Source organism: Erithacus rubecula, assembly GCF_903797595.1.
Source record: "Erithacus rubecula genome assembly, chromosome: 4".
Classification (NCBI taxonomy): domain Eukaryota; kingdom Metazoa; phylum Chordata; class Aves; order Passeriformes; family Muscicapidae; genus Erithacus; species Erithacus rubecula.
The window spans coordinates 66153948-66225188 of record NC_136686.1 but is presented as its reverse complement, the minus strand read 5'-3'; the positions used below and the strand labels follow the sequence as shown (position 1 = coordinate 66225188).

Sequence of the window (71241 nt, the reverse complement as noted above, 5' to 3'; positions counted from 1 at the left end):
AATTAATAATCTACAAGAATAATTAATCCCACAACTTCATTTTTGGACTGCTCTGTTGAAAGACTGTGCTGACAACTCCCCCATTTTCACTCCACCAGCTGGGTGATTTTATCACATGTTCACAAACTCCTTCAAAACAGTTTGATTTGTGGGGATTAATTCCTCTAAAAGAAGTATTGCCTTTTCCCCAACGTGTTGCATTTAGCCCTGGGACTCTGGATGCTGATCCTCCTCACAGACCCCACCAGAGAGTTTAATTCAGATGTCAGCATTAATTTCCCAGGTCCTTGTGGTGCCCTTCTCAAGAATTCCCAGCACAATTGCAGTTTTATATTCCCCTGCAGCTAAGTCTGATTGAAGTGACAAGCTTCACACCACGATTAATAATACAGCAGTTTTATATCTCCATTCTCTCTTGAATCATGTTTCCTTTCTTTACATTGATTTTTTTTGTAATTTATTTTACTAACCCTTCCGTTAGGGATCATTGCTGTGATTGACTTTCTCCCTCTTCTTCCCCAAGATAAATGTTGGTGTAGGAACCATCTGAAACTACTCCACTTTTAACAGGATTGGAAGAATTCATCAAACTTTTCTGCTGCTCACAGTGACCATCTCTTCCTTGCACATCTCCTTTACTCCACCTAAAAGTCCCACAGAGTCCCTGACAGATTCTTGTACCAATAAATTGGAGCAACGTTTTATTGATATTTCATTCCTTTACTAAAATGCTTCTTCAAATCTTGTTGGCATAATTTATTGATGTTTTATGTTAAACTTCCAGATATTGAGCTTCTTCCATGCCTCATTTGTCATTTAGATCTTTTTAAGGATTTTGTTTTGCTTCAATCACTTTTAGTCTTTTACCAGCTGCTAATTTATCTAGATTTAGTATTTTTTCAAAATCTTTTTAATACATTATATATAATCCTCTGAGCACCCAGCTTGTTGCCTGTTAAGTATTTACTCTACTATATATAAGAACTTTGCAATTTTTGCCATTTCTTACAGTTTCTTTTTGAAAGTTTCACTCTTTTTGATTAAGTTCAACCCCTTTTGGAGCATAAAGTTTCATTAATAGATTTTTTTGTCTTTTCCCCCCTTGCAAATATTTGAATTTATGTACCTTATGTTCACTGTCACATTACAGCCTAGGTTGCCTTTGGAAGATGCTGGGATTCCCAGGCTTCAGGAACAAGGAAATAAAATCCAGTGATTCCTTCTGTATCATGCCATTCTTTGCATAGTTTTTTTTTTTTTTTAACCACTTTTATACCTCTGGTAGAGAACAGAAAAATCTGGTGAGAGCAGTGAGAGTACACTGAGGATGACCCATCATTCAATCATTGCTTGATTGGAAGCAGAGTTAATTTCAAAGTTAGATTTTGTTGTACTGAATCTCATCTAGCCCAACTTTTAACCTCTCTAAGGATATTCTGAAGCTCTTTTAATAATCAGTTATGCCCATGGTGAAGATTTGCACCTTAAAACCAGAATTTCTTTTTCTGCTTTTTTTTTTTTTACTTTTCTCTTACTATCTCACTGTTCACCTTTGTTTCCACTGAGCTAAGTCCATCTCCTGCTGCAGCCTCAGAGTGTGTCCACCCAATCCCCATCTCTCCAATCTGTGTACAGACATGTGAGACCATGTCAGAAATACATGTAGGAGACATCAGCTGCTCTTGCCTGTCAGCTCATCCCAGGACTCAAAGAATTTGTCCAAACACAGCCTGTTCTCAGTAAATCATGTTCATAATCCCCTTTTTCTTAACTCCCGTGCCTGTAAACACCTCACAGGGGACTCATCCCATTATTTTCCCAAAGGTCTGAAGAAAAGTCAACCAGATTTAAGTTCCTTGGACCCTTTTACCTGCCTCTTTGAATCTGAGTGGGATGTTTGCCTTTTCCCATCAGGAAACTCCAGGAGTTGCCACAGTCATTCAGACATTGGCCAGCACCTCAATCTCCTTGTCCTCTGCTGTTTTGTGGACTTCTCATTGCCTAGAAATGTTCCTGATTTCATCCTCCTCTGCTCTCAGTAGCATCTTTCTTGCCCTACCACAGGGCAATTAGATCTGGGAAGTTTGGAGAAGTCTCCAGAAAATACTGAAGCCAAGAAATCACTTGGTTATTTCCTTATAAAGCCTCCTGCACAGTTTTGCTGCAACAGAGAAAGCAGCTGCCTCTGTGACCTTTTCCTGGAGCACTTTCAATCAGAGACACACTTTTTTGGGTGGCTTTTCTGTGCAATGTCATCATCATCATCACAACAGAGCTATGGGATACCTGATGATGATATCAGCTGCTTGTTTTGGAGCTAAAGCTGTTTTTCTCCACATCTACAAAGCTCAGTCAATGCTAACCCTTCCCACAGATGTTGGATTTCAGCAGAGTGATTAGAGAGCCCTGCCAACAGGTTTGATACTGCTGAATAGGGGCAGGAGGAAGAGTATTTTCTTCATCACTGCTGCAGGACAAGGAGTCATCCATCAGTTGCCACTAACCCCCAGCTCAGGATTAAAATCCAGATGTGCAGCCACACACTGCCTGCAAAGCTGTGCTGCAAGAGAGGAGGGAGGAGTGCTGCTGCAATCCCTCCTGTTTGTTGTTTCTGTAGGATCAGGGTCTGCCTTTGGTGTAGCTCAAATTGGTCCTGATTTGTCTTGTACCCCAGAGTCCAGCTCTGGGTTTGCACAGTTTGATTTGAAGGAGGTTGTGCTGGCACCTCCTTGCTCAGAGAACCATGCCTGGAGCTCCTGGGCTCCACTACTAATTAGAACATTTTTAATCTGTTCCTCTTTCCACACTGCCAAGCTCTTTCCTTTCCCCCTACCCCACTATTCCTCCCTTAAATCCAGCTTGTTTGAATTCACACTGAAACCTGCCTTTAGTTTCTCTGCCTTTCCCACATGCCAGCTCCCCTCCCCTCCTTCTGCTGCCTGTAATTTACCTTCTGCCCCTTCATTGACACAGATGGGATTTCACATTTAAACAATGTTCCACCGTGTACCATTTCCCCCTGATAAGTAGATTTGGTCCCAGGGTGACTCAGCCCCGTGGCATGCAGGTAAATTCTCCAGCTCCCTCTCATGGTTTTCCTCCCCAGTTTCTGCCTGTGAGAGGTTCTCACATTCTGGGTGTCTGTGTGTGCCTTAGGTGACTGGATAACCTGTGCACAAAGATGTAATGTGCAGATTTAATAGAAATCTTCCTCAAATTGTCCTCATTAGGAGAAAAAGTGTTGAACATTGCAGGGATGGAGCAGCCACAGCTTCTCTGGGCAAACAGTTCCAGTATTTCACCACCCTCACAGGGAAGAATTTATTCCTAATCTCCCACCCAAATCTCTCCTCTTCCTGCTTAAAACCATTCCCCCTTGTCTATCACTATATGTAAACCATATCACAAAGTGCCACATTTTGTTTTTTGAGCAGGGATTCTCATCATCTTGTTACAATGCTTGCTCAATTTTCCAGTGAAGAAACTTTTCATAATATCCAACCTGAACCTTCCCTGGTGCAGCTTGAGGCCATTCCATCCCCTCTGCCCCATAACTGCACATCCATTTTTGCTGATGAATTTTGAAAGTTTCTCTCTGTGACTGTTTTTGAGCTGCCTCATCTCTCAAGTCAGTGGTTGAGATGGGTCAGAACAACACCTGCCAAATCAACCCTGCTAACACAGATAGGCATCAACACAGGGAGAACTGTGGCTTTTTTCCCCCCAAACATATGAACCTCTTGTTGCCATAACTGGAATCAGCTTGTTGGAGAGCCAGGCAAAGTGTCCCAAAATAATCAATAATTCACTCCATGGATCTGATGGGTTTGTGTCAGGACTACAGAGACAAAATCCAAGACAGTTACAAATCTGTGGAGTAATGATGTGCTGATAAAAGGAAAGAGGGAGGAGGATCACATTCCTCCCAGCCCAGCAGGCTGACAGTGCACAAGGAATAAGAACATTTAGTGCTCAGCCCAGCAAAGGGAGTGAGCCTTATCAGCTGCACAGGGACTTTGTGCCTCCCCAGCTCCTCTCTGAGCCAAGTCACATCTCTGGGGTGTCATCCCTTCCCTGGTTTGCTTCTGCTTTGCATTTCTCAGCTGGGCACTTCCCCATCCCCAAAAACCCCATTGGATGGTCTAAATTAACCCTATTTTGCTTCCTAAAGCAATACTTTGGGGTTCACCCACAAGTGACAGGAGATTTAATTGTCTGTTTTCCTTCACTTTTTTTATTCTGCTACCACAATGTCCAAAAATGTATCTTGTCTTCTTTCTCCCTCCCCTTTTTTCTTTGAGCTTTGAGTACTGACAGATTCCTTTTTTCCAGTTGCTCAAACAAGGCTTAGAGAGGTCAAAAATGTGCTTATTACAGGTTTTTCTCAAGGCTGGCAGGTCAAGATGGTCCAATCTAATAATGGAGAAACATCCTCCTCCAGATTGAGTTGTTCTGGTGAGGTTCCTGCTGGAGGGTACCACAGGTCTGCCTGTGAACTGCCCAGAGAAATACTGCCAAATAGGAAAAATTAAAAATTATAAATGCATTAATAAGTCAGAGATATTGAAAAAAACACCTTTTTGCTTATTTTCAATCCGAAATGTTGAAGTGCTAAATTGCAAACCTGGCTGTGATTTAAGTTGACCTTTCTTAAGAGCTTGCAGGGATAAGCAGAAAAAGCCACCTGATTTGAAATGTTTCATTTTAAGACAAATCCAAAGTGATGACCCAACCTGATATGATTTTTGTCTGTGAAGGAAAAGGAAAAAAAATTCATTTTGGTTCAACCAATATCCATATTTTGATTTTTGACTATTTTTGACTATTTTCTGAGAAGAGCTTCTGAGCCAAAAAAAATCTCCCAGATGAAGATGTACCACTTGTTCTGACTCTGTGAAGCAGCTGATACCCACCAGATACTTTCTCTGTTCTTATGGAGGTCACCTACATTTAGACAGATATTTCTGGCAAATACATATGAAAACAGGAGACTTCAATTCCCTGTAGCAAGGGCAAAATCAGAAATCCCTCCTGGAACATCCCCCTGTGCTCAGTCTGTAAATGACCCTCTTTGGACACACCTGCACCTTGAAAATGAAGATGAACCTTGGACACAACTAAAGAGCCTGACTGATGACCCAAAGAGCTGATATTCTCCTTTCTTTCAAATTTATTTCCCATCTGACTCTTATTTATTTCTAACCAGCAATTCTCCTTTGGTTAGGAGACCTGAAAATGCACTGGGAATTGTTCAAGTGCTTCAAAGCTGTTTTCCATGTCTGTTCTCTATTCGGAGAGGAAAGTTGGACCAATTCTCACATCCCAATTCAGCTGCAAAGGTGAAGTGATTTTCAGGCAATGCTTCAGAAAGAGAACCAGGTTCACCAAAATAAGTTTGTGCCTGGCCTGGTTACCTCCACACACATTTTTAAGTAGCTGAGCCAGAGGTCTGGGATCAAAGTTAGGAATCTGTTTAAATTTTACTTTGGAAATCTGTCTGAAGAGCAGGAATGTCATGGTGGTGTCACCAATCCATGTCCCCAGTCCCTGCATGATAATAAATCATGGTCAAGTCTCCCTTGGTGCCTTTTGAAAACAGAATAGTCTGAATGGATATTTTAAAATGTTTACTTCTTGTGGAGGAAAAGCTTAGTCTGCAGCACTAAAGGGGGAAGATACAATCAGATACTTGGGAAAAGATTATTACATTATCTTTAAGATCTACAAGATGATTTTTAAGGTCCCTTTCCAACCCAAAACATTATCTGGTTTTATGAAAAGCTGGTGTCTGCTCTCTCTTTCACTGCCTAGACTGGTGCAGAGGAGAGGCACAGAGACACTGTGCTATTTGCCTGGAGAAAGCACAACACCAGTGACTATTTGCCTTACCTTTTTGCAAACAGAAATGCAGATTCTTGCTCTGTAGCTGATTCTGGGTCACTTTTTGCATCCACCTTGCACACAGTGCAGACACAGTCCCTGCCTGGGGCATTAGCACAGAGATAACAAGGTGGGATGTGATTTGGGATGGTCACAAAGAAATACCAAAGCCCCTTGGGCTCAGTTTCTCCATCTGATGGCTCCCAGGCTGTCCCAGCAAACAGCCAGGTCACTGCAGTGCTTGCCAACAATGCTTGGCACAGGAATGTGGTGCTGATCACACCCTCTGAGCTTCCTGCAGCCCCTGGCACAAAATCAACTTCCCTGTGCCAGGGCAGCACAGCAGCTCCTTCAGCCAGGCTTGAATTTTTGCCCTCACCTCCTCTGTTTCCTTCACTTGGAGCCATGGGCTGATCTGGGTTGGAAGGGAAATCAAGGATTACCCTGTTCCAAGCCCCCTGCAATGGGCAGGGATACCCTGGCAGCTTTGCTGTGCTCCTCCAACTCCAGTTCAGCAAACTGGGAAGGAGTCTGGTCATCTGAAGGCTAAATTGCAAATTTACCATTGCAAATTTGCCATTGCAAATTTACAGAAGAAGAAGGGCTGGGCCTTGCCCCAACCCCACCACAGCAGCAGAGCTGAGCTTATTGAGCTCCTCAGCTCCCCACCAACAAACAATACTCCTTGCAAGACTTCCCACCATCACCTCTTGGCATAAAGAAATGTTTGTGGATCCCTCTGGGTGTTTCCCTCAACCACCAATAATGTGAAATCATGGGAATGTGTGGAATACATTTTGCCTTGATTTCTCTGAATTCTGAATTTGCTTGGCTTTGTTTGCCATGCTGCTTTGATTATTATTTCATCAGCCTACCCCAAAACTCCTCTTTTGACCCCCACCTTTCAGCCACATTGACTGGGCAAAGTTCATTCTGGCTTTGTGTCCTTGCTTCTGAATCTCTCAAGATGTTCTCCTTGTAAAGAGGGCTTTGTACGAGTGGGTATCAATTGTTGACTTCTCATGAAATGAATTTTCCTTGATTTCTTGAACAGAAATTTGTGGAAGTGCAGACCCAGTCTCAGTGATCAGTGTGTCCCTTTAATTTTCACATACTCTTATCCTAGGAAAGACAATTTTTCAATTTATTCCAAAAGAAAACTCCAGCGACTGCCTCTTAGTTTGAAACTTCTTTCAAGTAGCTCCACTGAAACAAAGGTTCCATTTAACAATGCATTTCCTTATGTTCTTTAACTCTCAAGAGCATGGGAGCACATAATAAAAAATCCTGGCTAAACAGAAGTTTATTTTAAATGGAAATATCTATAGAAATTGTCAAGAAGGATGTTCCGTCAAACGTCACCGCTCCTGCCAAAAATACATCTCAGCTGGCATTGTATGATGGCCTCAAACTCATGGAAAACTCCTTGAGCATAAACAAAGCCCTCCACTGCACTTCCAGGCTGCAGGACAGATGGTGACAGGAGTGATGGCTGAAGGAAAAAAATCTAAGGTACCGAGAACTCCAGATAATTGACGTGCTGGAACTCATTACAAGATAAAATATCTAATTCCAGTGCTGTTTCAGAGTTATGCCTGGGCACTGTCCCCATTGCAGGTTCAGCAGGATGCCTGCTGCAATATTTTGTATTGAATTCTGTATGCACAGCAAGGCCTTTGGAGGATGAATGCTCAGGGAGGTGTCTCCAGTGATCTCTGCAGTCCCACTGCACAAATAGTGCTGCCTCAACTCGAACCTGGGCAATTCTTCCTAGCCAGGAATATGGAATGTGCGACCCAAACTCTTTGGTTTGTAATTCCCAAGACTGGTTGGATGAGTTTTGACAGGTTTGAAATTTTGGGGGTGGTAGATTTTTTGCAAGAAGATCAGAATCCAAAATGCAGTGTTCTTTGAAAACCAAACATTTGTCATTTAGATGCTTAGGTGGACTGGAATATGATCCTTTAGTAGCTGAAGGCAGCCTAGAAAAAAGGTGGAAAGGGACTTTTACAAAATTGTGGAGCAACAGGACAAGGAAGAATGGCTTCAAACTGAAAGAGAGTGGGTTCAGATTATAAATCAGTGGGTTCCGATTATAAATTAAGATCAAAATCTTTACTGTGAGGGTGGTGAGACACTAGAACAGGCTGTTCAGGGAAATTTTGGGTGCCCTATCCCTGAAAGAGTCCAAGGCCAGGCTGGATGGGGCTTGGAGCAGCCTGATCCAGTGGAAGGTGTCTCTGTCCATGGCAGGGAGTGGAAATGGATGATCTTTCCAACTCAAGCTGTTTCATGATTTTGTGATTCTATTAAAATAATTGTCCAGTGCAAATGCACAGTTATGTAGATACATGTGGAAAAACATGGAATTTTTTTCCCCCATGACTGGAATTTTCTTTCTGTGAATAAATAGACATCACACCAATAACAGGTGTCACACCCCCATTGCACCAAACACACACTGAATGAGTTTTGGAGCACATTGCAGCTCTGATCTAATCAAGAGTGTCCAACTTCCTGACCCAACAGCCTTTTGGTTTAGGATCCACAATGACAAAACTGTAACTGTGAGGAGTTAACTTTCCTCAGCAGGAAGATTTGAAAATTAACCTTATTTGCCATAGTTCATCTCCATCACTCAAGATCACTTTCAGTGCCACAAATACTCTGGGAATATCAAGATTTCCTTGTCTGGTGCTCATTAATTTCAGTGATGGTTCTAATTTAAGCCTAGAGAGAGAGTCCTCAATGGCAGTGAGTTACCCAACCACAAGGAGATGATTTAAGAGCAGATGCAACGATCTGGTTCTCAGAAGTTTCCTCTCTCTCTGCCTGGCTGGTGAGTTCAAGACATCCTACAGGATGCCAATAGATAAGTGCTTCCTGTGACTGGAATCAAAATATGCCCTAAAATTCTGCCCATGATACAAAATATGTTCGGTGTGATGTCTTTAAACTGGCAGAGGACAGGTTTTGATTGGATATTAAGAAGAAATTCTTCCCTGTGAGGGTCCTGGCACAGGTTTCCTGGTGAAGTTGTGGCTGCCACTGGATCCCTGGAAGTGCTGGACAGGGCTTGGAGCAACCTGGGATAGTGGAAGGTGTCCCTGCCCTTGGCAGATGACTGGAATTGGGTGGTGTTTAGGCTCCCTTCTCACCCAAACCATTCTGTGATTCCATTCTTTTGAGCTGGTGTTTAACCTCCCATGGAAGTCAGCCAAGACTGAGGGCTCAGCTGAGCTCTGACACCAGCTGAGATGTTCTAGGATGTCTCAGAATATCCTGAGGTGGAAAGGATCCCCTAGGATCATCCAAGTCCAGCTCCTGGCCCTGCACAGGACACCCCAGGACCCTCACCCTGTCCCTGAGATCCCTCTGTGGGATTTATAAAGCTTTCAGATGTATCACACACCTCCCAGAGACAACACAGATGCCAAATAAACCCATGACCAGCTGAATCCCACCCACTGTGCATGGACAGGAGACCAAAGCAAAGCTCAGCTTGAGGAACAAGTGGCATGGAAGGTGGAAGATACCTGCACTCAGTGAGAGCTTCTTCACTAAGGGAGCAGAGACAGGTCAGGAATACCAGACATTATACAGGATTAGTTTGCATAGCCAGAGACAGTTCCCAAAACAAAACCGGTCTGGATCTCATCACTCTATGGGGGGCTGGTCCAAAGCAGTGGCTGATGGAACAGCCAGCTGTGTGCTGCCACTGTTCCCATCCCTCAAACCCATCTCCTGCCTCCACAGAGGCAGCTCCTAGGGTTTGGGGACTGCAAACCCATCTGTGCTGCTGTGCTGCTGTTTGTTTGGCACCAGCAGACCCCTAGCAGCAGTAGAAACTAAATATAAACTGGCTCTGGCTCCCAGATTTCATTATCGAGCTCAGAAGAGGAAACACCTGGAGGGAGGGAGGAGGGGCTGAGCACAGGCAGCTCTGAGCTCGCAGGGAATACCCGCCCAGAGGCACCAGCACAAACGGGAATGTTCCCTCCTGACAAATCACAGATACTGTTTTCCATCCAGCAGCACGTCCTTTTGGAGTCCCTGTCCAGCCCTGGGCTGTAATTGCTGCACCAGGCTCCTTACAGAGCTCTGCAGATCCATCACTTATCCAGGCATTGGGGAGGATGAGCATAAAAACATCCTGTGCACCTGCCAGTCCTTCATCTTCTGCTGGCCAGCAATTCCCTCACAGGACACAGCAGTGCCTTGCTCAGGTTGGATCCCACTGTCCCCATCACCACCTAACTCATGGCATTCCCTTTTCTCCCTTTTCCCCTTTTTGCCAGCCTCCAGCTCCAGCCCCAGCTCATCAAAGGGCTCTGTGTTGTGCCTCTCTCTCCCACTGAGGTCGGCACCACAAATTATCCTTTCATTCCTGCTGTCATCCCCTCGGCACAGCACTGAAGTCCCTGTCCTCCCCCCTCTACTCTTTCCAAGTTCAAAGCTGAAAACAAGAATTATATTCTTTTTTTTTTCCCCATGAAACACAGCCCACCTGCTCTGACTTTGGTCCCCATCCCTTTTTCCACCCTTCCTTGGTGTGTTGCCTGTTCTTACAGGAAAACATCCACAATGGAAGGGATCAGAGGCACTGGGGAGGATGGCACATCCATCCAGACAGCTGCTCCAGCTCCACCAGCCAGCAATAAAGATTTTGTTTTCCTCTCTCCCTTCACATGCTAATCACCCAGCAGTGATTAGAGCTGCAGCCTGACTCCAAGGGAAAGAAACAGAGGCCAGGGGCTGAGAGGAATTTTTTTTCAGCGCTGACTAGAAAAGGGGGAGAAATTGGGGAAGGGGAAAAAAGAGTAAAACAAAAGCAGCAAAATCAAGAAATGGGACTTGAAGAAGCTTCATTCCTTATGGTTGGTCACGTCTGTCCCTTTCAGCATTCAATCCCAAAGTGACCAGGCAAGGGGCCTATTAAAGATCCCTGTTCTGTTGTTGGTATTCCTCCCTCCCAGCCGGAGGAGGTGGCCGGGGGGGAAAGGGAGATGGGAGCAGGTCTGGGGAGGGCGCTGGGAAATTCCTGGCATTTTTCTGCCTTTGTGTCTGGTGGCTGAACTGAAAGGGAGGGATGCTGGGCTGCATTAAGCCTCCTGCCCCCTCCAGCAGAGAAGGGATTGCGCTCCCAGAACTGAGAGCCTCTTTATCCCCTTCCTTAGAAGGCTTCCAAGAAAAAAAAAACCTACTAATTCATTGGGGTTTTGAGGGAGAAATTGCTGTCAAGGGAACTCTGGGTTCTCCCTGCCATCCCACTGGGTATCCCTGACTCCCTTTGATCCATGTAGGAAAGCAGATCTTCTCTGCACATCCCTGGGGGCTCAAGCTCTTCATTTTTATTTTTTTTAAATGGGTTTCACTTCATAATTGCTGTTTGATGGGGCTCCCCTGGCTCTTCTTTTGACATGGTTTTACAGTGCTTCTTTTCACTGTCAGACCCAGCTGGTCACATTCCTCAGGGAATAACAGCCACCACCCTGGTCTGAGCCACCACCAGGTCCCCACAAGGATAAAGGTGGATAAAGGAATGGAGGAATGAATATTCCTAGAGAGCAGAAGGAGAATTGCAGCAACAGGTGATCTCCCCAGGAGCTCCAGCACGAGGGTGGTGGCCCAGAGCATCATGTTCATCAGCCATCAATAGATTTGTCCTCCACTTAATTTTTTCAACTTTTTTCATGCTGAGGCAGCAGGAGCCACACCTGAACCCTTCCTGGCTTTTACTTGGCTGAGAGGTGCTGCCCAGCTGCTGGAGTTAGGGGAAGGAGCAAATTCTCCTGTGACCCAGGGGCTGCTCCACTGCTCTGCTTTCTCTGCTGCAGACAATGGGTACACAGCCTATTCTTACACATTCAAGGCTTAGGATTGTTCCTGGTGCTTTTTACCTTTCCCAGCACTATTGTGTCCTCCTGGGGTGGGGGGTCAGCATTGTACCCACCACACAAGGGGTCAGAGCCCAGGTGATTCACTCCATTCCACTGTGTTGGTTTTTTTATAATAATATTCTTCTTGTACAAACTCTAAACTCCAATTTGGCCTTTTTGATTCTGCCTGAGTGCAGAGATGACATTTCACTCTTTCCAGGGACTCAGGGAATGGTTAATCTGGGGCCTCTGTGTGCTCAGGCTGCTTTTCTTTTCCATGTGCAATCTTTTTCACTTTTCAACATCAAATGTAGGCTGTCCCTTTTCCTGCTCACTTCCTGCAGACTAGGAAGAATATCCTTCAGCAGCTTTTCCTGGTGAGTTTTCACTAGCATAAATCTCTGCTGGTTTCACTATTCACCCCCTTTTGCCAGATCATCCTGAACAGGACCAGCATCACCACTCTTCTAGGAAAATCAGCCACACATTCTTGCCCTTTGTTCCCCAGCTTTAAACATTTAATTACACTGCAGCCTCTGAATAAGGACAGTAGGAGAGCCCCTCCAGGAACTGGATCAGTCCCATCAGATTGGACTCTGCCCATGTGCCAACTCACCCATGTTTTTGACAGGGTCCAGCAAAAGAGGCCAGAGAGTCCCCAGTGGCAGAGTGGCCACACTCCTGAATTTCAAACTGCTGCTTTTTGGTGGCTGCCAGGAAGAATTCCCACAAGAGGCTTTCCTGTAGTCCACAGCATCTCATGAGAAGATGAATGTCCCTAATAGTTCAAGAATTAAGCTATGGAATCAGAGAATAGTTTGGGTTGAAAAGGACCTTAAAAAGTCCTCTGCAATGAGCAGCCACAGCTTCCACTAGACCAGGTTCCTCCAAGCCTGACCTTGAATGTTTCCATGGTAAATGGGGCATCTACCACCTCTCTGGCCAACCTGTGCCATTTTTTTTTCACCCTTATTGTAAAAAAAATTCTTCCTCGCAGCTAATCTGAATTTACTCTTTTTATTTAAAACCATCACCCCTTGTCTTATCAAAACAAGCTCTGCTATAAAGTCTGTCCTCATGTTTTTTTAATATTGAAAAGAACAACAAAGTGTCCCACAAGCCTTCTCTTTTCACTGAGTCCCCAGAGCTCTGCCTGGGTTGATTTTCCCTGGAGGAATCTTCTCACCTTACCCCACCCAGCCCACCTGAGGACACATCTCCAATCCTTCTCTCCTCCTCCATCCCTCTGGCACCAGGAGGAGAAAATGTGTAGGATTTTACATCATGGGGAGCTATCAACTGTGCCCATGTCCATTTCCTGGAAAGAATTACGAGGAGCTGACACATATCCACACATCATCTGATGGCTAAAAATAGAGAGTGTGCACCAGGAATCACCAAGCCCCACCTTGGTGTGCCCATGGAGCACGGGTGGGATGTGTTTGCAGCTACACAATGGGAAATGGGGATGCTAAATATAGGCAGAGCTGTTCTTTAGCACAGGGGGGTGTGGTGGGACATGTGCTGTGCCAGGAGAGTGGCTTTTGGCCAGTGAGTAAGAGATGACAACAGTCAGGGAGGAAGAATTTCATTTATTCCTGAATATGTGCTGGTTTGTGTCTCTGTGTCCTGCCAGGTGTGACCTCAGGGAAACAGGGAGCTCTTCACCAACTCCTGCTCCTCTCCTTCCCTGCTCCTCTTTCTGCTTTGGATTCCTCTGCCATTCTCAGGACATGCACAAGCACCCTGTAGTGAGAATCTCTCCCGTTCATTGACAAATAAATGCCTCACATCAAACCCACTGCACACTGGAGAGGAAACTCTCCATGACTAATACACCAGAGGAGGCTTCAGGCTTCCATTTTGTTTCTCACTATTTCCTGTGATTATCCTGTGTTTTTTAATGAAGAATGAGCAGTCCAACCCCACCTGGTGCTGTAGAGGTTTGGGAAGCAGATGAGGCAAACTCAGTGATGTCATATAAAAATAAGAAAAGAATCCCAGCCTGGGCTGGTCACTGCAGTTTGGCTCTCTGGTTCTCACCCATCTGAAGTTCAGTCCTCAAAAAGTATGACTAAGTTGGGAACCCACTCAGTTTTGAGGGTGAGGTCAGACCTACCATATTTTGGTCTGTTATCTGTAGAAAATGGCCATAATATTTCCTGTTTTCCATGTTTGCCCTCCTATGTGCAGGACTAAGTGTTGTTCTGTAATGCCATCACATGCAGGCATGTGAAAGAGAAAACAGTTTGAAGAGGACAAACAGACTCTTTTTGGAGAAAAAGAGGGGATTTTTTTGTAATTCAGTGTGTGAACTACAAAGTTAAAACATCAACCTGTTCTTTAATCCAGCATCTTGAAAAGCAACATTAAGAATGAGCATCTGGGTTTGTCATCTACCCTGTGGATTCAGTAGCTCTGGAGGAGGTGAGGCTCTTCCTGCAGGGCAGATTCTCATGGGACAGCAGCTGTGCTCACAGTCTTTGTTTCAGAGAGGTTTTTCCACATTATGAAGCAAGAAGTTTGCATTGATCCAGATGAAGCCTTATACCTTAACTAGCCATGTTCCTAAAGCTTGATTAGGAATTCATTTTGTTCTCAAGATCTTGGAGACAAAAGGGCTGGGAGTTTTTCCAAGGTTTCCTGATTCTTCCCAGTGCTGCAGCTCCCTCATCACCCTGGTGACCCATCCTGCTCCTTCCACCCTGGCTGCTCCAGGGGATCATGGATGGGCATTCCCTGCCTCCACTGGTCATCCAAATTCTTGAGCCCACTGTCCAGAGGCTGATAAATACAGAAATATTACAGATTTCACATTATCTGTATGGGTAACTGCCTCCACTGGCCATCCCAATGTTTGAGCCCACTGTCAGGAGCTGATAAATACAGAAATATTACAGATATCACATTTTCTGGATGGGTAACTCTGCCTCCACTGGTCATCCCAATGTTTGAGCCCAGTGTCCAGAGGTTTAAAAATACAGAAGGAATTGCAGGTTTTCTCTTAGTGGATTTGCCATTTGTTAGCAAGAAAACCATTCAGGTTTAACCTGGACAGAGAGGTCAAAGCCTTGTATGATCCTTTTGCATCATTTGCAGATGTTCTCTTCGGTTCTCTCTCACACACAGGATGCAACGACATAATGACAACTTCCTTCAGTCCCAGAAATTCAGCAAAGTTCTCCCCACAATTGGGGCCTTCCCACCATGTCTCTTACAGGCGCAGGTCCAGCCCAGCCCCCTGTTCTTCCCAGAATTTCCTTTTATTGTTAATTTCAGCAGAGTGAAACACAGACCACATCTGGAGTGTTCTCCTGGACACTCAACTTTCCCACCAGCCACCCTGGAGAGGAGACCAGGTCACAAACCACAGATTGCTGGGGATTTATTTATTTATTTTCTCCTTTTTCTCTCCACTCTGGCTTTTAACTCTTTTTATTATCTTGGTAGAGTTGCAGCCCATGACACTGCAGGGGTAAATGGGGGTGTGCATCTGACTGGTGCAAGTATTGGACTGCCCTTGCAGATCTCTCTCCTTCAGGATGTTCCACCTGAGAGCCAAAACTGACATTTTTAGGGCAAAACAACTCCCCTGCTGCCACCTCCTGCATCTGTGAGCTGAATCCCTCTTCTTGCAGGTAGCAGAGAGCTGAGGCACGAAGCAGGGCTGAATCTGATGTAAAATACCAAGGTGGAGGGTTGTGGATGCTGCTAATTGTCCTTCATGAAATGTCAGCTCCCCAGGTGCCTCATTAACATCCTTAACACAGCCAAGAGAATGTGGCTTTATGCTGTGCTGGGACAGGAATGCTCTCCATGCTTGTTTGCACAGCACTGAGCAAAAGGCAGCTTTTGAATCCATTTGAGCTTTCTTAGATCAATCTGAGCCACAAGAACGAACAATAATATTCCTCAGCTCTAATAAATCCCATCTCACTGCCAATGTCCCAGGCTAAAAGGAGAGTTTCTTTTTACTGGTAGAGGCTGCAGGCATTCTGCCTCCAGGCTGGCTTGATCTCAAGGAGGTGAAGTGTTTGCACAAGATCTCTTGGCAACAATTTCCCAGTGCCTGGGCAGTAGGTTTGGCTTAAGCTCAATCAACAGTGACTCCACATTTGGGTTGATTTGGGTTAATGCCTAACTTATGCTAGATCTGAGTGCCAGAGAAGAAGTTGAAGCCATCACAGATCACCAGTGCCCAACTGCAGCAGGGAAACCACCACAAACCATCCCCAGGGTCAGCACCAGCAGAGGGGAGATGATGACAGGATCTCACACCTCCATAGTCCTTCCTTTCCCAGCTGCTTGGAAAACTCTGAGCTGTCTTTTCTTTTCAAACACCACACAAAAATTGTAATGCTGGGAACACTGCTGGTGTGGGCACCTGCACAGAAGTGCAGGAATGGAGAGGAACTGGCTGGATGGAGATTTCCCCTGCTACCTCAGCACATTTTCCCTTTCCCCTGGCTATTTATTGCTATTATTTTACAGCAGGAGGGGGAGAAGCTTCAGCTGTCCTCTCCTGAAGAGTACTTTGTCCACAGGTTTGGATGCAAGCAGGAATTCTCCTGTCTCTGCACTTTTCCAGCAGGGAAATATAGCTCCATCCTTGTCAGCCTCACAGCCAATGTCCTTCTATAATTCCCATTAAGGCTGATGAGAGTGACACATTTCCACTAACCCAGAGAATGTCCCTTAAATTAGTCTGCACTGAAACATGGAAGCAGGGAAATAAAAGGGAGGCAGTGCTTCAATTAGCTCCCAGTTTGTTTTCAGCCTTGTTTTTAAATAGGAGAGCTCCACATAAAGTGTTTTAAACCCCCTCGCTGTTAAGGAAGAAAAAGTGAAAATGTGTTTATCTGTACAAAACTTTACTTCATGGAAATAATAACATTTATTATTTCCACTGCATGTTCTTTCTGTAAATGTCAAAGCCTTTCATAAACCCAGCCCATGACCATCTTGTTAATGTCATTGAGAAGCTGGATTTAACTTGGAACTTGTGTTGAGAAACTGAGGAACTGAAAGGGAAAAGCACATTTTAAAAACTAAGCCAACACGAGCATTAGAAAGGAGATTTCAGAGTGGGGTTCACCTCATCTGACTGCAAGAAGTGACTCATCTGGCCTAGCTTGGGTTCCCAATACAGAAGTGAATTCCCCTTTCCAAAAACACCTTTCTCACCTTAATTTTCCATGAACACCAACATAAGGATTAGGGTGTCTGGGGTGACACAGGATTCACACCAAGTCTGCCATTCTGATATCCCAGAGAGGGATTTTGGGGGTGGAAGGAATCCATCTGATTCATGTCTCAGCAAGCCAAGACTTGCACCAGGGATAAAGGAAGCTGCTCACAGGCAGCTGGGAGCACCAACCCCATAGTGAATATTGGAGTGGGGAAGAGGAAATAAGATTTTGGATAGTGCTGGGGGAACTGGAGGGGTCAACCACTACTCTGGGACATGAGGCTTTCATTTGGCCCTTTCTTTCCTCTTTAATTTTTATCCATGTCTAAAAAAGCACAAGGGGAAGCAGAAGGACAGCAGCTGAAACATAGTCCAGGAAAAGGGACAGAGTGGCAAATAAATTGGGGTTTGCCCAGGGCTACCTGACACAATCCAACCCAACCCTCTGTCCCTCACTCCCAGCCCCCAGGCACCCTCACAAAAACCCCAGCCACATCCTAAATTCTCCATGGAGAGCATCCACAAAGACAAGCCACAAGCTCCCTCCCATCCCCTTCCCCACTCCAGGTTCTGAAAAATCCCCCCCATCTCTAATAATTCAACGAGTTTGTTATGACAGGGCAATGCACTTAATGGAGAGCGAAATTGAAGAAGAATGTGTGGAAGTTGCAGCTTTTATCTCTAAAACAAATAGTGAATTCCTCAGGGCTGCTGCAGCCCCAAACAATGATCTGAGCTGCTGGACCTTTGCAGGTTGCCCTGGTAACTTCCAGGATTTTTGGGGGCAGATCCTTGTGAGAGGGAAGAAGTGCTGGCAAAGCCACTCTGGAGAGATGTGGAGTTGGTGTTTGGAGAGCAGTGTGTGCCCAAATGGCAGAAGATATTTAGGTTGTAGAGGTGTGCTGCACCCAAGGGTCATCTTGGGAAATTCCCACTGAATCCAGACTGGGACTTCAAGGAGTTTCTCTGCTCCATCTGGAAGGAAGTAATGCTGATCTCTAGTCCAGCAAAATGGTGCAGTTAATCCCAAATTTCTTTTAGAGGTTTTCTACTGGTTCTTCACAGCTCACAGACCTCTGGAGGAGTCTGGGGGGAGGATGAACACGAGGGATTTTGGAGCAGGAGTTGTCCACCCACTATGGCCTTGGAAAAAGAGTTGCCTGCATTGCTCTCTACACCTTCCAGAGGAGGGGAAGAGGAGAGGGAGGTGCTGAGCTCTGATATCTGATACTCTGATACTCCCTGATATCCAGTGAAAGGACATGTTGGAATGGTGCAAAACTGGGTCAGGAGATGTTCAGACTGGACATGAAGAAACATTTCTTCACCAAGAGAGAAGTTAAACACTGCACCAGGCTCCCTGGCAGGAACATGGGCAGCCCACTGAAAATGAGGTTCATTGCTTTTCCTCTTGGAAGTTAAACCCAAGAGAATCAGAAATTACACCTGCTTGGGTGGTCAAGTGCAGAGAAAAGTGGAAGAACAGAAGTCTTCAAGATAAAATCACAGCTGAGATCAGAAGATTATTTCAGAACTGAGGGCTGAGCATGGATTGTATAAGTCCTTGTCTAATACCAATAGGATTTTTGCCTCTTCACTCACAGAAGTTCAGGAAAAGACAGCTGGCACTCTGAGCAGTATCCTGGGCTGTTCTTGGCTTCCTTAAGACAATTCCTGCTCCCGAGGCAAACTGCATTTTGTTTCTTTCTTCTGGGTCAGATCCAGGCTAAGAAACAGACTCCCATGTGACACTTCTGAATCCCCATCTTCTGAAACACAAATACAAACATCAGACCTCAGGTATTTTTGTCTCAAGATGAAAGAAGGGCGGTTTGGCTCTGGGTTTTTGATTTTTTGTGAGTTTTTTTTTTTCTTTCCTTCCTGAAATAGCCTCTAGTGATCTTCAACCCAGGAGCCCACAGGCTGTTGTTCACACTCTTACTCACGTCACAGGTATCAGCCCTTCATCTTCCCCACCTTATCCCCAAATTTGAATTCCAAACATTATTACTTTGTGCCCAGTCACACGAGGAGGGAGGTTGACGACATTCAATAAAATCGGATTACTTGCAAGTTAAATGTTCCCAAGCTGGATCTGAGCCTGAGGATTTTCAAGCTGTTCAGGCTTCCCTCGGTCATTTTCTGTGAGAAGAGGTAAATATTGCCAGGCTGCCCGCAGACGTCAGTCAAATGTTGTGACGAATCTGAAAGCAGCCAAGAAGGAATTACAAGGTGCAGAGAAGATAAAACTGTCTTAGGGAATTTATCCCAGCATTGTGAAGCACAAGAGCAACTCCTACTTTATGTTTTCTTCTCCTTTGTCCAGTTCTAAATTGCAGAAGAAAAGGGGAATCTGTACTCTTCAGAGAATCACAAAAACAATTTGAAATTTCCTCAACAAGGAAATCTTGTGTCATGTGGAATCTTCCTCCTCCTGAGAGGGTTTCAGCCCAGCTGACTTGCATACCTTGAAACCACTGACTCTCTGTGCTGCTCTTTCACAGCCTTACATAAATATGTGGCTGGAACACAGAGACCCAGGTAAATGTGAACCTGTGTGCAGCCACATCAATGTCAGGATTAAAAAACTTGATTCTCTTAAGCCCATGAGATTTTAAATGATCATAATGTCAATAATAAATTTTAAAGTGAATTCTTATTTTTGTCTCCCACTTCTCAGACAGATGTGCAGGCCATTCTCCAAAGGGTTTCCCTTCACCTCTGAGGCACTCATGTTTGGAATTGAAAGCAAAAGCCTCTACATAATTCCCTGGCCCTGTGATTTTGGTATTTAGGAAAACCTGCAGAGCTGGGCTACTTGTAATAAAGCTCCTAGTTAGCAATTCTGCATGTCTTGGGCTGTCAAAGATTGCTTCCATTTTCTGGGAAATACCTTGTTGACACCCCCAGAAATCTCCCACTTTCCCAAATTAGGGTTTTTTCCTGATCAGTTAATGCTTAGGGTGTATTGTATCAGACACACAGCTTTTGAAGCAGTCTTACTAAATATCCCTTTCTTTTTGCCATCAGCTGCTCATGATTCATAGCCTTGCTCTGCCACCCTCAGTAATTATCCCCTTTGGAGCAGAGGCAGATTTGGAGCCAGTGTGAGTGGGAAGGTGCCTGTACCCTGCAAAGCAGGAATAATGGGAGACCTCCCTGCTGCCCTCCTGGAAAAGGAGGCTTAGCTCCATGTTTCTGGATGAATCTCTTTTTCCAAGAAGTGGAGGCCATGCTGTTTTTTCAGCCACTGTGGTAGTTGCCAGCAGCCAAGTTTTGAAGGAACAAAAGAGCATTACACCCTACAAGTCTGTTGAGAACTCACAAAACTCCCTGTGTAAGTGCCAGGGTGACTCTTGTGATAATTAATAGAAAACCTACATCCCAAATCAGCAATTAAAAGGATTTAGGTGCTCAGGGGGTGAGGCTCCCTCCTCTTTGCCCAAGGCCAAAGGAGCAGCACAGCCCAGATCTGCTGATGGGACCAACCAGACAGAATTCTTCCCCTAACTCTCCTTAGTTACAAACACCACACAATAAAACCAAATCCAGCCCGACTTTTAAGTGGACTTCAGACCTTTCTGTTTTCCTTAGATTGCTGCCAAGGAAGCTCTGCTTTCCTCTGTTATTCCCACTGCCCTCAGTTAGAGAGCAGACCCAACACACCTTGGGGGAACCCCCATCTCCCAGGGAATGAGCCACAGGATATTTCTGCAGTGTTTTATGGGCACTGAGGCCATAAACAGAGAGTTTGAGGAGCTCAGCATCACTTCCCTCCTCTCTATCCCAGGGTCTCTCTTCTACTGCAGCAGCTCAGATTTTATCCTGGGCTGTCTTGGCTTGGCAGTTAACAACCAAAAATTGGGAGTATGTGTGTGAATAGGACCTGTTATTAAAAATACTTCTCAGGGACAGAAGGAATTGCCTCTCTGATACTTAATAATGGATTGATAATGTGTACCAATACATTCATTGATTTATTGCAACTCAAGTTTCACAGCTTTTGGGTGCTGTGTAGTGCACAGTTGTAGCAAGAAGAGGTGAGGATGGGCTGAGGTACTTGGAAAGTCTCCCTGCACTGGCCCAGAAGTTAAATCAGGACAAGAAATCTTTTCTGGAGACAACATGCAAAGCAGGGAGGGCTGAGCCAGCAAACCCAAACATGTTCTTGTCTTCTGAAGGTGACCTTGCAACTGGAATAAAAAGTCCAGCTTTAACTGAAGGCATCAAGAAAACAGTGTTTGAAAAGTCTTTTTTGGAGTGAAGGTTGTCTTTACCACCTCTGGGTCCAGGCTAGGAAGGTCCCTGGTTTAGCTGGATCCAGCAGAGCCAAGAGGAGGATTCAGTGCAAAGCCCTGAGTTTATTTTCAGTCTCCTCCCAGCTGCAGCAAGCACTCCTTGCCTGAACACCACAAAACAACTTTCAGTGCCTCAACACAAAACAATGCTAAGATTTGATCATAATTTTGTCCTTCGTGCTTTGGGTGCATGGCTTCCTTTGAGACATTCTCAAATAGGTGCAAATCTTTCCCAGAAAACATCCTGTGAAAAGGTACATTCTCAAATCCCTCCATGCAGCTGAGAATCCCAAATACCAATAAAACCCCTAAATCTTCTCCAACCTTCCAACACCAACAAAACTCTCAAATTCCTTCACACAGTTGAGAACCCCGAATCCCCCCTTATCCCTCTTGTAATGAAACCCTAAGTCCTCTTCAACCTCCCAATTCCAATGAAACCTCTCAATTCTATCCAACATCCCAACCCCAAAGAAACACCCAAATCCCCTCATGAAGTTAAGAACCCCAAACCCCCCTTCCATGCATCCATCCTGATGGATTCCTTCAACCCTCCCCAACCTCCCATCTCCAATGACTCCCCAAATCCCTCCATGAGGTTGAGACCAAATCTCCGCCATATGTCCATCCAAATAAACCTCCCATCCCCATCCCCATCCCCATCCCCACTCCCATCCCCATCCTCATCCCCAATCTCCAATCCCCATCCATCCCCATCTCCATGACCATCCCTATCCCCAATCCCCAATCTCCAATCTCCAATCCCCATCCATCTCTATCCCCATCTCCATCCCTATCCCCATACATTCCCATCCCCATCCCTACCCCCAATCCCCTATATCCAATTTCCAATTCCCAATTCCCATGCCCATGCCCATCCCCAATCCCAATCCCTAATCTCCAATCTCCAATCCCCATCCCATCCCCATCCCTATCCCCAATCTCCAATCTCCAATCTTCATCCATCCCCATCCCCATGCCCATGCCCATGCCCCTGCCCATCCCCATCCCTATCCCCAGTCTCCAGTCTCCAATCCCCATCCATCCCCATCCCCATCCCCATGCCCATCCCCATCCCTATCCCCAATCTCCAATCTCCAATTACCAATCCCCAATCTCCAATCTCCAATCCCCAATCTCCAATCCCAAATCTCCAATCTCCAATCCCCATCCATCCCCATCCCCATCCCCATGCCCATGCCCATGCCCATCCCCATCCCTATTTATCCCCATCTCCATCCCAATCTCCAATCCCCAATCTCCAATCCCCATCCATCCCATCCCCGTGCCCATGCCGGCCGCTCTCCCCCCGCTCCGGGGGCGGAGGCGGGGGCGGTCCGGGGCCGTTCCGCGCCTCCCCCGGCGCGGGGGGAAGGGGGGGCCGGTGGCCGGGGCCGTGGCCGGGGCCGTGGCCGGGGGAGGGAGGGCATCGCCCGCCCGCCCCGCCGGGACAGAGCGCCGGGAGCCGCGCCGGGACGAGGCACCATGCGGGCTGCGGGGCTGCTGCCGCTGCTGCCGCTGCTGCTGCTGCCGCTGCTGCTCGGTGAGTGCAGCCCCCGCTCCCCGCTCCTCCTGCCCCGCTTCGAGCATCCCTCGCCTTCTCTCCGCGCTCCGCTTTCCCCGCTACTATTGGCGAAAAAGCAGCTGGGGCACGCCGGGCGCACACCCTCCGCCGGGATGCGGCTTTTTGGCGGAACCCCGGGCGCATCCAGCCCTCCGCGGCAGCGCGACTTGGGGCACGGGAGCCGCAGTGCTGCTCCGTGCTGCGGAGGGATGAGCCCGACCCTGCTGCTTTTCCCTCCCGAATCCCGCCCCAAACCCGCTCTTGGGGGAGCGCCGAGCTGCTCACCCCGATTTTGGGGTCCCATCGAGCCGGGGGGAGTTCGGGTTCGGTGTGGTGGGGCTGTCCTTGCAGTGGTCCAGGTGCTGCACCCGCGGAAAGTGAGGGGAGATGGCGCGGGAAAGGAGTGGGGAATGCTGCTGGAAACAGCAATTCCCGGCTGGAAGTTGGTGTGGAGTTGGGAAAAGATTAAGCCAGGAGACTTTTGGGGAAGTGTCGCTCTGGGGGGGTTTGGGAGTGGAAACAGTTCCCGGGGTCCTGCGGCAGTGTTGGGGTTCAGCGTGATGGAGTGGGAGCTGTGGGTCTCTGGTGGCATGTTTTGTTGGCCATAAAACACATGGAAAAGTAGCAGGGAAAGGAAATGCACTCATGCTTTCCAGAGTGAATAAAGGCCGGGAGGAGTGGGGCATTTCTTCCTTGTAATCAGGGAAAGTGAGGGAGGTGCAAAATGAAAATAAAATAAAATTTAAAAAAATCTAAACTAAACTAAACTAAACTAAAATGAAAATGAAATAAGGTGAAATCCTGCTCTAACTCGTGGTTCCCAGAAGAGCCCCTGCAGTACTGAATGTGCTTTTATTCAAGGTAACAAAAGCTGGGGGATGCTCTGGAGGTAAAAGCACAAGTGGAGGCAGGGCTCTGGGGATTTAACTCGGGTGAATTCCCAGAGGTCTGCCTGAATTCTCTGCCTGCTCCTTTTTGTTTTTCCCTGTTTCTCTTGGGACTCACAGGGTTTGGTGGGCGAACAGGTGCAAACCCCCATCTGTCCCTGATGCCACCATGGGCTCTAAAAGAGATTTCTCCTCCCATTAAAACTCAGGAAGCCCTGAGCATCATTAATACTGGCATGAAGTAAGAGCTGTTAATGCAATTTTTCTTTTGCTGACCAGAATTTGGCTGAGTTTAGCTGACTTTGCCTTCTCAGAAGGTTTTGTTCTGTTTTCCAAAACGAGATGATAAAACACTGGGATTGGGACAAAACAAGCTCTTAGTGGGAGGACTCATGGGGACCTGTTTCTACAACACTCTGAGGTGATCCTATTACATCTTTCTCAAAAATTAATTTATTAAATCCTTCAAAACAGTGTCTTCTGCCATTCATTGCTGCTCTTAAATTTTGAAATAAGCTGCTTAGAGATGCTTTTATGTTGCTCCCTGGGTATTGGAACCAGGATTTTCTTCTTTTGGGGCCAAGATTGGCATCCCTATTTGTTGAGTGTTTGGGTTCAGAGTCCCGGTAGTGCTTAACTCCAAGACTGGTCTCTGCTGTGATCATCTGAGTTCCTCAAAGACTAAAATTCATCTTTTTTTTTTCCTTCCTCCTTAAATGGAAAGAAGCTGGGCTTGTAAGTGAACCTGTAGTATTTTGAGTATCTTAGGAAATAATGATTGGGATGTAGCCTGCATGATTTGCTGCATCTAAATTGGAAGTGAAATGAGAGTCAGGGATTTCAGAACTTGTTTTTGGAAGGTGACAACTTCTGTGTGTGGGGCAGAGCAGAACCAGCCCAAGGTTGCTGAAGTTTTGAAAAGCACCTCTCTGGGCTACAGCAATTTCCTTAGAAATACTGACTTCCAGGCTTGTACATCCCAATCCCCTGTTTCTGCAGAGATTCCCCTTTATGTCCTTGCTTAAATCAGAAGAAAATCAGCCTCAGACAAGGCACAGCCAGTGTGTGTACAAGAGATGCAGCAAATATAGCATTAGGCAAAAATATCTTTAAATTCCGCCAGCCAGGGAGGGGCTCAGAGTGACCCATTGCAGCATCTTCATTTTATTTCATTTTATTCTTTCTCCACATTGCATCTTGTATTCCCACAGTGCTCTGATAGCAAAATTGCATCAGGAAGAGACAAAAAATAATTTTTATTCTCAGGGCATTCAAAAGAGCTGCAGCTCAAACCTGTCCTGGGGGCAGAAAAGGGCAGGAAGGGCTTTTAGCAGAGATCAAGCACCGGGCTCAAAGCAAACCACAGATTGATGGCTTTGGAATCCTTGTTGCCAAAACACCGCTTTTCATTCCCAAAGCTGAATTCCCAGGCTACCTCCCTGGTACTGAGAGTTCTGAGGTACTGGGAGTTCGTTTGTCAAAGAGCTGTCAAAGATGTGCATTAAAAAAAACCAACATTTTATCCATTGAATACTAATCCTGACACGGGCAGGAGGAGGCAATTGGGGCCATGTCCCCAGGTGGAGAAAAAAATTATTTAACCAGTGGGTTTTAGAATCAACATCAAAGCAGAGAGACTCGTCCAAGATATTTTGTCTCGGAGGAACTTTGATAAGATTTTTGCAACCTTTTTGCCATTTTAGACGTGCAAAGCCTTCAGCTCCCGGCGCGGACACAGTGACACTACCCGGGGGCTGTTTGGGAGGCTTAATTAAAGGATTGTTTGTAAATAGCTTGAAGATTCCTGGGTGAAAGGAACTGCAATATACTGATTTAATTCCGGGGAGTTGCTCTAAAGGCTTGTGAGGAGGGTGATCATTCATGATGGGGGTGATGGCAGAGCGGCTGCAAATATCTGCTCTCAGCATTCGCAGGAGGCTGGGCAAGCACTTCGGTTATTATTTTCCCTATAAACCATGTATTTCCTCTCCCCATCCGCACTTGTGAAAGTTCTAAACCCACCAGCATGAGTTCTGGGGTGGTTTTGGGTGGTCATTTACAGCCAGTGAGGATCCCCTTGCCTGTGCTGTGCCCCCACTGGCATCACGCTGTGTTTATTTTCTATCACTCTGTGAGAGCAGAGAGGAGCTGCTGGAGTTTAGTACCCTAAATTTTGCCTCTTTTTATGTGATGCTGCTCCTGGTGGCCCCTTTGCTGTGTCCCCAAGCACCCAGCACAGCACCCAGAGCCCCCTGAAGCTCTGCAGAGCCGAGGATGAGCTGAGAGGGGATTTATCCTTCCAGGGTGATGCTCTGTGGAGGTGAGGTCCTGCTGTGACCCCCGAGCTGCTCTGTGCTTCAGGAGCTCAAACCCCAAACTCAGGTGCCTTCAGCAGCTTCACCCATCCCCAGGTGGTCCAGGATGATGCCTGTAGCAAACCCACCTGTGGATGTGCAGGAATTCCTCCCTCCCCTCTGCTGAGTGATGGGGAGTGACACTTGGGAACGTGCACCTGAGCTCCAGTGCTGTTCCCAGCCTGTCACCACTCCTGCATGGCCAGCACCACCCTCAGCTCAGAGCAGAGCAGCAGGGGAGGGTTTGAGCCCTGCAGGAATCCGGGTGACCCAGTTGGGTCCATTCCCCATGTGCAGGCATGTGAAATCTCAGCAGCCCTCCCCAGAGCTTTCACTCACTCCTGCCAGCTTCCTGCTCCAGCGCCTGTTTACGTGCTCAGCTCCTTCCACAACTGGCCCATCTCCACCTAAGGATGTTGTTTCTGAATTCTTGTAATGCCTGCCCTTTCCTTCACAGAGAGATCCTGAGCAAACCTTGCTTTTTTGCCTTTTTTTTTTTTTTTTTTTTTCCACTCTCTAAGCAGCGCACAGTCATCTGGCATTTGTTGTTTTCCAGTTACCTGTGCTATGTTCACTGCCACCCCCTGGGCTTTGCCAAATATTCCATGTTGCAGAGAGCATTTCCTTTAGGCTTGGAACTGCCAAACAAATCCATAAATTCTTTCATTTGAAGTTTGTGAGGCCACCCTGATTGTCCAAGGAGGTCTTGCAACTTCCTTGGGGATGTGCCATCCGTCTCTCCCAAAAACCTCTCTGTTTGACATTGGGGCTTAATAAAAAAAAAAAAAAATCCTCATTATTTCCCTGAACTGCCTGGTGGGATGGTGTCCCACACCCCAGAGTGAGGGTAGTTCCTCCAGTGCTTCATTATTTGAGAGGTTTGGGGACAGTTTGTCTGAGCTTCATTGGGTTTTAAGTGCTCTAATTATGTATTTGTTGTAGTCTGAACATTGAAGCCTTGCAGTGTTTTGCTCTGGGGATCCTTGAGGAATGCACAGACCCAGTGCAAACAGGCAGGAGGGATGTGCTCTGCCCATATCACAGCTCTAGAGGTGCTCAACACTGGGGCTATCCAAAAACATGATGATTTTTATGCTAAAAAACCCTGTCTGGAAAGGTAGAAAGAGCTGGGGAGAAACAGATAACCTTCCTTGTTACAGTACAAAAATCATATAAAATTTTTTTTAGCTATGAACTGAAGAGGTGAAAAGCTGTTTAAAGAACTGGAGTTCCCATCTCTATTTTTCAAGTGTTTGGTGGCCAGACTGTGCAGTGAGTGCTCTGGAATGAGGGGGGTTCTCCCATCTGGGGCTGCTGTGGTGGAAATAGCATTGAGAACTGTTCAAAAGTGTAGATGTGGTGCTTAGGGACATGGTTTAGTGCTGGACCTGGCCTGTTAGCTTAATGTCTGGGCTGAATCCTCCCAGAGGTCTTTTCCTGCTAATGATTCCATGGGCAGGGACAGCTCCCACTGCCCCAGGCTGCTCCAAGCCCCAATGTCCAGCCTGGCCTTGGACACTCCCAGGGATCCAGGGGTTCCCACCAACTCTCTGGGCACCCTCACTGATGACTAAACCTGTTTCAAGTTACCTGCTGACTTTAAATTGCAAATAATGCTGGAAATAGTGATTATTGGTGGGAATCTTGGAATATGCCTGCTTGAACTTTCATGCCTTTGGGGGGTGCAGAGCTCTGTGGTGGCTTATTTGGGGTGACTTTTTGAGGGTTACACACCCATATGCACTTGATTTGAGCTGCTGTGTGTCTAGAGCCAGCCTTTGGCACTGAATATTGCTGAAATCCATTGGGAACCAGAAAATGCCAGAATACCCTAAAGAGAAAAAAAAAACCCTCTCTCCTTCAAGAGGTGAAGCGAAGCTGCTGAAAACTCCAAAATCACCAAAATCCTTCATTACTCACCTTCCTGCCGGGTCCTAGGTCTTGCTGATGGAATTTTTCTCATCACCAGATGTGGCTTTTTAGCAAATCTTTGCATTCCTACAGCTCTGTGTGCTGCAGGCACCTTTTCTGCCCCGTGAATAACGTGCTGGCTTGGCCACAGGCCAGGCTCTCTCACAGGCACCAGGGACAGTTTGGTGACAAAGCACTGCAAGGACACAAGGAGAATTCAAACAACTTATTAAAATCTACTCTGTGTGGTGTCTGAGAGCCCAGCAGAGAGCTGGAGGGGGAAGGAATGAGAGTGAACCTTTATTTTGGGCGGTGGGAATTGCAGTTTGCTTTTAGATGTGCATCCCAGCAGAGGGAAAGGAACAGATTTATCTTTCTGCAAGGCTCCACTTGTGAATAACATCCAAGTTCTGTGTCTCAGGGCTGGGTGGCAGCAGGAAAGGGATGGGTTCCAGTTTGGACAAACTGGGATGACTGGATTTGAGAAGGAAGGGAAAATTGGAAGTCACAGAGTGACTCTTCTGCATTTTCCTCCCACTGAGGGACTCTATGTAGGTTCAGATATTTAACAAAGGTGTTTAAAGTTGAAGCTAATTTATCCTTGAATCCAGCTGTGCCTTCTGAAGGCAGTTCAGATGTCTCTTGGGATGATTTATCCACTAGAGATGCTTGTTTCCATAAATGCTCCCCAACATGGGCTGATATCTCACCAAAAATATCCAAGATCTGCCCCTGGAAATGTTGTGTAACACAGTATGAATGTGCTCAAAAATGTTAAAAAAAATTGGTTGTGGGATTTAGACAAACTTCTTGCTGGTGGGTCAGGAGTGCACCCTAAAGGCTGCAAAATGAACAGGCAAATAGGAAGAACACAGTCCTTGGGTTTAAAATTCCAATCTGTGCTTGTCAGGTGCAGGACAGATCCTTAGAAATAGGCAGAGATGGGATCTGTGTTAAAACCTCCTCCAAAACTGAAAAATTTTTTTTTTTTTTTTTTCTGAGTTGGTCCCATTTTAGATGTCACTTTGAGGTCTGGTTCATACCCTTATCATCCTGAATAAAAATTGGATTAAACCAGTGGTTTTTCTCTCTGTTTCAAAGGCTCTGTGTGCAGGGATCTTTGGTCTTAGGCCACATGGCTGATGAGAGTGGTGAAAGGGGAAGGAAGGTCATTTTGCAGTGGAAGAATAAGACCTCAGTTATTAATGGCAAAGGCTGAAATTTTCACTCTCAGCCTTAATTGATTTTGGCAAATTTAACTGGAGGGGGAGGTAGAAATTGGCTTAGAAATTAAGCTCTAATACTTGAATATATATTAGATCTATTGTAGAGAAATGAGGAGACAGCCTTGTTAGACATTTATTCTAAGTGGCTTCTGCTGGATACAGAGAGATGACAAAGAGAAAAATACCCAATTTCTAACTTGGACAAAGGGGACTTGAAAGGATCTTCAGAAAGGCTTGGAAAAGCTGTTTGAGAAAGTCCTTCTTTGAAACCTAACAGCAAAGACCACTTTTTTTTTTTTTTCTTTACTCCCTGGAGTCTAAAGGTAGGAGAGCAAGATAAGACATTCCACCACATAGGCAAATGGGGGAAAAAAAAAAAGAGAAAAGTTTAACTGATACTGCTGCAGGCTGTGAAAAGTGGAGAGCTCCCAGGGTGACTATTATGTGCTGCTTATCAAAATACTGTGAGCCCTGACTGTGAGAAAAAGCAGAGTAGTTAAAAAGATGCTCTGTGCCAGCATGGGTTTGGTTAGCTGTGGTTATATTGGAACAACATCAAGTAATCAAGGTCCTCAAAATATCTATATATATATATATATATATATATATATATATATCTGTGTCTATATCCACATTGAATAAGCAATGAAGTTGTTCTCATTGGACATTTCTAATTTATCAAGCAACAGAATAAATATTTAAAGCACAGGTAAGGGAAGCAAGTTTTCTGCCATGTCCTGAGTGAGTTAATAAGGAGCAGCCTCAAAGCAGGTTGTGATTGCAGAACTCCAAATCAGTATTCTCATCATGCATTTTTTGCAGCCATCACTCTCTGCTGGCAGCCTGGTTTGGTTTTGGAGCCTGAAGGAATTAAAAAAACCCAATAAACAAATAAGAATTTGTTCCTGTGGGTTTCTCGTGGTAAAGTGGAGAAGGTAACAACACACAGTAAAGGCACAAAAACCTCCTCCTGTTTTATTTTCTTTTTTGTTGGCTTATTCCTTCTACTATTGGTCTTGTTTTCAGATGGAACAGCACCCTGATCTGGTTTGACACAATGCTAAGAAATGTTTGTGCTCTCCACTACCTCATTCTAAGGGCACTTAAATTTATACAACATTGCCATAAAACCCCCAAAAATCCTGTGTGGCAATGAAAAGCTGTGATGCCTGTGCTGCAAATGGGATGAACCAGCAGTTCTGGGGCTCCCAGAAATCCTGATCCAACCGAGAGACAACCAGGACAAAATATAAACAAAGTGGGACAGGCATCGAGTCACCTGTGAAACCAGAGAGCAAAATTCACAACCTTGAGCCCAAATTTCAAGTGCAGGAGTTAATCTCCCCATTTTCCTGAGCCTCAGGGTCATTCCCATGCCAAAAAGCCAAGGAGAGATGCTGATGTCTTTGAGATAAAGAATAAATTTTCCTGTTCTCTACAGTACGTGGAATACTGCGGGAAAAGAAAGTTTAATGCGACACCCTATTATAGACAATTATTTTGTTTCCTTACAATTTTCCCAGATGGCTAAAAAAAGCCCTCAAGGCTCTCAGTCCATGTGATTTTGTGGGCTTCTAAGACAGTTCCTGCCTATGAATGGCACCAATAAATCCCCATTAACTGCATTCAACAGGAGAATGATCTTTTTTTTCTCATTAAAGCCTCACAAAGGGTTCAAAACCTCATTTTATGGCAGGGTGCTTTGATTTAAATTGATGTGGCTTAAATTATGAATTTTAATCATGACTTAAAATACAGAAGGAGAAAGTAATAATTTGAATGATTTGATTTTTATCATGTTTTTCATTTACAATTCATAGCTATATCCTTTAAGCAGGGCTGATTCTCCCCATTGTAAAACTTGGAGATTTACAGCCCACTCTTGCCTTTCAACTGTGTTTTCTAACTAGGCTGGCACACTCTGAACATATTTGTTGAAGAAATTTTATAGCCTGAGACCTCTCTATTTTGATTTCTAATTTATGCATTTCTGGGGTCGTCCTTGGTAGTGATGAATAAAACCAATTTAAGGTTCATAGGTGGAAATCACTCTTTGCTTGTAGAGGAAATTTCTGTTAAACTGACAAATGCAAAAGATCATTTTAAATTCCTTGAAGATACATCAAATAACTGAGGACATGGGTGCCTTATGCAATAAACTTTTTGACAAACTTTTCAGTTTAGTGTTAAGCAATTCACAGAGCAAATCTCCAGCATCAATCTGTGATGGAGTTAGTGACTGAAAAGAATTGTTCTGTGTCCCTTGAGGGTTTCAAATAAACAGGAGTCATTCTCTTAAAATTCACTTTTACTCTTTAAAATGGGAGAGGGAACAATTTTATTTTTCAGCTGCCAGTTTCCAGTTGTTTTCACAGCCTGGAATTAACTGTTGGTGGAGCAGCTGAATGTGTCTCTCCTTGAGCTGCAGAGGGAATTTCAATGATAGCTGAGGTTTATGCACATAGTTTTTGACTAACTGACTATCCCATGCTGGATGCCCTGGACATCTGCCCATAGTGTAGGCAGAAAGCAATTAAAGAGAAGCAGAAATTAACAATACTTCCTTTAATTGGCTGCCCTGTTTTTGTCTCACATCCAAATCCAACCCCACTTAGTGTTGGAAAATCCAAGTTCCCCAAGTGCCAGGAGTGTCCTGGTTGGCTTTAGTTTCACTCCAATATATTTAATATTCTTTTTGGTGCTAGGTGATAAAATCTGGTCTCCCAAAACTTAGGAAGAGATTTGGCCTGGATGGATTGTGGCACATTCCCTTCATCCAGACTGTTCTGATGTGTCCCCTTGCTGATCCAATATGAGAGCATTTTCCCCAGCAAGCTTGGCAAATAAAATTTTGCTGTTTAAGGCAACAATCACAGAGGGGGAAAAAAAAGGAGCATAAAACAACCCTGAGTTGATTGTGATTTCCACTCCTGACATCACTGCTTTGCACAAAGCCATTCCAGTGGGGGGACACATCTGCTTCTGCTGCAGCACATCAGTTTAGGCTGATAAAATCTGATCAGCTGCAGTTTGAGCCAGCTCGAGTTGGAAGATGCTCTAACAGACCCTGGGCAGCCCTCACTCTGCATTTCCTCAGTCCAAATCCCTCCCAGGCTCTTGGGAGGAGCAGCATCCCATGATGGCCATGCTCCTGAGAAGTTCTTCCCTGGTGAGTGGTTATCAAAACCATCAAATTCACCATCTCATCTCCCAACATTATTTTCTGAGGAGTTTTCCAGCCAGGAGAAAGTCAGTAGCAAATGGAGTGGGTTCAGCAATTCCTAATGAGGACAGGGATAGGAAATACAACCCCCACAGTCAGCCGCCCAGTGAAGGACAAAACCTGTCACCCATCACTGTCCACGCTCCCCATTCCAGGTTTCTCCAAATCACAGCTTCAGTTGCTGGGGGTTATTTAGGGCAGCCAGTCTTGGGGGAGAAAAAGGCTTTTATTTTGGCTCAAGCAGAGTAGAGTGATAGGAGGATGGTGAAAAGTAGAAATGTGAGGTTGGGCTGATGGCAAGAGAAGTGGGGGATGTCATGATCAGTGTGAACATTTTAGAGGGTTGAGGAGGGAAATGCAGGAGTCCAAACTGATGGGTTGAGAAAGGGGAAAGTTGGTTTTCTGCTGTAAAAAAATCCAGCTGTTTGTGTGTTCCTATTACTGCATCTGGCCACAGGTAGCTGATAGCTGCACTTGATAAAATTTTGGGTGTTTAAAGGAGTTTGGTTTTCACAGGAAAACCCCAGAAAGCAGTGTTCCTCCTCCCTGACTACGTTAGAAATGAAAATTCCAGCATTTTGTCAACATTCTTGATGGAAGCAAAGGGAGCTGGCTCTACCTGCAGCTTCTGCTCCTTCAGGATGGATGATGGATGGATGGACGGATGATGGATGATGGATAATGGATGGATGGATGGATGGATGGATGGATGGATGGATGGGATGATGGGATGGATGATGGATGGATGGATGACTGGATGGATGGATGGATGGATGGATGGATGGAGATGGATGGATGATGGAATGGATGGATGGATGGATGGATGATGGATGGATGGATGGATGGATTGGATGGATGGGATGGATGGCATGGATGATTGGATGTGATGGATGGATGGATGATGGATGGATGATGGATGGATGATGGATGGATGATGGATGGATGGATGCATGGATGGATGATGGATGGATGGATGGATGGATGGATGGATGGATGGATGGATGACGGATGGATGATGGATGATGGATGATGGATGATGGATTGATGGATGATGGATGGATGATGGATGGATGGATGGATGATGGATGGATGGATGGATGGATGGATGGATGATGGATGGATGATGGATGATGGATGGATGGATGGATGGATGGATGGATGATGGATGGATGGATGGTGGATGGATGGATGGATGGATGGATGGATGGATGGATGGATGGATGGATGGATGGCTGGATGGATGGATGGATGATGGATGGATGGATGATGGATGGATGGATGGATGGATGATGGATGATGGATGGATAGGATGGATGATGGATGGATGGATAGATGGATGGATGGATGGATGGATGGATGGATGGTGGATGGATGGATGGATGGATGGATGGATGGATGGATGATGGATGGATGGATGGATGGATGGATGGATGGTGGATGGAGGATGGACTGGATGGATGGATGGATGGATGGATGGATGGATGGATGGATGGGGATGGATGGGATGGATGGATGGATGTAACGCTGCTTTCCCTGAGGATGCCCTGAGGCCCAGCTGGCTTTCAGGGAGGGTTCCCTTCTAATCCAGCTCAGATGCAGTTTTGGGGCAGGGCTTTATCTCTGTCTTGGCTGGTCAGATTGGTACCCTGAGGTGCTGGAGGAGGAGTGTTGAGAAAGTGGATGGGTGAGGAGGAGCAGCACAAGGACACCACTGATGAGGAACTGCCTTTGAAGCTGGATTTTGGAGAGTGCTTTTGAGATCCCACTTCATTTAATCATTTATTGATTTATTTATTTTGAACTTTATTAACTCCTGTTCTGAAGCCTGACAAGCAAGGGGAAGGGTAAGAAAAGTGCAGCTCATGAGCTGTTTCTGCAAGGATTTTGGATCAGTCACTCACCCCACAGAGGGACAGGAGAGAAAAGGGGCAGTAAGATTTACTCTCTGCTCAAATCTGACAAGGTCAGATGCTCACAGCATATGTCTGAAGAAATTAGAAGCATTCCTGCCTCAGGTGTTCATTTCTTAGAGGAATTCTTTCAGAAAGGTAATAGAGGAAATATTGGAGGAAATATTTTTTAGAATTCATTTCTGAGACCCTCGGATCTCTCAGCCCAAGTTTTAAGCACCAAGACTATTCTTTGATGAGATGGACAGTTGTGCCTGTGGCCAGATTTCCCATTTTTCTCCACAGAAAAGGCAAGAAAAGGGTTGTTACAGGAACCTGGTGCCACCTGCATCTCTCAGGACTCCCCAAAGCCAAAAAATTGCAAATTTTCCCAGTCTCTTCAAGCTATGGTGTTGCCATGAAACTGCCAAGAGTGGGGAAAGGAGGAGCCCTCTGCTCGATTATCTAATTAGGAATAAGGAATTTTTTCTGTGGTAATAAGGATCAGTTTTTGGATCTGCTTGGATTTGGATTTGAGCCATCTTCCCAGGGGTGAGGGCCTAGCATCCAAATGTCCCAAATGTCATCTCCATCACAGGTCTGGGCTGCCCTCCAAGCATCAGGGGTGTTTGCAAGAAGGGGATTTGCTCCACAACTTGCTTTCCTCCATCTCTGTTTCTGCTCCTGGAGAGCTGATCTGAATCCTGCAGCAGCACAGGACTTGGCCATCTGCTGCATCATCCTTAGTCCCAAAATGCAGTGTCTGGATTCCAGCACATCCTATTTATTTGGCTGCTCTGCTGTGCAGAAACATCCTGGGCAAAGGACCTGATGCTGCTGGTTTGCTCATTTGAGCATTTCAGCCTTTCATCAGTGGCATTGTGGCCCACATTGAGAGGTCTGGGTACTGGGAGGGACTGGTGATGGAGGAGCAGAGCAATTCCAGGCCAGTTTGAGTGGAGCTCTGGTCCAGTGGGAGGTGTCCCTGCCCATGACCTTGTGCTGATTCTGTGCCAGCCACCAGGGGTAGGAGCATGCCTGCACCACAGAGCAGTGCCTGCAGTACACAGGCTTGCAAGTTATTAATTATTTAAAGCAATCAGTTGCTAAGAATTTAAAGCAAATAACAATCAATCACTGAGAATCATCAATTAATGTTGCTGGAAGTTGTCATTTGCTTTTGATGGCTCAGCTCTTTCTTGCCTCCATGGTCAGCAGGCTCAGGGCTTGATTTCTGATTGGTGTCCTGCAGAATTTTATCCAGTTATAATTTCCAGAGATGTCAGGGTAAGATGGGGCTCAGAGCAGTGAGAGGGAATTTCTGCACAACTGATTCTGCTTCTCCAAAAGTGCATTTGAAATCTCTGTGGGGATTTTTCAGCTGTCTCTTCTGCCTAGCTGTAATCAGGGATGCTGGTGTCAGGTAGTTTTGGCAGCAAAGCCATGCTTTGGTTTGGCATGGGATCACTTGCAAACATTTCAGGAATGTTCATGCAGCTGCAGCCTTCACCAGAGCAGGGGCTCCATCTCCACTGCCCAGCTCCAGGATTACAGCAGCAGCACCCAGTTCAGTACCATCTTTTTCTCCTCTGCTCTGCTGCTGGCTTTCTGTGGGTCCCATCGTGTCCCTGCCCTCTCCTCCCATCTCCAACCCCACCATGACTCCAGCTCAGCTCCCTGAAGGAAATGTCCAAGCTGACGTGTCAGAGTTTCCCTGCTGAGCCCAAAGCAGGAGCTGGTGCCTGTCAGGAGCAGAGGAATTGGGATGTGAACACCCAGCCCAGCCCCACAGCTCCCTCCTGTACCCAGAGTTGCCACTCACCTCTGTGAATCCCCTCCAAGGTGGGAACTCAACCTGGAATTTGCAGGTGGCCTCTCTTAGGAGAAAGAGGAGGATGATTAGCAGCAGGGAGGGGATGCAGCTCCTTCTTCCTTCCTGCTTCCTTTGCTCCCTTCCCTTGCCCTGCCATGGCCTTCCCTGTGGCACAGCCTCCAGGCACTGCCCTGGAAAGGATTCAATGGCAGGGAGATGTTTTTGGTAGCAGAGAGATGTCATCAAAGCCCTGAGTTGAAAAGGTGACAGGGACAGGGTCTGTTCCATCCAGACCTCCCTGGCTGTAGCTGCTTTAAGCTTTGCTTCCATCTAGATACCATTTAGGATTTTCCTCCCTGACCAGCAAATCTCTTTGTGCTCAAACTCACTACCTGTCCAGAGAGTTTTTGGGGAGCTGAGTACAACCATTGCTGTGTGCTGTATTTTTTGTCATATATATATATATATATTTACTTTTTTAATTTTTTTTTTCCTGGAGTTTCTCAGCACGCAACCACGCCATTGAAACCTACTGAGTGCAGAGCACTGCATCCCCAACCCAGTGACATCCCACAACTTCCCATGCTCTTCTACTCAGCTGCAAACACGCAGGAATCTCACTCCTTGCTGGGCTGCTGGGTGGACAACATTGTTCCCCTATTGAGTCATTAACAATGAGGTCATTGGGCTGGAAAGACAATGTCATTCAGCAGCCAAGAACCCAGCTGGCTGATCCCGCTTGTGTCTCATCTCCTATGACAAAGCCACTTTTAATTGACTAATTAAAGCTTTTGCAGGCTCCATCTTGGAAGGGATGACCAAAATAGACATTGTTCTTTGTCAGCATTAAGTCAGGCCAGTTGGCTGATTAAGAAGCAAGACCTTTCTTCCTTCCCCACTTTGCCACTTGCTGTGCAGGCCTTAATTCCTGGTCCTGGCAATGGGAAAAGCTCCTCAGAGATATCCCACCATGTGTTGCAGAGCAAGATGTTTGAATGAGGCCCCAAGGACCTCAAGAAAATTCACTCAGAGCCCACTCAAGCCACTTTGGGACAGCCTGTGTTACCATCACACATTTTGTCAGACACTTGATATTTTGGGTTCCCAACTCCTATAGGATTTTGATGGTGCACCTAAGCGTATGGAATTGGGTGTTCCCATACCCTGTAGTCTTGCAAGGACAATTTGATCCACTGGCTGTAGGCCAAAGGCATTTTTCTTCCCATTTCTGGGCCATCTTTCCCTTTATGTATTTTCTGGGTGGTGCAGTGCAAGTGGAAAGCAGGGACTTGTCCAAGCACTGGCAAGAGATGTGCCCAGAGTAAATCCCTGCTTCCCTCAGCTCCTGCACTACCAGGACCCTCACCACTCTCTGAATGAAGATGCTTTGAGCCCTGAGACCAATGGGCACTTCTGCTCTTGACATTTCTTGCTCTCATTGCTGCTCTGAGTAATATCACCCCAGAACCAGTGAATAAATTCACCCCGAGGAACTCCACAGGACAAACACTGTTTAGTGCAGCTACCTTGCCATTTCCATGAAACCCCCAGGGTTTCTTCTGCCTGCAGGGTGATTGTCTCAGTTCAGATTTATCTCCCTCTTGCTGCCCAGGCCCTGAGCAGGAACGCTGGGTGTGTGTTTACCAGGGCTGGTGTCCCAGCCCTAAAGCACAGCAGCTGCTTCTTTTGAAGAACACACAAAGCAAGGAAGAGGAGCAATTGTTTGGGAGGAAGTTGGACCATAATGTAATAGACTCCCATGGGATTTACTATTAGTAATTATTTGTATTGCTCTGGCACCTAACCAAGCTTGGGGCCCTGGTTAGAAAGGTGCTGTAAATGAAGACAGCTCCTCTGTCCAAAATCTGCCCACTCTTGCAGGTAGAGATGGGGAAACTGAGGCAGGGAGAGGCTGACAAGTGTAACAAGGGTTGCTCTAGAGAGCTGTGGCTGAGCCAGCACACAGTGCTTGCAGGAGCATCCTTCCTCTCTGGGGGTAAATCCTAGAATATGGAACTGCAAAATGGTTTGGGTGGGAAGGAACTTTAAAGACCATCTCATTCCAACCCCCACCATGGGTAGGGATACCTTCCTCTGGATCAGGTTGCTCAAATCCCATCCTTGTGGCCTTTGGCACTTCCTCTACTTGAGCTGCTTCCACCTAAGAGGCCACTGGGTAACAAATATGATCTGCTGGAGGATCCTGCCCTGGCACAACACTGGGAAAGGCAGTTTCTCACTCTTTGTGCCTTTAATAAGTGATTTCTCTGATCATGTGTATTATTTTAAGGAGGGGAGGAGCAAGAGCTATCAAAGAGCACAAGTGCTTCAAATGGAAACTGACTTCTGAAAAACAAAATAAAACAAACAAACAAACAACAAAACAAAAAGCTAAAATGGATTTCTTTTCATGTAAAGCAGACCATTTCAGGAGAGTTAAATAATGAGGCAATTACAGAATTGCCAACAATAGAAGCTGATCAGATTACATGGGCCTGTAAAGTCAGATTGTCACTGGAGCCATTTGGTGGGAAAGAAACTCAGTGCCAGACAGTCTTTAAATAGTTTTGAATAAGAGGGAGGGTTGGCTGTGTCCTTCCCTTCCGAGGCTCTCCCCACCTAAAGAATAGCACTGAGCCTCCTGCCAAGTCCAGCCTGAAGGCTCCACTCACAGGCTCAGATATATAAATATATATATATATAAATATATGTATAAATATAGGTGCTCATGCATGCACATGGGTATATATAGAGCTTCCCAATTATCTAGGAAGACCCCACCCTGAGGGAGGTGTGGGTGTGGAACTGGAGGGGGAATAAAAAAAATTTTAAAAAGTTTAAAAAAAAATGGTGGGACCCAAAATAGCACAGATACACAAAGAATCCCAAGGAAATGTGGAGCTCTCCTCACGGCATTGACAGGAAATCTCAGGGCTGCTGGCTCAGTAACCCCAGCTAGCCAAGGTCATGGGGGACTGGGGGTGGTGGAGGGATGGATCCTGACATCAGTTTTTAGCAAAAATCAGGGTTTGAGGGGTGTGAGTGGAAGCTTTTATGTCAGTGAGGATTTGCAGGTGTCCCAGATGTGCCTGCAGAGGAATCTGTCTCCAGCACAGCCTGAAAGAGAAGCAAAGCAGACACAACTGGGGAGTGATATTTAACCAGGAATCACCCAAAATTTTACTTAGAGAGGCTGGGGTGCTTGAGGGAGCCTCTTGGAGGTGGCTCCTATGTTACTTGCCATCACCTGTGTCTTTCACATCACCTTAGAGTGCCAATAAACCAAAGATCTCAGAATCACAGAGTATCTCCAGCTGGAAGGGACCCACAAGGATTATCCAGTTCAAGATATTTCAGGTGATTCTCTTTGGGCTCAGCCTGGCCTGGTGGTGGGTGGTGTGTGAGATGGGCTGGGGGAGGCAACGTGACTCATGGCCCCAGACAGATTTAAAATAAATTTGCTGGCTGTAGGGCATGAATTTGGGCTGATTACTGACTCATCAGAGGTGCAGGGCACACAAAGGAGGGTGAGGCTCTGGGTCTTATCGTGCTCCCACCATCTCCTTTCTGCTGGTCAGTTCTGTGTTCTGTCCTAGAGATAGGCAATGACTGGGCACTGGCAAGCTCCCCAGCAAACCAGCAGTGGTGACAGGAGCAGGCAGGGGCTGCCTGAGGGTGATTCCTGCTGTAAACCTCCAGGGGAGGTGGAGAGGAAAGGGAGGTGCAAGGAGCAGGGCACAGCATGTTGTGGTGCCACAGCAGCACAAACTGGCTGCAGCACAAACTGACCTCCCACTCACCCAGCTCCATTTTGTCCCCTGTACCACAGCAGCCTGTGGCAAGGCAGAAATCTCCTTATTCTTTTGGGTTTAGGGTCTCTCCTCTTGTTTATGGCTGTGGCTTGGATCTCCTGCGTGCTGGGTTTGCAGTTTCAGCCCCCAGCTGAGGATGGCATCCTTGGTTTTGATGGCACAAATTTGAGCATTAAACCACTGCTGTTAATACCAGCTTTAATATCTCTGTGGTCTGGCTTTGTCAGGCTGTGGGGTCCCAGAGAAGCCAGTAGTCTGTCCTTGGGGTAGATCATTTTCCTTCAGGAAGAGCCCCCACTACAAGAAAGGGAATATTTCCTCCCTTCCTCTTCCTCACTGCAGAAATTAGAGTGACACAAAAAGTGAGGAGAGTTTTGGCTGCACAACCAACTCAGAGGAGCTGTGCTGCACAGGAGCCCTGTGGCCCTCATTGCCCCTGGATGAAGTCTAGACTGATGCACAGCACCCAACTTGAGTGACATTGGATGTGACAACTCTTCCCCAGTGCTGGCCAGCTGGCAGAGGTTCAGCTGGCAGGATGAATAGCTCAGGGCCAGCTCCATCCCTGCCTTGCTCAGCATGAACCCAAATATGGACCCAGCCAGCTGGAGAGGAGAGCAAGGCGAGGAATTTCACCCCCCTGTGCCACCCAACAGCTTGGACAGAGCTCTGCCTTCTTGTGGTCCTCCTTTCTCCATGGCAAAAACTGAAAAAAATGAGTTCTAGGGAGACCTGATTGTGGCTTTTCTGTAGTTAAGGGGGCTTAGAAGAAAGATGGGCACAAAATTTTTAACAGGGTCTGTTGGAATAGGATGAGGGATGATGGTTTTAAACTGAATAAGACTCAAATTAGATTGGGCACAGAGATTTTTGATGATAAGGGTGCTGAGATGCTGGCACATTTTGTCCAGTGAAGCTGTGGATGCCCCAGCCCTGGAAATGTTCAAGATAAAGTTGGATGGGACTCTGAGCAACCTGATCTAATTGAAGATGTCCCTGCTCATTACAGGGGTGTTAGACAAGGTTTTAAACATCTGTTCCAACCAAACTAATCTATGATTCTATAATGTGACATCAAATCTGACATCAATCAGAGCTTTCTATGCCCAGGAATTAGGAAAGGCCAACCTCAGCTGGGGAGGAAAGTGTGCCCCACCCCTGATGTTTGGTCATTTGGGAGCTTGTTTTGTGGGGACCATCACCAAATTTCTCCTGAATTCACTTTCCTCAAGTGCATCAGCTCTCCCTCGTCAGGTTAAAGAGCAGAGGAGACTTTGATTTGATTTAACAGACTTCATTTGGGCAAAATTAAATAAAGACTGATTTAAAGCTGAACAAGAGTGGCCTCCTGGTGGGTTGTGTGCACTTTGACAAATCCACTCTGAAATCATAGCTCCTTTTAATTTCAGATTCATTTTTTCTGAGTGCCTCTGTGCAGACAAGCCATCAGGCTGTATAAAAATCATCTCCTGTCTCGAGGGCTCACGTCCCCACTCCTTCCCAAGCTGTCTGAAGTCCTCCAGGAAAAGCCAGCAAGGGATGATTCATCTTTCTGGGGTGAAAAGCACAGGGAGGGATTTTTCTCTCTCTTGATGAATGTCTGTGTCCCCAGCCACCCTCACTGGTGAGCAGCAGGGTGGAGAAAGGTCAGGTCCCCAGGAGGAGATGCTGGGGTGGGACAGTCCAGACCTCAAGAGCAGAGCTGATGCTTTGGGCAAGTAGTTTGTGGTTTTGGCTTCTCCAAAAAGCTCCTTCCCACCAGCTCCTTAGAGTGGAATCAACTCCTGGCCCTGGGCAGAGGTGGTGAAGTTCCTCCAACCTTCTTCCACCCCAGAGAGAGGTGACAAAGCTGGGTGGGATCCTCGTGTGGTCAAGGTGGAATTCCCAATCTGACTACCCCAGTCTTTATGTTCTTCTCATGGACCTGGGATTCCTGTCCAAATTCAGAAAAAGCTACACTTCTAACCTATTTACCTTTTCTTAATTAAAAAAACCAAAAAAACAACCCACAAATTTTTAGTGTTCATGTTCACAGACAAAATCCTGAAAGCCCAACTTAAAGACTTACAACACTGAAGGAAAGCCCCAGATATTCAGTGTATTACAAAGTTCTGTGTTCTTACAGCTTTCCTGCAGTTTTCAGTGTTGTGTTGACTCATGACCACTGCTTTGGGAGAGAAGCACCTGAGCTTTGCCTTGATCCAGAGAGATTTTCTGGCCCATTATTCAGTGTAAACCTTGAGTTTCTTCCAAAGTCCTGTGTGACTTTTGCAGAAATAAAGGGGTCTGAGAGCACCAGGCACTGTGTCCTCCAGGGATGGGTGATGGATGCTCTCTTGATAGAGGCCACAAATCCTCCTCCAAAGCAGCAAGGTCACCATAGGACAGCTCCACTCCAGTGGGATAAAGGATCCAGGAGAGGACAGGAGGGTGGCCATGCTCTGTGTTTTGGGCAGGCTGGGACAGGAGGCTCGTGCCATGAGGTTTTTTGGCTCGTGCTCCCCACGTTTCAGTTCCAGCAGCTCCAGTGCCATTCCCTACATGACAAGAAGCTGAAGAGACCCCAGCTCGTTCTGCAGCCTGGGAAGGGTGTAGGGCTGGAGCCAAGTCATGGATGGGATGGAAATATCCTCTTTCTCCTGTTGGAAAGAGGATGATTTCCAGAATTAGTGGTGAAAAATACCTGTGGGTTGTGTGGATAGAGGTGGGTACATGTGTTTGTGTTTGTTTGACTCCTTGACAACCTCCTGTGAAGGATTTCAGAGCTTTCATTTTCCACAGGGATCTTCCTGTCCCCTTCTGATGTTTTTTTTGTCTTTCCCTTCACTTTTTAGATAGCCATAGATTTTCCATGAGAAGAGTCATGGAGACACAATCCTAAATAGGATGTCCTATGTTTATCCATAAGAGAGGCTGGACTTCCCACTGCTGGCATTCCTCACCTCTGGAGCTGGCCATGGGATGCAGAACAGCCTGGGATGGACCAGTTGGTTCCACTTGGGTGAAAAATGCCACTGATCACAAATTTCTGACAACCCCCAGACTCTGAGGAGAAATTCAGGAGAGGTCCAAGCGTGGCATGAAGGACAATTCAACAACAATGTTTTTGAGAAGGTGGGAGTGAGGAACACAGATATTCCTGCTCCCTCAAATCAAATCAAATCCACTGTCTGATCATTAATTAGTGCAGCAAATTAATCCATTTCTGCCTCCCTAAATGTGGTGTTCAGAGGGACCAAGGAAGCAAAGAGGAGACGAGTCAGGGCTGAAGGAGGAGAGGAGTGTGGGGAGGTGTGCATTGGAATGATTATTTTTAATATTTGTTGTGCTTCCAAATGAAACAGCAGATGAGCTGAGCTGGCTCAAGCACTTGCAGAAAGAGCTGATGGGGAATTTGTTAATGAAGCAAGTTTGTCATCAGAAAATGCTGGTTCATCAAAACCTGGGTTCTGGGGACATGTGTTGCAGTCCTGGCAGGAAAAGTGTATCAGGCTGTGGGAGGGTTTTCTAGCTGAAACCAAGGAGGTTTAAAGGCTGTTGTGTGAACAAAAAAAAGCCAGGCAGATCTAACAGAGAGGATGAAGCAGCCAAAGCTCATGTGAGGTGTGCCTGAACTCCTGATCTTTGGGCTTCAGGGTTACTTGTACTTGGTAAAAATAGGAAAAACAGGAAAAACTTGCATTTTTCTCAGTTCTGGAAGCAGAGTGGTCTTTTGGCTACTGTAGGGATGTGACTCAGTGCAAAATGCTGCAGACTAAGAGTCCTCAAGATGATGCTAAACTGCTGTGAGGACTCCCCCAGATGTCCTGCCTAGGGGTATCTCCAGGCTGGCAGTGGAGTAGGAAGCCTTGGGTGCTCCTCTCCATCTGGAGATGAGGCAAAACTGCTTGGGGACTGAAGCACATCCATTTCCTCCTGCTCTGCTCCCTGTCCAGACAGTGAGGGTTTATTGGGAAGAGTTTTCAGGGCAGAGGCTGTGGCTGCAGATTCCTTCAATGTGACAGCAGAGAAAAGGGCACTTGTCAGCATTATCACTGTCACTTCCATGCACGATCTAAACAACACCAATTTGGAGAGGTTTTTTTCAATACAGTCTCTTCACAGCAGGGAAAAGGAGGTTTCCTGCTGACAATAAACCTGGTGGCTTTAAATCAGAGTTCAGGCACACTCATTTCATAGAACCATAGAATGGTTTGGTTTAGAAAGAACCTTAAAAATCTTCTCCTTCTACCCTCTGCCATGGGCAGGGACACCTTCCACTGTCCCAGGTTGCTCCAAGCCCCATCCAACCTGGCCTTGGACACTTCCAGGGGTCCAGGGGCACCCACAACTTCTCTGGACACCCTGTGCCAGGGTCTCACCCCCCTCACAGCCAAGAATTCCCTCCCCTGACCTGCTGCCCACCCTTCTTTGATGCAGCCCCTCCAAAGTGTTATTGCATCACTAATTACACAGAGCCATTAGGTCTCATCTTTAATATTTTGCAGAGCAATTCTATCAAAACTGTTCTGCAGCAGTTTTTATTCTGGCAGGGGTTTGAAGAGGATATGTCTGCACTGGGTGACTGGACTGATGGATTAGAGGGTAAAAGCTCTGGCAGCTGCTGTTGGACCTTTCCCCATCATCTAACCTAGGAAGCCAAGTTGTTCTTTGGCCTGGGTGAAGCCATTTCATAAAGCTGATGGTGAGGCTGGCAGCAAAGGGTTGGGTGATGCTCATTAGGAAAGAATCTTAAGACACGGAGAGTGCCAGGGTGGTGTGTAATCCATCCTTGTACCACATCCCTCACTAAAATCTCCACAGGCAGCAGCTCAGAAAGACCCTGTTTGGGGGATGATGGAAGGGAAAGAGCCTCTGCACAGGCAAAATTAAAAACCCTCTGAAGTAACCACTTGCTCTGGTAGGCCAGCTTAATTCCAGGATAAATAACACTGCTCTGTGATATTCTGCCAATCTGATCCCTCTCACAGTTTCAAAAGGAGGTGACAGATTTCCTGTCCTCTGCAGTGACTGGGCTGCTGCACCGTGGACACAGCTGCATTGCAGCAGGGGGACAAAACCCTCCTTGCTCCCAGGAGCTTCTTGCAATGCAGAGAAAAGCCCAGGAGCTTCCTCACTCACTTTGGCAAATGCTGTCCCCTAGGACAGGCCACCCCCGGAGCCTCAGCCCCTGCTTTGCTTTTGATGAACTCAACCCGCTGCCCCTGTTCAATCAGGAAAGGCTGCACAAAAGGGGAGGAAAATAGGAACTTCCTCAGGGCCTGGCTCACATCCCTTCCCCTTCCCTGGGCTGCTCAGGCTCCTTGGCTTTCTCATCCCACCTTGGGAGGAGCAGGAGCTGGCTGGCGTAAGGCTCCGAGCCGGGCTCAGCCCGCCGGCGTGGGGTGTGTCACCCACCATTTCCTAAGTTATTCTTTGGAGTTTCCTTTTCTCACTATTAATAGAATTTCAGCCAATATCTGAGCTGTTTCAACAAGGTGGATGTGGGGGACACAAGGGGAGGCATTACCAAAATAGGAAGCTGTTGGGGAGGGAATTAACCAGAGGAGCTGCGTGGAGAGGGAATTAATCACTGGCTTTGGGTGGGCACTGGGAGGATGGACAGGACGTGTCCTTTCACTTTGCATTTTGAGCCTGTTGGATTCTCTCTTTGTGCTCCAAGTCTTTACCTTTCCAAAAAGCTTCTCCCCTGAGTGCCTTCCCCAGCCTGCAAAATTCCACGTACTCACTGCACTGAGGTTACAACCAGAGCATCGCTCTGTGGCATGGTTAAACTGGAAGAGAGATGCTTCAGATTAGATATTAGCTGGAAATTAGATTAGGTATTAGTAGGAAATGTCTCCCTGTGAGGGTGGTGAGCCCCTCAGAGAAGCTGTGTCTGCTCCATCCATGGAAGTGTTCGAGGCCAAGGCTTGGAGCATCCTGGCATAGTGGAAGGTGCCCTGCCCATGGACTAGAGAGCCTTGAAGGTCCAGTTCAACCCAAACCATTCTGTGATTCCATGAGCCTGTGGTTACAGCTGGTGCACAGCAGCCCAAAGTTTTGTCTGTGACTGCTACTGCAAGGAGCTGTGCTGGCACAAAGCAGCTCAGTTTTCCTTGTCCATTTTGGGTGACTCTTCACACCCCACCAGCCCCTGACCAGACAACTCCCACTCCATCCCCATCCCCATCCACAGGGGCGCTTCCAGCCTCCCAAACATCCATCAGGGTAATTAGCAATGAGGGAAAGTCGTGTCCCCTCCTGGCTGTGCCCATCCCAGCCACACTGTGTCACAGGCAGGGTCATGGGATATACGGATCCGGACATGAATCATGTTTTTGCAGCGCGCTCGTTTCCTCCTGTTTGGCTGCGCCTCCTCCCACCGATCCACCCCACACCCAGCTCTGGGTTTGCTGGGGGATACAGGCAAGAGGAGAAGTGCACATCAACCCTCAGACTCACACCCCCAAGTAGCTGTTAAATTGCTCTCATTTTCCCTAAAATGTGGAATTTGTGATGGACCAGAAAAGTGAAATCAAGAAGCGGCCTCGGCGTGCCAAAATGCAGCCAGGAAGGTCAGGGGCAGGTGGTTTTTTCTGCCTTCTGGACAACAGGGTGAGAGACTCTTTCTGGAATTCAAATGTGCTTTCTTTTGGGAAGGGTCTCCTCTGGGTAAGTGGAGTGATAATTTGGAGGATCTTGTGGGAGCCCAGGGCGTAAAAGCCAAATCCAGCCCAGGCAGCTCCTAAGCAGCACTCAAAAGTCTCAAAAAAATCTGCCAAAAAAGTCTTTGCATCCCCCAAAAAGCCAAAAAAATACCCTAAACTCACACTGATCTCTCCTCCATCCTCCTCCTCCTCTCTCATAGATGTATTAAATCCTTTTATCTCCGGGGCTCACGGCGTGAAGGGATCACTTGTTCCCTCAAAAGGACTTACTGTACCTTTTGTGAGTGATTTTCATGCTGAAGGGGCCCCAAACATAATCCTGTCCTGTCTGGCTGTTCTTTCCAGGGGTTTTCCCCTCCTTCAACCAGATCTTCTGTTTCTTCTGTTGGGGACAGTTGTCAGGCAATCCTGGCCACCAGCCCAGGCAAACAGGGGCTCATTACCAGTTATTACCCCCGAGTCCACCACTGAAATTTGGCACAGGTGGCCAGCAAGGGAGGAAGAGATTAAACAAAACACCCCACATTTTCTGGCATTTAAAAGAGATACAGTTTGTGTGGAAGGAAAACAGTGACTCCTGGGACTGCAGTGCTTGTTCTGTGGTTGTTTCTGCTTTGGAATTAAGTTTGCAATGGGTTTGCCTAAGCCAGGTTTTCTGCGGGTGGTGATCCTGCAAGACACAAAAAAAAAATGCAATTTTTCTAAATTTTGTCCCTGGACAACAACAACATTAAGCTCAGAGCAATAAAACTGCAGGAAGATATTGAGCCCCGTGACTGCAGCAGCACCTTGTGCAGCAGCTGTGAGAAAACAGTTGGTGGGTTGCTTTTTTTTTTTTACAATTTAATGCAGCAGGATAAAAAAGGTAAATTTTGCTGACAGAAAGGTGCCCAAAAACCTGCAGGAGGGGTGTGGAGGTGGATGCTATTGCTCCTCTGTGGGAGAAGAACCCACCTGTAGCCACAGCTCCTCTCCACTGATGTGCTCTAGATCCAGCCCAAGATGATCCCACTTAAATCACTGGTCCTGGCTTGATGAAGAAGAATAAATGGATTTTTTAACATCTCTTGACCTTAGTGAAGAGGAACACTAGGAGTGAATGCAGAGATACAGAAAGATAAAACACTAATGAGATTTTTGGGCATGGAGTTGAGTCTTGATCCTTTCCCCAGCCATTTTTTGGGGGGCTGTGTTACTCTGTGTGCCCTAAGGAAAACCTTGTCACCACCCCAGCCAGGACAAGCGTGGAGGATCCTACCAGGAGGATCCTACCAGATCTCTCCATCAGTGGAACAACCCTTTGCTTTGGGTTTTTGCTCTCATTTTTTTGCTAAAAGTGGTAAAATCCTATCTGTATCTCCCCAGATGGGGCAGGGAAGTGCTGGACAGGGATCCTGGTTCCATGGATCACAGGGTGGTCCCAGCTGGCCACCAGGACTGGCCTAGAGCCAAAGCATGGTCCTGTCCCCTTCTCTTGGACTGACTTGAATTGAATTGTCTTTTTGACCTCTCTTTGGAGTCTTTAATTTCTGCCCCTCTGGGATGAGGTCGGGGCATGAAGAGGAAACAAGAGCAGTGGGGGATTTCCTCTTTCCTTCCTTCCTCCCATCCAACCCTTTATTTCTTGACATCTCTTTTGTATTGTTTCTACCTTTAGGGGATTTTTTTTGTACCTCTTTGTTGTCAGACCCCCTGTCAAACTTTCACATCCTATTTATGGGACATGCCTGGTCTCTCCCCATCTTGGTGCAGCCATCACTGACAATTCCAGCCACACAAATTGATAACAGAGCCAGGAGGTGGTAGATCAAAACTCCTTCCTATCTTCACATCTTCAGGACTCTGTGTGATGTTTTACCTCTTTGCCTCTTCTCTTGCAGACAGTGGTCAGCCTGTAGGAAATACAACTTATCTCCACAAAAGCCCTTTTCCTGCAGATGTAATGGAAATGTTTCCTCACAAGCCAAGTGTTTCCTAAAATAATTCATGCTGCTACTTTCAGTTATACTCACATCTTGATTGTGTTTCCAGGAGTGGCTGCTCCTGGTGGGGAAACTGTGGTTTGGGAGGGGACCTGAACTTTTACAAAGGCATGGAGTGACATGACGAGGGGTGATGGCTTTAAAGTGACAGAAAGCAGGGTTGGATGAGATATTGGGAAGAAATTCCTGGCTGGGAGGGTGGTAGACCCTGGCACAGGGTGCCCAGATAAGCTATGGGTGCCCCAACCTTGGAAGCACCCCAAAATAGTGGGAGGTTTCCCTGCCCATGGCAGGGGGTGGAATGAGATGATCTTTGAGGTCAGTTACAACCTAAATCAGTATGTGGTACTATGATTCCCCTGAAATGGCCAAGCAGTGTAGGTCCACTCCAATTGAAATATTCTATATCCTTTCCTTTCCTTTCCTTTCCTTTCCTTTCCTTTCCTTTCCTTTCCTTTCCTTTCCTTTCCTTTCCTTTCCTTTCCTTTCCTTTCCTTTCCTTTCCTTTCCTTTCCTTTCCTTCCTTTCCTTTCCTTCCTTTCCTTCCTTTCCTTTCCTTTCCTTTCCTTTCCTTTCCTTTCCTTCCTTTCTTCCTTTCCTTTCCTTTCCTTTCCTTTCCTTTCCTTTCCTTTCCTTCTTTCCTTTCCTTTCCTTTCCTTTCCTTTCCTTTCCTTTCCTTTCCTTTCCTTTCCTTTCCTCAAACTTGTTGCAGCCTCTCCATTCCAAATCCCATTCCTCAGGTCCTTCTCAAGCCAGATCCTGACATGGTGGAGTTGAATTTTCCCACCAGAAACTTGAGTTTATCAGTTCTCTGATGCACAATCAGTGCCAACAGGCAAGCCCTGTAAGAGAAGATACTTTTCCTGTGTGCCAGCAAGGAGGAACAAAGCAGATTTCTGGAGAGCAGCACTGGGCTAAAAATCAATCCTTGGAAGTGTGACTCCTGTTTTGGGGGGTTGGAAATAATATGTGAGTGCTCCATGGGGAAAAAAAAAAATCATAGCAGTTCTTCTGCACAGTCCCCAAATGGAAGAACTTTCTCCCCAAATCAGGTTGTTGCCTTGACTCCAGAGGGATCCATGGATAATGGGGCTCAGCCCATGTGGAAATTGGTCAAACTTTTCCAGGGGTAAATTTGAGCAAGAATTTATGGTCACCATGTGGGGATATTCTCTGTGGCCATTGGTGGAGCTCCTGTTGATTGCAAACAGGAGAATAGAGCCATGTTTTTATACTGGTTTAGCAGTGAAAATGCCCCATTTTGGCATTGCAGCACATTGCAGAGCTCTCTGCAGTGGGAGAGTTCTCTCTGTCAGGTCTGTCCTTCAGCTGCATCCCTCACTGAGGAACAGATTCATCTTTTGAAAGTGTGAAGTATTTTTCAGGAACCAAACACAAATCTCTTTTCATGTCACAATGTGAGGTAATTGTTTGGGCTTAATGATCTTGGAGGTCTTTTTTAACCTTAATGATTGTGTGTTTCTGGTCCACCTTGTCCCTTCAGGGTTGTGGGAGACCCTCAGAACAGGAATGGGCACTTGCAGTCAGTGCATCCCTTGGCTGCCCCTTACAAGGGCTGGATCTGCTTTATTTTGGGAACCCCTTGCAGGGCTTTGCATGGAAGCTGGTGGACCTCCCATCTGGTATCACTGCTGGACATGGTGATACCAGAACATGGAACTGATATGACTCTGGAGAGCACAAGGCAAGCCCTGAGTGAATGACTTATGGTTTATGTCAGTGTTTACACCTACAAATACCTTTTCTGAGGGAAGCCAGGGGCAGTTTGCTTAGTTCAGAGTTTACCTTGGCATTTTTGTTTTTCCCCAGGTGTCAGCTCGCAGGATGACATGCAGCCTGCAAACCCAGATCCAAACCCAGATGGCACGACCAGAGCAGCCCCCACAACCACAGAAACCACCACGACCACAGAAACCACCACGACCACAGAAACCCCTACAACAACAGAAACCACCACAACAACAGAAACCACCACGACCACAGAAACCACCACAACAACAGAAACCACCACAACAGAAACCACCACAACAACAGAAACCACCACGACCACAGAAACCACCACGACCACGCCTGAAACCACAACAGAAACACCAACAACCACCCCTGCCACAGTCCCAACCACCACCACCACCACCACAGAGGCAGGAGATGCTCAGCCCACTGTGCTGGCAACCACCACGACTCAAAGCAGCACCACCCAGACCAGCTCAGGAACATCCCTGACCCCCATGGCCATGTCCCCCATCGCAGTGACAGGGACCACCCTCCCACCACCTGACACCACCACCCCAGCCCTCACATCTGTGCAGGACAGCTCCTTACACAGCCCCACGACCCCCAAAGCCACCACTTCTGAAAGCTCCACCATTTCCCAGCTCAGTGGTACAGCAGCTGTTCCAGGGACCACTGCTGGTGTCCAGCCTGTTGTCACTAATGCAACCAGTCCTGCAGGAGCTGCAGGGGCTCTTGGCACACCCTCTTCTGGCACTCAGCCTCAGGGAAACCAGCCTAATACCACTGTGAGCACCACAGGGCCCAGGACTGACCCTCCCCAAAGCTCCAAGGAGTGTGTTATCCCTCCTTCCCAATGTACCACCAGGCCTGCTTCTTCTTCCAGTTCTCCAGCCCAGGAAAAAACACTTTCCAGCAGTTCTGGAAACACTACTGTTACCCCTCTGGATGGATCCCTTGCCACCCTCCCAACACCATTATCTGGCAGCAAAGACACAGAGGCAGCTCCAACACCAGCTCCTGGGGCAGGTAACAATACAGGAATCTTGGTTCTTGTGCTGGGGAGGCCTTTCTGTGCTTTCTCTTCCTCTGGCTAGCCTAAACACCTCCTGCCATTGTGGGCTGTGTCCTGGTTTGAAGGACAGGTGTCTGCCAATAAAGGCAGAAACTACACTTTGAAATGGAGAATGGAAACCCCCTCCCTCCAAATTATTATTATAATTTTGAAATTAAGGGGCTCTCAGGCAAAGAGATGGGAATTAGGAATAACAGTTCTTTGCTAGGACAATTCCAATAGCAATGCAGTATTACACAGAACAATCCCAACCCTGCCAGAGTCAGAATCCAAGCTGGCACAGTCAGTCAGTCAGGGTGGTGGCACAGTCCCATTCCATGGTGCTGCATCCTCCTGCAGGGGCAGATGTGGCTCAGCTGGAGCAGTGCTCCTGGAGAAGGTGCAGTTTCCTCTGAAGCTCCAGGGATGATGTGCAAGGCTCTGGTTTTCCTCTGGAATGCAGTGGGAAGAAGGTGCCTTGGTGTCCAAAATGTCAGTTTTTCTCTGGGTAGGAAAGGCTTGGCTCCTGCCCTGGCTGGAGCATCTCCCAGTGGGATGATGGAATTTTCTCAGCCATGCCCTGGGACTCAGTGGCCATGAACAGGAGATATCTCCTGGAGGGAGGATGGGCTGTGGGAAGATAAAGATGATTGCCCAGCTGGTTTAAAGATGCCCATGAGCAGATAATGTGTGCCAGGAGATCAGGGGCACTGCCCCAGCTGGTTTAACAGATGGGGACAGAACACACACTGCTGCCACATCCCAATGTTGCAACCCAAGACACCATGGAAGATCCCTGGTGCAGCTGACAGCTTAGGGAAGGCTGTCTGGGCATGCACAGAAAATGAGCTTTAGATGACTAAGTAGATTTTGTGGCTAAACTCTGAGTTTACAGCCCCTGAGGAGTCTGACTTTGGAAGGATGTTCATCAGTGCTTGGGCTGCTGGATGCTGCCTAAACAGCATCAGCAGTGTCCAGGTGCTCTTTAGGACTTTGCTGAACACCATTAAGGTGTTTTCTCTGACCTCTGGGGTTTTACAGCCGTGTTAGCTCCTGGGTGTCCTGGTGAGGCACAGTTCAACCTCCCAAACTGGCATTTTGTCTGGTAGCATCTGCAGGGGAGTCATCACCCTGTGGGACTGTGAGGGCTCCATGGAGCCTTCCAGACTTGGCTGGGATTGTGGGTTCAGCTCACTTCTGGCTCTGAATAAAATTTTCTTCTCCTGGAAAATGCTCTTCTTAACCCAATTTTCAGTTACCTGGAATACAGAAGCCACTCAAAAATCATCTCCACCCTCCTCAGCCTCCCAGCTGCTAAATCCCATCACTAAATGGGCCAGAGTTTTATTGCAAGTGGCTTCCCCCAAGTCCTGTTTCCATGTGTGGGCAGGAATGAGGTGAAATGGATATTTTCATGATGGATGTTTCTTTTTTCCTTTTTTTCCCCTCCTGCTCCACAGGACTCTTCTCCACTGAAGGGTGATATATGAAATTATGTTAATTCAATTTGCCTCGAGCATTAAGCCTGAAGAGGTCTAAAAGACCCTTTATATTTAATAAATAGCTGGCAGAATGCATGAGAAACAGATGGCTTTGGAATTAATTCTCTCCTGGAGCCTTCAGAATGTGTCTGGGAGAGAAATATCCCTCATCTTTTCTGTGGAAGAGGCAGGAATCCCGAGAGCAAACAGGCTGTGAACATCCTGTGGCATTTTAATTCTCTTTGTCACCACTTAAGGATCAATTAGGAAGGCAGGGATGAAGATCCATGTCTTCAATGAGATCTGGGGAGGCAGGAGGCTGCTCCTTGCCCTACTCCCACTGCACAAACAATTGTGAGATGCTACAGAACTTAACCAAGTCCTCAGAGGAGACCTCAGGTGTCAGAGACACCTGAATGGAGCTGGTGCATTTGGAACTTGTGCCTGTCCTGGTTTGAAGGACAGGTGTCTGCCAATAAAGGCCGAAACTTCTCTTTGAAATGGAGAATGGAAATCCCCTCCCTCCAAATTATAATTTTGAAATTAAGGGGCTCTCAGGCAAAGACATGGGAACTAGGAATAACAGTTCTTTACTAGGAAAATTCAAATAGCAATGCACTATTACACAGAACAATCCCAAACCCTGCCAGAGTCAGAATCCAAGCTGGCACAGTCAGTCAGTCAGGGTGGTGGCACAGTCCCATTCCATGGTGCTGCATCCTCCTGCAGGGGCAGATGTGGCTCAGCTGGAGCAGTGCTCCTGGAGAAGGTGCAGTTTCCTCTGAAGCTCCAGGGATGATGTGCAAGGCTCTGGTTTTCCTCTGGAATGCAGTGGGAAGAAGGTGCCTTGGTGTCCAAAATGTCAGTTTTTCTCTGGGTGGGAAAGGCTTGGCTCCTGCCCTGGCTGGAGCATCTCCCAGTGGGATGATGGAATTTTCTCAGCCATGCCCTGGGACTCAGTGGCCATGAACAGGAGATATCTCCTGGAGGGAGGATGGGCTGTGGGAAGATAAAGATGATTGCCCAGCTGGTTTAAAGATGCCCATGAGCAGATAATGTGTGCCAGGAGATCAGGGGCACTGCCCCAGCTGGTTTAACAGATGGGGGCAGAACACACATTGCTGCCACATCCTGCATTGGAGCCCAGGACAGTGCCCTGCTGGAATACCTAACAGGACATCCCAGGCTGTCACCTGTAGAACCTGGCACTACTTCTAAGCTTGTGACCCTGGAGTTTTCCATGGAGGTGCAGTCAGCACAGGTTATGGCATTTCATCCCCTCCCAGCAGAGGTGGGTGGAAGATCCTGGGCAGCCAGGTCTGTGTCTGTTGAGGAAATCTCCATGGAAAACACCCCAGATAAATGAAAGGAGGGTCACCCCATACTTTTAAGTGATTTCCCAGCTACCCACACACAACCATGCAATGGCCTTTGGCTCCTCTCTCCAGAACACTCTGATAAGTTTCAGCCACAGAAAATAAAATCAGTAATCAGATTCTTTCCACATCAAAGTTAATTTAAAAATATATAAAATTGAAGAAGCAATCTAAAGCCTCTCCAGCCTTTGACACAATGAGCTTCAAGGCAGGGATAGAGATAAAAACTGATTTTGAGGTGACCCCTAACAGAGCTGTGCCAGCTGTATCCTCTATACTGTGTCAGTGTCTGTCTGCTTGTTTTTTGGTGCATATTGGGGAGCCAGACCAGAGCACCCACGGTGCTGGATCTGCATCAGCCAAACCCACCAGTGCCTCCCAGAGCCCTGACAGTGACCAGCCACCAGCTCCAGCATCAGGGGACCAGGCAGAGCCAGCAGAGAGCTGCAGTTCTGGTCTCCAGCTCCCCAATATTTCTCTCCCAAACAAGGTAATGGCTCCAAATGGGAAGGTGGGCACATCTCAGGGGTGTTAATTTAGCTGCCATCCCATGTGCACATGGAGTCTGTGGCTCTTCTTGCTGTTTCTGTGTCAGAGAGAGAGAGATCTGCCAGCAAAATAACTCTGGGTTGTAGAAGCACAGAACTGTTTGGGTTGGAAAGGACCCTCAGAGCTCATTTACTCCCATCCCTTTCTCCTGGGGTTTCCAGAGAAGAGACAATGAGGATGGAGGTGAAGGGGAACCTGTCCAGGGGAGGGTCTGGAGCACCAGGAGTGTGTGGGGGAGCTGGGGAAGGGGCTCAGCCTGGAGAAAAGGAGGCTCAGGGGGCCCTTGTGGCTCTGTACATCTCCCCAGGAGGGTGCAGCCAGGAGGGGATCAGGCTCTGTACCAGGAAAGAAATAATGGGCTGTTGGATTGGTGACCAACTGTCCTTCCAAACTTTGTCCACCCCTGAGAGTTTCTTTTCTTCTGCCTTTCCAGCTCATCTGTGAAGACCAGGTGCAGTATACCAGGCCCACCATTCAGCTGAAAGAACCCAGAACCTGTGTAAGTGCCACCTTTTTGACTTCCATGGACAATTAGCAGCTGTTGGAGGTTCAGATTTTAACCTGTGGTGTTCTGAGCATGTGAGAAATGTTCAGAAATGAGGGAATTTCACCAAAGATGCCAACAATGTAAAATGGTGAATGCAAACCCATGTTCAGCAGTGTCACCAGTGGGGGATGTGGCAGAGGAGGTCGGTGTTGTCTTCTCTAAGTAGAAGGACTAGCTGAGCCCACCCAGGTCTTACAGAAAGACAAATGGAAAATTTTAAAGGGTAAATCTTTCCCTATACTAGCAGGGAAGCTTTTTGCCTAAATGGAGGGAATTTTGTCCCAAAACCCAAGAAGAAAATGAGGTGTTCCTCCACAGTTATTGTGCACTTGTGAGATCTTGTACCTCACACTGGGGTCAGACTGCAGAGGAGCCTGGAGTCTGGGTCTCACTGTGCTCCTCAATGCTCTCACAGAACCCTAAAGTGAGAGGAAAAAAACTCCATTTCACTTGTTTCAGACCCTCAACAAGACCAGGGAGCAGTAAAATGTGGTGGGAAGGCTGGGGGCAGGCAAGCCCAGCCACAGACCAAGACTTTTTCTGGTGGGTGGGCACTGTCTGCTGGTGTTACTGAGGGATATCCACCCTCAGAATGGTTCTGGTGCAAGCTGTGAGCTTCCTGCAATAGGGAAAATGCACTATACTGGTAAGTTCCAAACAGGAAGAAGTTTTAAGTTGGTGATAAAGAGGAAGAGACACCCTTAAAGGCTGGTGAGGTCTTGACAGAGTGACTGTGGGTAGGGCTCAGGGGTGGATTTTGGCATGATAATGCTTTGGTTTCTGGCAGTGGAAGCAGTGGAAAATTGGCACTTCAGGGACTTTTTCACAGTTGTGCCATGGGCAGGGACACCTTCCACTATACCAGATTGCTCCAAGTTCTGTCCAGCCTGGCCTTGGACACTTCCAGGGATGGAGCAGACTCAGCTTCTCTGGACAATTTGTTCCAGTGTCTCACCATCCTCACAGTAAAGAATTTCATCCTAATATCTAATCTAAATCTCTCTCTTTTAATTTAAAACTGTTCCCCTTTGTCCTGTCACCTGTCCTAAGTGAATCACAGACTCAGCCAGGTTGGAAGGGACTCTCCAAGTGCAGCCACACTGCTCTCAAAATCCCTTCAGACTCATTGTGAATGCAACTACTGACCAGAGCAGCTCTTGAAATTCCCTCTGCCTGGGTGATGGCCCTGCCTTAGTGATGCTGCTCTGAATGCTGATTCCAAGAGGGACCTTATCTCCATGAAGCTCCAGCAGGATGGTCACTCCTGAGACCATCCCTTTCCCCTTATAATGTCTGGACATGGCTGCAGCTTCATGCTGGAAAAGCTTCTCATCAAATTTTGTATTGAATATATAAAAATAGTCAATCAGATTGACAAAATCCAATTTTGGTGCCTAAAAGGACTCAGAACCATGCTGGTGCTTAAAGCTTCCCCCTTCCTTCTGTGCACAGTGGTGTTCCAGAGTTGCTGTCCTTCATGTGGAGTTGTACTGGGAGGCTTTTGGAAGCTGGGATGGTGAGGCTGGGAAGCACCAGAGAGCTGAAGAATGGGCAGACACCACATCTTGGCATCATGACCTGCTCCAAGGCCATGGAGCTTTGAAGCTGGCAAACCAGGGAGTCTCTTATCCTGCTTCCCTTGGATTCCTCTGGGTGTAATAACAACCCAGAGCATTGTTAGCACAAAAAATGTCAATTACACCCCCAAACCAGCCACAGAAAGGCTGCAGAGCTGCATCCTCCCATGGGCTGCATCCTCCCACCCCATGGCCCTGCTGGCTGCCCGCTCGCCCTTCCCTTCCCTTCCCTTCCCTTCCCTTCCCTTCCCTTCCCTTCCCTTCCCTTCCCTTCCCTTCCCTTCCCTTCCCTTCCCTTCCCTTCCCTTCCCTTCCCTTCCCACTCCTGGTATTCCCGAAAGCTGCAGCCCATTCTGTGCCTCCCAAGCTGAGCAGATAACAGAGAAATGGCACTATCTGGTTTCCCTGCTTTGTAGGCCCAGTAAACACGTCTGTAGCCAAATCCTGACAGCAAAGTGAAAAAATCCTTTGCGTTTCACAAGCCGTGGGAAAACAGGAAGGTGTGTGGTGCTATAAGGAGAATGTTCCAGAAACAGCTCCAGTCCTGACCTGAGAGCAAGCCAGAGGCAGGGTGGCATTGTGCTGAAAATTCAGACCCAGTGAGAAGTCAGGGCAGTGTGGGGGACATGTCTGGATCACACGGGGCAGAGGAGAGGACACTGCAGAACCACCCACCCCATTCACAGCTGGGCTGGGTGGGGCAGCACCAGTGATGGGGAGATCCCAGCAAACAGCTGGACCCAGGAACTGCAGATCTGTCACCCCACCACACCTCAGATTCACCAAAAAAAAAAGGAACTCAAATTATGAATCCTTTTTAAAAAGCCAAATGTACAGCTGGTACCACTTTGTGGACTGTAGGTGTTTCACAGGCTGGTTGGTTCCCTGCTTCCCTCCTCTTCAGGTGATGCTTTGAACAGTTTGGTCCATGTTCCCCCACATTCTCCTTCTCATTCCTTTGATTACAGCAGGATCTTAACGAGATTTTAATAAGGCTTATTGGCTCAATACCTCACATTCTATAGGATGGCTTCTTCCAAGGTCTGGCTCACAGATGTATTTTCAGTTGGGTTTCTCCTGCCTTGGAAGGAAGGGATGAAGGGATGGATGGATGGAGGGAGGGAGGGAGGGATGGATGGATGGATGGATGGATGGATGGATGGATGGATGGATGGATGGATGGATGGATGGATGGATGGATGGATGGATGCTCCTCATCCTAGCACCAAAATGAGTTAGGTGAAGCAAGAAATGATGATGGCAGAGGTGGTTGGTGTAGCCTGAGCTGTGGCTCAGCCACACAACCCTGTGTCCATCTCCCAGGGTTTCCTCCTCCATCTATCCCCACCTGGCACAGCTGAGTCAGTGGATGCTGGGGAGCACCAGAACCTGCTGCAGTGGGGGATGCAAAACCCACAGCACTGGAATTGCTGTGCCCCCGCAGGTGAGGGGACACAGGACAGTGCTGGAGCAGAGGAGGGGCTCCCTCAGCGGGCAGGGTGGCGGTGCCCCCTCACCCCGCGCAGCTGGCCGGCTGCTTTGTTGACTCAAGTGCTGTTACCTCATTCGGGGATGTTGGTTTTAGGTCCCCGCCAGTGTGGGAACCGGATCCGAGCTGCTCGGCAGCGCCTGTCAACTGCGGCCAAGGAATGCGGGCGGCGGAGGGGGAGCTGCCGGAGCATCCCCGCAGCCTCTCCCTGCCCCTCGCCAGCCCCGCAAAGGGCAAACCCCTCCAGCTCACCCCCCGAACGGCTCCAGGCACTGCTCAGCAGTGCCCCTGAAGTGTCTCAGCGAGATTTCAGCCTCCCACCCCATTTCCCTCCCCACCCAAAAAAAAGGGTTTTGGGTTGGGTTTTACATATATACATATATATATATATATATATTCTTTTTTTTTTTTCCCCATGGGATGATAAGGGAAGAAACAGGTTATTGAGGGCTGGGGAAATCAGAGCGGCGGCAAAACCAGGGGAAGGAGGATGCAGGGAGGCAGCAGGGGCTTTCCCTTCCTCCGCCAAGCAGAAAGCGCTGCACAGCCAGGGACTGATAAATCACAGGACATTGCAAGCGTAGGAGCACAACCCAGCGTCCAGACGGGATAAAACCAGCGCCGAGCCGCAGCCCCCTCCTCCCCGTCCTGCTGGGAACCAGGGGATTCCCTTTGCAGGGAATGCTGCCCTGGGGCTGGGGCAGATTCCCCTCCCTGCTCTTTTCCCAGGGGTGGCACCGCCCCAGGAGGGGCCCCGGGGAGTTGTCCCGGTGCAAAGCGAAAGGACAGAAAAGGGACAGTGGCTGTTGGCAGGGACAGCAGAGTCTCACCGTGCTGAGCTCACCCTCGCACCGTGTCCGGGGCCAGCCTTCCGCCCCGGCCAGGGCATCCTGTCTCCAGGGCTGCTGCCCAAATATTTAGATAAGATGGGGTGAGATTAGGTGCGTCCCTGGGCCGGGCAGCTCCATCCTTGCAGTGCAGATGGGAGGGGAAGGTTTGGGGTGATGGAGCAGGCAGGAGTCTCATTCCAGCAGGGATTATGGATTTTTACACGCAGGATCACCTTGTGCACACAGGAGCTGTATATACAGCACCTCTCATATAGGAGCTGTGAGGGTCGGGAATCATGGAATGACTTAGGCTGGAAAAGGGAACATCAAGCTCAGTTATTAACCCTGCACTGCTAAATCCACCACTAACTTGTCCCCGAGTGCCACATCCACATGCCAGGGTCTGTGCAGGCAGGAGGGATGTCCCCTCTACCTCAGTGAGCTCCCAGATGCTGCAAACATGGAGCAAAAATCCTCAGGAACATGGCAGAGGGAGCGTGGGCTGCATCCACGCCCTCCCATCTCTCCAGGGATGCTTTGTTCTGCCCAGAGAAGCTGTGGTTTCCCATCCTGGAAGTGTTGAAGGCCAGGTTGGATGGGGCTTGGAGCAATCTGGTCTATGGTCCCATGGCAGGGAGTGGAACTGGATGATGTTTTGGGTCTCTCCATGATTAATTCTGTGATTCCATCCAAAAGCAAGACACACTCTCTTGCTCTTCCCTGCAGAGCTGTGGGGAAGTTTTATGCAGGACAGGGACCTGTGCTGGTGGGGACAGAGGGAGAAAGGCTGGAGAAGGCTGTGGGGGAACCGTGGGGCTGCTGAACCCTGCCCTGCTCCCTCTGTGGCCCCCTGGCCTCCCCAGCCCCCCCCCCCTGCTTCCCTCAGGGACCTGCTATTCCTGGAACACCAAAAGCTGCTGCTCACAGATAAGGCTGGTGCAGGGCCCCGGTGAGGAACAGCAGCCAAGAGCTCGGCTTCTTGTAAAGAAACTGCTTTGAAACTCTTCCTGTTCCCTGGGAGGGCTGGCAGCAGTGCAGGGGGATGAGGGAAGAGCACGGAACCCATTGGGATGGAAAAGAGCTCTGAGCCCAACCCATGAGCCAACACCACCCTGTCACCCACACCATGGCACAGAGTGGCACATTCAGGCTTAAGGGGGTTGTTCTAAAAGGATGGGACCCCCTGCACCCCTGGTGATGGGGTGGGATGTTCCTGGGTGGGGGAGCAGCCCTGACCCTCGCTGTCACTGCAGGCTGAGTGGAGAACTGCTAGCAACAACAACTCCTTCTTTGAGAGCTTCTGCTCCACGGCCCAGCGTGTGTTTGATGCCAGCAGGGACTCGTGCACTGTGGTGCTGATGGCCTGCAAGCCCAGCTCCCAGCACTGGGCTGTGCAGGTGCTCCTGCACCGTGAGTATCACCCCCTCCTGCTGCACTGGGACAGAGACACTGGGACAGGGGCACAGGGACAGGGACACTGGGATAGGGACACAGGGACAGGGGCACTGGGACAGGGCACTGGGACAGGGGTATAGGGACAGAGACACTGGGACAGGGGCACTGGGACAGGGGACACTGGGATAGGGACACAGGGACAGGGGCACTGGGACAGGGGACACTGGGACAGGGACACTGGGACAGGGACACTGGGACAGGGCACTGGGACAGGGGTATAGGGACAGAGACACTGGGACAGGGGCACTGGGACAGGGGACACTGGGACAAGGACACTGGGACAGGGGACACTGGGACAAGGACACTGGGACAGGGGGGCACTGGAGGCTCAGCAGAGCCCTCAGGTCTATTAGAACTTGGCCAAAGGGCTCTGTTCCCATGGTTGGTGGTTTGGGGTACAATGATGCCAGAAATGAGCTCTGTACCCCAAGGAATGCACCAGGTCCTTCTGCCATGTTGAGTCAAGGCATTGAAAAGTCTCCAGGAGGAAGAATTCCTCCCCAGTGGTTAAACTGGGTGCCCAGTTCAAATCCTTCCCCAAAGACCACAGAGAGGAGCTTGCCCATGTCAGAGCCCTGCTGGGATACCCAGCTCAGCCTGGGGGTGCCCAAATGTTGCTTTAGGACAAGGGTGCCTGGGAGATGGAGACATCCTGCTGCCCTAGCATTAGAGAAGAAGGCCTGAGCTCCACCTTGCTCTTACTCATCACCAGAGCAGGGCTTGGGTGGGTGATCCCAAGACTCCACATCCAACCTCAGGGAAGGCACCCAGGCACTGGGGACTAATCCTTGAGGAGCCAGGTACAGCCCCTCACTGGAATCACTCATAAATCACCCACTGGAGATGGATGGTGGGGCCTGGGGGCTCTGGAGCTGTTCCCCTTCCAGAAGAGATCCTGGCTCCTTGTCTGGCTGTGAAGCACCTACAAGAGCTGGCTTCATCCCCACACATCTCCAGAAACTGGGTCACCTCTCTGACCAGGGGATTGTGGCACAACCTCTCCCCCCCTTGTGCTCACTGAAGCTTTTCTCTCCCCCCAGTTCCCCTGGACTCTGAAGAAGTCCTCACAGAGCTGAAGGAGAAGAAGGACAGGCTGGAGGAGGTGAGTGGCTCCCTGATCACAGCACAGCTGCCCCTCTGATGCCCCCCAGTGATGAGTGGCACAGGAGCCTGACCTGTCCCTTCTGTGGCAGCTGGGCATCATCAACATCACCTCTGACAAGATGGTGGAGGACATGAGCATCAAGGACGAGTTCAGCACGCCCCTGATCATCACCATCATCACCCTGGCCGGCTCCCTGCTGCTCGTCGCCGCCGTCTACGGCTGCCACCAGCGCTTCACCCAGAAGAAGGAGCAGGTGAGGTGGCAGAGGGTGGGACAGCTATCCCCAAGACCTTTTCTATCCCCAAGACCTTTTCCATCCCAGAGGCACCTTCAGGAGATGAGGATTGTCAGTGCTGCTGTGTCTGCTGGTGGAGACTTCCTGGCTTGCCCGGTGGGCACTGCCCCGGGTCATGATTTTGACGAGAAAGGCTTTCTTAATCAAAAATCCCATTCCAAAAACAAGCTGTGCCCCTCAAAAAAATTCTTAAAATACTTCTACAAGTAGTGGAGCTGGGCTGGGAGCCCCAGGCTGTGTGCAGGGAAGAGGGAGGGCATCAGCAGGAGGGGCATCGACACTGCAGGGCTCAGCCTTTGCAAGAGCTGGGCCAGGGCCAAATTTCAGAGCAGCAGCAGCAGGATTTAAAGGAAGAACCAACACAGAAAGAGAAAATAATGTGATTTTATCTCAGGAAGCAATATTAGGTGATTTTAGTGTAGCATCCACCTGCAAGGACTGGCCATTCCCACACCCTGGGGCACCAAGGTTTGCACTGGTCCCAGCTGCTGTTCCTGAGGATTTAGCTCCAGCACAGACAGAAACAAAAAAGGAAAATAATTATGAAATCAGATTATACAGTCAGGGTAAACCACCTTCCTGCTGGAGAAGAAAACTTACTTCACTCCTATTTCAAACCATTTTCCCCTGGACCAGCTCATCCTTTCTCAGTGATCCCAACCACTGCCCTACAGGAAAAAAAAGGGATAAAGCTTTAAATATTTACAGCGCAAGGTAGGTGAACACAGGAGGGAGGGAAGAGCAAACCAATGTCCCTGTAAGGCTTGAATTTTTGGGAAGAAATAAGGGAAGAGGCAAGACCTCAGTATATGTTTGACCTGCACTGTGCCTCCCTTGGGGCTTCCAGAGTTTCACCATTCCTTGCACGAAACCTCCCTGTCTGGGGTGCAAAACATCCCACCAAGGACAGATAACAGCCTAACACACCCCATATTGTTCAGAAATGTAGAAATGGTTATTTTCAGCAATGGGAACATGTGTCCCTAAAATAACCTGGTGCAGAGGAATAGATACCAGTTCAACTTGGATGTTCCAGAGATTCAAATTCCCACCAGGCACAGAGAAAAACAGCACAACCAAAGCAAGGGATGCCATTTCCGAAAATCAAACACATTCCTCCTTCCTGGCTTTGTTTTTGGGTGGTTTCTTTTGTTCTCCTTCTGTTTCGTTTCCAAAAATGACTTGAAAGTTTTTTTGTTTTGTTTTGTTTTTTTCCTATTTTATTTTTTTTTTCTCCAACCCTCCTCACCCCCCACCTCCCTCCCTGTTGTCTTACCTTGGAAATACCCAGAACATCCACCCTGATGTCCCCGGGTTTGATGATGGACATGTGGCCCTGATCTTTAATGTGAGTTCCAACCCAGGGATCGGAGGGGCGGGCGCCGCATCCGTAACACCCCCAGCTCTCACCTCTGGTGCTTTCTAGGGCCCAGGAGCTTTTAACAGGACTAAAGCCCAGCTTTACAGCCCCCTTCCCCTTGCTGCATGGCTGGAGGGTGCCTTGCCATGGTGGGAGAGCAGCAATCCCACAGGGAAGCAGCTCTTGGGAGAGCCCAGGTGTGTCCTCTTTGCTTTGGAGCTTCCCACAATCCCCACCCTGCCACGAGTGACACAGGGGACTCCCAGCAGTGCCTTTGCAGCCCCTCTGCCAGCACCAAGCCTTCAGTTTTGCTTCTCCATCCCTCTCCTTCTCCATGGATTCCCTCCCACGCCTGTCTCCTGACATTTACTAGGAGCACTGTAACAGAGCAAGCTGTGAATCTAGGAAGATTTTGACAGGGCTCCCCAAAAAGGGCTGAGCAAGGACTGCAGCTCCCCACTGAATCCTTCCAGGGAAGGATGGGGATGCAGGAGCCCAAGTGGATGAAAATTAGGATGGGCTGGGTTCTGCCAAAGGATGAAGGGCATCACACTGAAGGACCAGGGTGATAAAGTTTCTGATTCCATCTTTCCCTGCCTGGTTTCCATTGAGTGTTCCAGAATGAGGAGGGATAATGCTCAAGATCTGGCAGGTGGGAGTTACCCCTGACTAAAGGAGAATAATAATAATAAAGCAACTAAAAAAAGGGCAGGGGTGGAGAGAAATGGGAGGGGAAGAGCAGGCAGTAGGGAGGTAGGGATGCAGTGATGCTCAACCTCTTCCCAAGGTCAAGGGTGGAACACACTGAAGCTGGCAGCTGCTCCTGGAGGTTTTCCACATGTCTCTGACTACTCTTTCCTCCTTCCATCATCAGCAGAGTCTTCCTCTTGCCAGCTCCATGCTACCCCCTTGCTGCCTCCTGCCTCAACCTCACCATCAAAGTCTCTATATGTAGTTACATAAACCCATAAGGAGCAGCTGTCATGGCTGGCTGGGAGGTGACAGCCCTGAGGTGACACTCAGAGCATGGCCAAGGTGTTGTTCAGTGGGGTTTATGGTTTTCTTTCCTCATAGCAGCGCCTGACAGAGGAGATGCAGACCATGGAGAATGGCTACCATGACAACCCCACGCTGGAGGTGATGGAGACCTCCTCTGAAATGCAGGAGAAGAAGGTGAACCTCAATGGTGAGCTGGGGGACAGCTGGATCGTTCCTCTGGACACCCTCATGAAGGAGGACCTGGAGGAAGAGGAGGACACGCATTTATAGGATGCAGAACTTGATGAAGAGAAAAAAAAACACCCCCCCAAAAAAATCCCTAAACTCTACACACACGCACACAGAGCTCCAAAATCAGGCAAAATCCCCCCTAAAAAGCAAAAAATCCCTTAATGAACTAATCGTGGCCCCTTGTGCCACCACATGGGGTGCAGGATGGGAGAGGAAAGGACATGGGAAGACACCTCTGGGGCACATCAACACAAGCCACATCTGGCCAAGCATCCTCCATCCCCCACCCTCCTCCCACACCAGACATGACCAGCCATGGGCAAACAGGATGGCTTTGCTCCTGAGGAGCTGCTGGTCTCCTCCAAGTCCCCTCTCCACATCTGACCACGCCAGCTGCACCCTCCAGCTACTGAGTGACTCAAAAATCAAGAGGAATAAAGTAAATAGGATGGGAGATGGAGCACATCTGACAGCAAAGCAGCACTTGGCAATTACAGCTCGACAAATCCTCTGGCCCACGCTGTTTAGTCATCACCCTGCCCTCCCTGACACCCAGGTAGTGAATGAAAAAAGCTGGAACAGCTTGTTTCTTTTTAATCCACTTTCCATGCTCTGCTCAGAGCTGAAACGCACAAGAGCCCCTCGTTGTGCCATGGGCAAATGGATAAATCCCAGCAGGATGGCAGGGATGCAGCAGTGCCAAGATGCTCAGCCCCTCTGCCAAGGGCTGTGGAACAGATCCTGCACCCACCTGGAGACCAAGAGAGGTGCAGCAGCAGCTTATTTTGAAAGGTTGAGGTGGAGGGAGAGGAAAAGGAGGAATTCCTTGAGTTCATCCCTCTTAAGAAGGGTGTGGAGAGCAAGAGTGATGCCTGGTCTCTAGCCCAGGTGTGATGTTGGGGGTTTTGTGGTGCAGGAGCCCAGCTCTGGTGCTCCATTTCCCTACAGGAGGATCACTTGCCTTCCAGGAATGACACAGCAGCATCTCACAGCCCTCATCCATCCTCCACGAGACTGTGGGACGCATGCACCACGATGGTTTGTGATTTTTGAGGGCACATTTGATGGTGTGAGCAGCAGAAGAGGTAAAAGAGCAGCAGAATGTGAGCCAGGGATGGCATTCAGGTGTCCCTGGGTGTTTCATCCCCTCGAGGTTTAAAAGCTCTGCCCATGCTCTCAAGCTCTTCTTCACAAGCCACTAAAATAACAGAGACCTGCAAAGCAACTCCAGCCCAGCAGGGAAGCTGGGACTGAGCTGTGTCCTGCAGCCCTTGGTCTGTCACCCAGGTCACCCTTTGCTGAAGCCTTTAAAGGAGAGAAGAAAAACATGGCTGGACTGAGGCCATTTCTGGATTTTGACTCCCCACCACAGCTCCTAAATGGCTCTAAAAGGTTGGGGAGAGTTTCACACCTTTGCTCTGGTGAAGCAGCTCAGTCCTGGCAGAGGCAGGGATCATCCTCCAGCTGGGTCCATCCTCCAGCACATGAGGATCAGAAGGTCACTTGGCTGAGTCCCTCTCCCAGGGTGAGGATGGTGCTTGTCCCAAACCCTCTGCCAGCCAGAGGAGCTGCAGATAAGAGCAATGCCCAAACACAGCCCTTCTCCTCTGCTTGCCATAAACCAAGGCACAATGAGGAGATTTCCTTTGGGCTCTGCCACCAAGACAACCTGACTGGGATCTGCTGCCCTGGATGAGGGGAAGAGCAGAGCCAAGCTTGGAGAAAGCCTGGTGGAGTTGGGAGTACTCAGGAAGGAGGGGATCAGGGTGTTTGGCTCAGCCCCAGGACAGGTGCTGGCAGAAGATACAAGTGGCTCTTCCCCCTTCTGTCCTGCACTGAAGGGCAGAGCCTGAAGTGTTCAAACCTTTATATTTTTGTATGTAAATATTCCTGCTATTCATTAGCAATGTATTCTGCACACTTCACTTACCTGTGCACTGCACTATGGGGAAGTAATTCTGGAGGGGAGGGGAAATAACAAAATTAAAAAAACAAAAAAAAAAGGAAAAAAAAGTAAGAAAAAGCTAAAGGCCAGCCTGGTAGGGGATTAAAATTCGACATGAAGCAGAAAAACACCTCTTGCCCAGGTAACTTTGTGCCATGGCTTTGTCCCTGTTCTGGCAGCATCAGGTTCAGCTCTTCAACGTGGCCACAAGTCTCAGAGAACAGGCCCTGGCATCCAGCATTGCTCTTGTGAGCATTGGGACCTCCCAGCTGCCCTGACAAACAGCAGGTCCATGACCTCCCATTTCTGCCCTTCCCAGAAATCAAACACAGTGAAGCCAGGGCAGCAGCACTGCTGTGGCCACCAGGGCTGGAGCTGCCACAAGGACACCCCTGGCAGGGCATCTCCAGGCACTGGGCTTGGCATGTGCCTAAACATTCCCCCTTTCCCAGCAGAGAGATGCCAAAGTGCTTTAATGAGTCATGTCCAAAGACTTTCCAAGAGAACCCTACAGAGGCTTGAGATCAAGTAACCTTAAATCTTTCTGAGCAGAGACCAGTGAGGATATTAACTGCTCAGCATGTGCTTATAGTGATTTATATTTGAATAGGAATTGTACATTTATTTATTTTTCCAGACACCGTATTTTTAAACCACTAATATTTTATAGTAGATTTTCCTTCCCCTATTTAAAAGAACTATTTCCACAGGAAAAGAAAACAGTACCTTTTTTTTTTTTTTTTTTTTTTTTTTTTAATGTTGAGAACATTCTTTTTTTGGAATAAAAAAAAATCAGGTAGGAAATGCAGCAATGAGCATCTTTGGCCTTAACCCTTCCCTTTGTAGAGTGTAGCCATAATTGTTAGACCAAAAACAAGAAATAAAAAAGATTTACCCAGGCATTTCCTTCCTCCCTTCCCTGTGCTCCTCTTCTCTCCCCCAAAGCAGCTTTAACATCCCACACATTGTACAAAGAGATTCCTGCTCTTACCTTTCAGTGAGAGCTTTACAAGCAGCTGAGATGTCCTTGCAAGAGACTTTTCTATTTTCAGATTCATGAGGAAACGTGTAAATACTTTAGGAACATTTTATCTCCCGCTCACAGTGCCATGACCCAGCTGATGAGGTTGATACTGTGACTGCTGCCTACAGAAGACACACAGAAATCATAATCCATGAGGGATTGGAGAAGGAAAACTTAATTTTCCAGGTGTTACCTGTTGAACCTTGCACACAGAGTAGAGCTCTTACATACTGTGTGTAGCAGCATCTCTCATGGGGACAGGAGTCTGATTTACACTGGAATTTACTGAGGAACTGGATTGTAAGAGATTATTCTTGCATTTTCCTACAAATATATTTTGAGAGCATCATGTATTTCTGTCAATAAACATTCTTATGTAAAAAGATTCGTGGTTTTGGCTGAGTGAGGAGGGGGTGGGCAGGGCAGAGGACAAGTTTCAGGGCCACAACTTCCTGCTCTGGAGATGCTCCATGGGAAACCAGTTGGAACAAAACCAACCCAGACCTTCAGAGCAGCCAACCATGGAAAAGCCTGCATTTTTCCTATGCAGAAGGAAGTATTATAGTGGTGGAAAACCTATTAAATTTAAAAACCAGAGGACTCAGAGGGGTGGGAAGCTGGGGTGATGTGAGGGCACCCCCACCACAACCTGAGCACTTTTTAGAGCTCTTGGTGCCTTCAGGCTGTCAAAGGGAAAGGCAACTCACCCTTATTTCTGCATTTCACCCTTATTTATTTCTGCATTTCATCCTAACTCACTGTGGTCTGCAGCCCCTCCTCACACTCAGGTCAGGCTGTGGAGGAGGGGATCAAAGCTCACACCCATAAAGGAGGAGAGGCATCACCCCAGGGCAGCACAGGGGCAGCAGCAGCGTGGGCAGTTCAGCAGCTCCATTGGCCTTCAAGCACCCAAAATAAAACATTTTGTTCCAGGTTAAGTTTCTGCTTATACAAAGGGGAAAAAAATGGAATTTAAGTCAGATATTAAAAATCAGCAGTTTGCTACAGCCTATGCTCTAACTTTGTGCTCCCCCCTGAAAAAGTTCCTGTGAATGTTGGGAATATGCTGGATTTATGGGATACTGACTGAGCTCATCAGTGATGTCAGGCAGCAGGGTCAGACATAATGCACCACTCATTTCACAATTTCTCTACCTCTAAAAGACCTGCACAGGCATTTTTCTACTCTCTGAAGTGATGTGAGAACAAACAGATCTTAAATCAACACCCTTGCTAGCATATACATTTTTATTAAGAAAAAAATGAACAAAATACATTCTCTCCTTATGTACATTACATACAACATAACTACATTTGTAGATATTCCTCGTGTCATTCATTCATTTATGTACAGCATGGGGCTCACACACCAACCCAGAAATCATCAAAGATGATTTATGCCAAGGAAGAAAATTAACACTCCAGGCTGAACAAAGATCATCCATAAAGAAAAGGGTGGGAAGGGGAATCACCAGAGTCCAGGGAAGATGCTTGTAACCACCATGGGCTCAGCACAGGAGCAGTCAGTATTTGACCTGCCTATTAAAACACATGAGCAGTTCACAGCTTTCATCACCCCACAGATGCTTCTTTCCAGCCCAGGGCTGTCCACACCTCTCAGCTCAGCTCTCCTGTGCTCAGGTGTCCCAGACAACAACTGCAGGACAGACACCAAAAGGGAATCCAGATGGACACCAGAGCCTGCAGGATTGCTGGGGAGGTACCAAAACAGAACAGAGAGGCCAAATTGTGGACAGAGGGTGGACACTCACACTTCCAGCATTAGGGAGGGAGAACCAGCTTTTGGGGACCACACTGGGGTGTAGAGCACAAGATAATGAACACTGAAGGTCCAGACAAACAAACCATCACACACTACAGTGATAACATCAGAGCAGAGGGAACAGCTCAACAAAGAGCTCAAAACCTCACCTCAAGCAGGTGATGTGCTCAGCCAGCTCACTGGTGTCACCCCAAGCCACCCAGGCCCTGTTTATGCCACCAACTCCCCTAATGGGCAACTGCAGCAGTTTCAAAGGGCAAACACTTAACGAGGCTCAATACTCCCAAATTGAGACACACTGCACCTCAGCATCTGAATGCACAACATGTACAACACCACCAGCCCACAAGGGTGGGAATGTCACCTCCAATTAACTGGGAATGAGCCCACAGACTTTCAATTTCTGCCCCTCAGCAAAGTGGTCTGCGTGGTTCAGGGCCTCCAATTTGCGAGGCTCCCATGAACACGTTTGTTTGTATAATTAAGTTTTTTTTCTCTGGCTCATGGTCTCCCCAGCACCCCCTCATTTCCTGATGTGGAGGAGGGAGTGCTGGAAGACACAGCAGAAAATACAGCTTTAGCAAATGGCAATAGCTGCTAATAACGAGGGGTTTGTTTTCCTTTCCACTACCCTGCACAGCAGCTTCTGAAGTGAAGAGTGTTTTGCACATCAAAACATCAACGGGAGGGACAGGAATGAGGAGGGAGAGATGATGGCAATGTTCACCCTCCACTGCTAGTTTGCATTCCTGACGACCACAGCAGACAGGAGGGGAAAATAAGTCAGCAGCTCAGTAGCTCTCCTTCATTTTCCCCTTTTGAGAGCTGAGTTTTTGACAAAACCTCAAAAGAAAAATCACTTTTCAGCCTCAAAGTCGCTTTTTTTAATGAACAGACCCTGTTCACACATTGCAGCACTTCTCTATTTTGTGAAACACTAATTGATTGAATCCCTTGGTTACTAAGTCAGGATAAAGTATATTTTCCTATCATTGGGGAGTAAAACCTATCCATTGCTATTTGGGATGTGGAGATGACTGCAACCACTGGAGCCACTGTCTAGCCTTCCTACCAAAATATTAATTAAAAAAGCACCTCATCTCCTTTACTCAAACTGGCAGCTTTCATCAGAAAGCTCATGTTTTTAGTTTTACCAATCCCTTAAGAGAGCCAGACCTGATCCAAAAGCCAATGGTGCTGCACCACCTCCAGTCTGTCTGAGCAGGGTTGAGCCATTGGCTTCCTCACAATTGCTGTGGAGAGAATAGAATTTGTATCACTGTCTCTGGTGTCTGGGGTGGAAAGGGGACAAAGCTTGAGGTGAAGTTCCAGGACTAGAAGATCCTGATACTGCATCACTTCTGTCTGAAGTAAATAAGCTCTGAATAGCAAAGCTACTGTTAAGAGAGTTCTTCTAATCCCTTCCACAAAGACAGACCCCACCTTCCACACCTGTCCACATCAGCATCCCTGTATTAATCCCAAGATTATTTCTCTTCTCATTTCCTCTGCCTTACTCTGCAAAAATAAACCAAACACCCCAATACCCATGAAAATTCTGGGACAATTAGAGAGGTGCAGGAACCTAGGACAACTTGAGGGTTGGTATCATCACCTTTTTCTTCTTGGGGTGACACAAAATAAACCCTGAGATGGGAAGGAAGGAGTATCACAGCACTGAATGTGAGGCCATGGAAGGGCACAAGTAAATAACTGTGTGCTGCAGTGGGAAATCATCTCCCACGCTTCCCTGTCCTTACCCAGGATGAGAAACAGCCCTGGAAAGAACAATGTAAATCACAAAGATGCTTCCTGACTCTATCAGAGGCAGCA

At 47.6% G+C, this 71241-nt stretch overlaps 1 protein-coding gene across 3 annotated transcripts; it reads left to right on the top strand.

Moving 5' to 3' along the window:
- The first annotated feature begins 22622 nt into the window (after positions 1–22622).
- On the top strand, positions 22623–70264 carry PODXL (podocalyxin like). Of its 3 annotated transcripts, none has more exons than XM_079303980.1 (9): positions 22625–22803; positions 50507–51337; positions 54546–54709; positions 55202–55267; positions 60465–60621; positions 61707–61768; positions 61860–62024; positions 63358–63414; positions 64501–70264. In XM_079303980.1, the coding sequence occupies exons 1-9, from the start codon at positions 22731–22733 to the stop codon at positions 64693–64695; spliced, it is 1770 nt and encodes a 589-aa protein (XP_079160106.1). In that variant the 5' UTR covers positions 22625–22730; the 3' UTR covers positions 64696–70264. The 3 variants fall into 3 exon arrangements, with proteins under 3 accessions (XP_079160108.1, XP_079160106.1, XP_079160107.1); XM_079303981.1 differs by having other exon boundaries at positions 22626–22803; positions 64504–70264; XM_079303982.1 differs by lacking the exon at positions 63358–63414 and having other exon boundaries at positions 22623–22803.
- The last annotated feature ends 977 nt before the right edge of the window (positions 70265–71241 follow it).

Coding starts and splice junctions, on each gene's coding strand:
- PODXL (XM_079303980.1), top strand. CDS start 22,731: ATGCGGGCTGCGGGGCTGCTGCCGCTGCTGCCGCTGCTGCTGCTGCCG. Junction 60,622..61,706: donor TGTGCAGGTGCTCCTGCACC/GTGAGTATCACC, acceptor CTCTCCCCCCAG/TTCCCCTGGACTCTGAAGAA. Junction 62,025..63,357: donor TCACCCAGAAGAAGGAGCAG/GTGAGGTGGCAG, acceptor GGAAATACCCAG/AACATCCACCCTGATGTCCC.